Source organism: Rutilus rutilus (assembly GCF_951802725.1).
Source record: "Rutilus rutilus genome assembly, chromosome: 23".
Classification (NCBI taxonomy): Eukaryota; Metazoa; Chordata; class Actinopteri; order Cypriniformes; family Leuciscidae; genus Rutilus; species Rutilus rutilus.
In genome coordinates, this window is record NC_140233.1 from 25,419,020 (window position 1) to 25,481,276 (window position 62,257).

A 62,257-nucleotide genomic window follows, 5' to 3' on the forward strand; every position below is an offset into this window, starting at 1 on the left:
AGTAACAACATGTAGTTTTTCAACCTTCATAATATATTTCCAAGACCCTTGTGATGGTACATCGACTTACAATAGGTTGAATGACACGTCTGCCAGAGCCTGACGGGGTCTGTATCGCTTTTACTGGCACTATGTAACTTCGGGGTGCGGGTAGTAACCAGAGCTCAAAAAGAACTACAAAATTCGACTGCTTTACGGCATACGTCACTTCGCTTCCTCACTTCCTCAAATTCGGCCGTGACAGGCCAACCAGCGCGTTTGTTTTCGTCATGGCTGAAGCAGCAGCGAAACGTAAGAAGTCCAAGGTTTTGTCGGAGTAGAGTCGGAAGAGGAAAAAGGAGAGTGATAAACTGAAAGGCAGGACGAGGATCAATATTGGTCGAGCGTTTGCGTCTGCATGCTTCATACAGTAACAGCCCGTTCTCATCCCAAGTCGTCATATACTGACGCTTTCAAAATTTCTTCAATATCTGACGCACAAAGCACCCTTTAGCGTCCATATGAGACGCGTAACCCTACCACAGACCTAAACCTATACCCATAACCGAAGCGTCTCATATTGACGCTAAGGGTGCTTTGTGCGTCGGATATTGAAGAATGTTTGAAAGTGACGATTTGGGGATGAGTGCGTTGACAGTAACCGTAAATCATTTTACGACAGCGGTAATGGACAATTCCGCTTCCTGTAGGGCGACCGCAGAGGAAAAGTTCCATGTTGTTGCTTTAATGCGCATCTGAACGCCATCAGCGTTTCTCACAGGTTCGCGTTTAAAGTCTGTGTAGAGAGAATGGTGTCGTCTTGGCGGCCCTAATTTAAAAACAAATGATCGTTGCGACGGAAGCGAATCAATCAAAACTAACTTTAGCTGGAAAATAACTTTATTAAAGAACCGCTATAAAGCCAAAACAGTCTTACGTTAAATTATACATTTATCTCTGTAAAGCTGCTTTGAGACAATCTACATTGTTAAAAGCGCTATATAAATGAAAATGACTTGACTTGACTTGACTATTTTAATCAGGATTTAAACAACCTAGGATTTGTGGGTACATTTATATCATTAACTACAAAATTAGGAGCACACAATAAAATTATATCCAGGTTATACAACAGCATCCTGCGGTGTAAAAAAGACAGCACACATTATGTTAAAGCGAAATGGGAAAAAGAAGGTAATTTGATTATCACAGAGGAATGTTGGGAACAAATATGTGAGATACAATGGGTTACAACTGGATCTAATGTATGGCGTGAATTTTGTTGGAAAAGTATAATGAGATTTCAACCATTTCCTCATTTTTTTGGGACTGCCAAGTTATTTCTCAGTATTGGTCTAGAATTCATGAGCATATACAGAATGTTTTTGCATGTGTTTTTCCATTTACTTTTGAAACCCTATATCTAAGTAATATATCAACGGATAAATTGGACTCGAAGGACAAGAAACTTATTGGCAGCAAGTAAAAAGGCTATAACGAGGAGATGGCTCAAACCAGAACCACCAACAACTGAGGACTGGATAAACATAGTGCAAGAGATCTACACAATGGAAAAACTGTGCTTTTCACTCAAAGTGCAGAGGGACACTTTCTATAGGATATGGTCCAAGTGGATGGAATATGTTAAGCCGGTTAGATCTGATTTTTTGTAAACACTGCTGCTTCTTACGAATAGTGCACAGATGTAAAGTTTAAATGAATAACATAAATGATATGGAAGTAATTTGGTTACCCCGCCACCCACACCTGAGTTCTGTTGTTCCTGTAATAGAAAGTTAAAAATGGTAAAGCAACGTAATGTACTTCATATGTCAAACAATTGTAAAATTCTACATGCTTTCTCAAGTTAATAAAAATAATAAAAATAAAAAAAATCTGCATATGTCTCTCATCACTGGTGGCAGTTATTTATTTTTATTCATTTATTCATGCAGCAGTGCATGCTGGGAGTTATTACTGGAACCCAGGATGCATTGCGACATTAAACTTTTTATTGTCACCATTGTTGAGATTCATATGCTGATTGTTGATGTTTGTGTGTGTCTGAGTCAAGTAATTCAAAATGTTTTAAAGCACTATATTATTTCAATATTCTTCAGAATAACTGTTTACAGAAACATTGCTGTATTTCATGTTGTAGATAAACAGACATGTGAGAAATATGAAATACCCATAAATCCAAAGCTTATACACTGGTCACAACAGTCAAAAACACCTGATCATCTTCCTCTTGACTTTTTCTTGCCATAACAAATGTGTTTTATAAACTCATAGTTAAAGCAGCCAGAGAATAACTGATATTATAAAGTCAAGGGTCAAGAGCCCAACTAAAGCAAATACTGATCTCCATCATGGTCATAATAACTTTATTATTTTCAATAAAACATGTACGGAAGAAATTATGTTAAACTGGTTTGTAAACTGTTTTCATACACAGTGTTGCTAGAAGTCATGTGTAGTTCTTATGTTTCTCTTTTTTTCTGTTCTTGTCCTTCAGTGATTCTGCTTATTAGGTGTTCATCAGTCTCTCAATTCACTCACTTCTTTTCATTCACTCTGTAAAGTGGACTATATTAGTGAACTAATGTACTAGGGAATAGTGAATGTGGGTATAGGGTGTGATACAGCCTCTGAGTGTCGACTTTGAGCACTGTTAATTCACAGTATATTCCTGTAGATTATTTTTGTTTTCTACGGTATATTACTGTTTTAATGGAAAATGGTATGATATTGTCAGAATGTGGCCTTTTTTTACAGCAAGGGTTAACAGTGCACTTCGACCGTCCTCTATATCTGAAAGAACTCTTGGTTCCTTGTAGTTCTATGTATTCACTTAGACATATGCAATATCTCGTCCTTACTGTACCAGGAATCTTTTCATCTGCTGGACGTAAAGCTTTTCATTATAAAGCTACTAGCGATTGGAATAATCTTCCTCTTTCATTGAGATCCATCTCATCTTTTCGTAGATTTAGGTTATTTCAATATCTTAACAATGTGTGTGCATGTTACTGATGTTGGACTGAATAGTATTGCTTGTAATTGTCTTTTGTTTCATTTAATTGTCTAATTGACCTACCTCCTGTGGATTCGACCGTTTTTCTTATGTGATACCTTTTCACATTGAATTTCTTATGTATTATGGGTTCCAATTGTGTAATGAGAAAACATGTCTGAGCTATGATGTGTTTTTGGTCTGGGGTGAAGGTGTAAGCTGCCTAGTAACTTTTGAGCATTTGTTTTTGCCTGTTTTTGTATTATGTATATGTGTATTTGGACCCTCTTGAAAATGAGATGTTGCATCTCAAGGGGCTATCCATTAATGAAATTGAAATTGAAATTGAAATTGAAATATCAGACGGACCGTCTGAGGGTTCAGGGACCACTCGCCTAGGGGAGTGTTGCCCTGTGAAAGCATATCCACACCCAGATTCCGAATGCCAGGGATACGTGCTGCCCTCAGAGAGCTCAGATTGGCTTGCGCCCAGAAGAGGAGGTCTATCGCCATGGTTTACAGGTTGCCCGACCTTACACCACCCTTGCAATTTATGTATGCCACCACTGACGTGTTGTCCGTACGGATTAAGACGTGGTGTCCTTTGAGGTTTGACAGAAATGCTTTGAGGGCCAACAAACTGCTTTCATTTCCAGGCAGTTGATATGTAAGCTCTGCTCCGTGCTCAACCAGAGGCCGGAGGCAGGCTTGCCCTCGTGCAGCGCTCCCCAACCTAGGTTCGAAGCGTCTGTGAAAACCACTTTCCTCCCGGAAGTCACCCCCATGGTCATGCCCTTGTGGTACCAGTCCTGAGCCCGCCAGGCAATCAGGATCCGTAAACAACCGTGATTCACCATGATGCACAGGCTGCCTGACTGCCGTGCATGGGCTGGCACACGGCGTTTGAGCCAGTGCTGCAATGGGCGCATACGCAGTAATCCCATATGGAGTACTGACGATGTGGCTGCCATGAGACCAAGAAGTTTCTAAAACTTCTTTAGGAGTGTGCGCTCGCCTGCCTTGAAGGAGGCTGCCAGCTGCTGTATAGAGAGCGCGCGCTCTTGTGTAAGCCACGCTCTCATTGTAGTAGAGTTGATAACTGTGCCCAGAAAGATCACACTCTGGCTGGGGTTCAGTTTGCTCTTGGATAAGTTGATTTTGAGACTTAGACATTCCAAATGGCTGAGAATCAAAGCTCTGTGTGTCAAAAGTTCGGTTCTCAACTGAGCCAAGACCAGCCAGTCGTCGAGATAATTTAGCACGCACTCTCCCCGATGCCTCAGAGGAGAAAGCACCGCGTCCATGCACTTCGTAAACGTACGGGGTGCTAGGGACAGACCGAACGGCAGAACTGTGTACTGATAAGCCTGCCCCTCGAAGGCGTATCTCGAGAGTGGCCTGTGACGAGCGGCTATCTGAATGTGAAAGTATGCATCACCGTAAAAATATTTCGGAGCGAAGCACGTGACACACGCCGCTTCTCACCGAAGTCTCGACGACTGCCTGAAACTTTGGGGGTCTGCGAGCGAATTGGAGCGAGTAGCCTCGCTTTATTGTGTTTATTATTCAACTCGACACACCGGGGATGGCTTGCCAGGCCAGGGCTTGTGCGGCTAGGGTTTGACACATGTTTGGGGACGGGCCGCCTAACACAGGGGGACCTGATACCCTTATATTGTGATTTGTGCACATATTGAGTGTTGGGCTGACCGTAAAGGCTTTCGCCTGGGGCAGAGTCAGAGTGACAACTGGGAAGGGGCCGCCTAGTGAAGGGGGACCGTGAACCTGCTTTGTCTGTTTGTAGAGGCACGCGCAGTGCAGCGGGCCTGTTATCTACAGTAAACAATTCTCCAGCCGTCTGAGCTAAACAGGGACTGCACTCCCTCTGTTCGAGCCGCGCAAACTGCGCCGCCCACAAGGGATGTCAGAAGCGGACGGTCACGAGGCTAGTTTTCTTTACGTTATAAGAAAGCTACCCCGTGATAGTGTGCGGTATGAGTGGCGCGCGCTTTGTAACTGATTTGAGAACGTTCCCAGCCACCTGTGAGCAGAGGCTGTGGGGGAACATTTATTACTCACTCTGTTTGAGCTGCTGTGAGAACAGCGTTAGTTTGCAGCAGTGCACGGTTTACAGCAGCTATGGCTCTGTTTGAATGGTTATTTAACATAGCTGACCATGCTTCGCCCAATTGCACTCATGCTGTGTTTAGATGGGGGGGGCGGGGTCAAACGTTGAGCCCGACCAACCCCTTCTTCAGACGCTGCCAAAGAGAGTGAGTCACGCGGGGGCGGGGCCGGCGTGAGCTCGTTCGCTTTGGTGAAAAGATTCAGCGCAGCCGAGATTCGATCTCGGGTCTCTGTCGCGAAAGTCTTAGAATTCACCACTGAGCCACAGGGGGGGATTGATAGATAAGAGCTCTTATAGTACTTAGAATGGTGGCTTGTTCTCGCAGTGAGAACAGCCGTCATGAGAGAGAGCAGTTTCAGCGTGGTTTGATTCCAGGCATGAAAACCACACTGTTGTGTCTGAATTACGGAGAAGGTTCTGCGTGATGAACAGAACGGAAGGGAGCGGTAGTTCTCTTGTGTCGTAAAGAGAGATAGCCGTGTGCACATCTGACCGCGCGCTTCTTCCGTCGGGGCTCAATGAGGGAAGGAAGCGGGGAAGCGCATGAGAGAGAACATTTTCAGAGAAAACGCGCTTCTGTGTGACGTGCAGAAGGGAGGGCGGGGTAGCTCTCTTGTGTCGTAAAGAGAGCTAGCCGCGCGAACATCATCCGTCGAGGCTCGACGAGGGAAGAAACGGGGGGAGCGCGAGAGGTGGTTCGCCATCCGAAAGGAGAGCTAGCTGCAAGTGCAGTATGTAAATAAGCTGATCCGCCGAGGGAGACGAGACCCGCCGCTCTAAGGGAGGGGCGCAGGTCTGCCTGAGTGAACAGGACTGGTGAGTGAGACTGAGATGGGGAGAACGAGGCACGCGGGGACGTGGCCGGCGTGGGCTCGCTCACCCCCATTCTTTCGGGCTGTCGTTTCCTCCGGAAATAGGAAGAGCAGGAGAAGCTGCGTCGCCATCTTTGCAGAGAGCTAGCCGAGTGTGCAGTCACAGAACAGGTATACTTTCGCAGAGAGAGCAGCCTCCAGCAGAGAGTGCCGCTTCAGCATGGGGCGTTCCCAGGCATGTGACGCACTTCGTGTGCCCTCCGGCCTCGTGCAGATGGTACAGCACGTGGCGCATGTAGAGCGAGGCATTTGTAACAACGCTCACTTGCTCTTTTAGACTATGTGAACGCAGCGCAAACACAGTAGCAATAATGCAATGAAAAGGATATGCGTCGATTGCCAGATGGCCACAGGAGAACGGTGACAGGAAAAAAACGACTTCGGGTGTTGAAGGTGTAGTCTGCTGTAAAACTCAGGCTGTAAATGGCTTGTTTCTACAGCGAAGGCTTGCAGAGGAGTCAGAGACGTAAAGTGTGTCGCTGAAGGAGATAAATCTGCTATAATGGCGAATTTGGGCTCTAATATAGTCTTAGCCACGCTTAGCCATATCTCTGGCGTACACCTCAGTGGGTCAGATTTGCCCTGTAGATACTAGAGCCCATTCGACTAGAGGCATGAATAGTAACATGGCAAGTTTGTCGCTTCAGTCGATTTGAACCTGCTATAATCTCCTTCTTCTTCTTCTTCTTCTTCTTGTTTAATGGCGATTAACTCCTAAGGAGCATTATCGCCACCTACTGTGCTGGATGGCAAATTAACCTTGGGTGATAAGTCTGAAGTTTAAAACTGTTTCCTCTTCCTTCTCACAAATGGACCATTGACCATCTATCTATATTTCCTTGTTGAACCTTACTCTGTCATCCCACATACATCATCATTATTCATCATACCTGCAATAGAGGTTTCATTGAGCTTCATCCGGCGCTGCGTGTTCAGCTCCTCCGTCCACACTCAGCCCCCATGGCGGGTTCAACGTTTCAAGCATATTATATTCTAAATCCCAAACATGAATCATATATAAATGCAATTAGTGCTCTATATATCTGTCTGTCCATTAAACCTTTTCCTAAATATCCTCATTCTTCATTCTATCCTCTCCAGTCTTCAAATGACTGAATAATACATCCCGAAATATATTATACTTACTACAAATAAATAATACATGACATACATTTTCAGATACACCACACACATCACATAATCCATTTTCATGTAACCCCATAATTGCCAGTGTTGAGTTTAACCATGTATGTCCCAGTCTTAACCTAGACAGCAATACTTCTTCTTTACTATTTCTTCCCTGGCAATTTATCCTCCCTACTGTCTGTGTGATATTATAACACCATCTCCCTGTGCTACTACTGTCCCATCTAACCTGCTATAATGGCGAATTCAGGCTCTAATATAGTCTTAGCCACGCCCAGTTTGACGTGTGCGCCAATGAGCTAGCAGCGCGCCGACACACATCAGAGACCGCCAAATTGGGCGTGGCTAAGACTATATTAGAGCCCGAATTAGCCATTATAGCAGATTTATCTCCTTCAGCGACACACTTCACGCCCCAGTTGCCGCAGCACAGCCAATGAGTGAGCCAGACACTCACTGTGCTAGCTGTGCAGCTGCAAATGCATTTTACATTTTAGGCTTCAGTATTATCGAGGAAAAGGAGTTTCCCCACTGCGTATAGCTACGCAATACTCCGAGGTTACGATAGTAACCGAGTACGATTTTTCTCAACATGAGGACAGGAGAGCTATCAGTCAATACATTGGAAAACAAATAACTTGCGTTAAAGGCAGGGTAGGTAGGATTTAAAAAAAAAAAAAAAAAAAAACATTCCAAATTTGTTTAAACTGTCTTTATATACCAATACATAATTAAAATGTAAGTACTCTGAAAAAGAAAATATAAAAATCGACTGACTGTAGACCTTTTAATCTGCTATAAACACAGCTCATTATTTCCATGCCCTCCCTTCTGAGCTCCTTCCAAAGCCACGCCCCCAAAACACATGAACGCGCGACGCCAAACGCTCAGGCTCAGCTGGAAGACGCATTTATTTACCTGAGACGAGTGGAGAGGAAGGAGCGCAGTGCATGCAGTGACATCATGTCAGAATCACATGCAATAAAATACCTAACTTTATCACTATGAATAGCGGAATTATCCGCACATTGGATTTGGTACAGGCTTCTTTTTTTTTTTGTATTGTGTATTTTTCTGTCCAGTCCACATAATAAACTCTTAAAGCAAATTAAACATTTTGCATCAATCAAACGGTTGTTACAACTTCTAATTAAATTATCTTCAACCAACAAACAACATTGATTTAGATGGAACTTAAAGGGATACTCCACTTTTTTCGGAAATAAGCTCATTTTACATCTCCCCCAGAGTTAAACAGTTGAGTTTTACCGTTTTAGAATCCATTCAGCCGAACTCCGGGTCTGACGGTACCACTTTTAGCATAGCTTAGCACAGATCATTGATTCTGATGAGTCCAGTAGCATTTCTTTCAAAATGACCAAAGAGTTTCAATATTTTTCCTATTTAAAACTTGACTCTTCTGTAGTTAAACCGTGTACTAAGATCGACGGAAAATGAAAAGTTGCGATTTTCTAAGCCTATATGGCTAGGAACTACTCTCATTCCGGCGTAATAATCAAGGAACTGTGCGGCTGTACCATGAGTGCAGCAGGCGTAATGATATGACGCAGCGCCTGAAAATAGTCCCCAGCTCGGTAACTTCTTCCAACGTGACCGGGACTAAGTTTGTCTAACCTATTAGACCTATTTTCAGGCGCTGCGTCATATCATTACGCCTGCTGCACCCATGGTACAGCCGCACAGTTCCTTGATTATTACGCCGGAATGAGAGTAGTTCCTAGTCATATAGGCTTAGAAAATCGCAACTTTTCATTTTCCGTCGATCTTAGTACACGGTTTAACTACAGAAGAGTCAAGTTTTAAATAGGAAAAATATTGAAACTCTTTGGTCATTTTGAAAGAAATGCTACTGGACTCATCAGAATCAATGATCTGTGCTAAGCTATGCTAAAAGTGGTACCGTCAGACCCGGAGTTCGGCTGAATGGATTCTAAAACGGTAAAACTCAACTGTTTAACTCTGGGGGAGATGTAAAATGAGCATATTTCCGAAAAAAGTGGAGTATCCCTTTAAATTGCAGCATAAACACAAATAAATTGATATGATAACCTATATTAAATTGTTGTTTCAACTTGTTTAAACAATTCACTTATAAAGGGAGTGGTGGCCCTCTTTAACTATTTTAGTTCAAATAAACTGCTAGAGCTCATACTATATAACTTATTTTAGCATGTAAATTTAGTGAACAATAAGATATTGTCACTGGCATTAGCACAGTCATTGCTCATATAGAAATAATTACTCGTTCAATGTTGTCTCTCAAGTAATTATTCAATAATAACTAAAGGATCTCTATATTTGTGATGTAAAGTTATTTTTTAGCAGGGTTTATTTTCTGGAAACAAATGCTCTATAAATGTGTACAAGGAGCAAGGAAGACAAAGACAAAACCTTACTTTCAAAATTTTAAATGAATGACAGACTGAAAGAGATGGATTAGGGTGACAGTGTTGATATTAACGGATTCGTCGAAATTCTTATGGAATTAAAGGCTATAGATTTATAAAAAAATTATAATAATAAAAAAAAAAAAACACACACACAAAAGCTCTTTATCTGAAAAGATGGGTGGCTCTAAAAAGAGCCTTTGGGGGTAGCTGAAGTCAGGCACGCCTCACTTTGAGCTAGTGTATTTGGTGACGGCCTTTGTGCCCTCGGACACGGCGTGTTTGGCCAGCTCTCCGGGCAGCAGCAGACGCACGGCGGTCTGGATCTCTCTAGAGGTGATGGTGGAGCGCTTGTTGTAGTGCGCGAGGCGAGACGACTCACCGGCGATGCGCTCGAAGATGTCGTTGACGAAAGAGTTCATGATGCCCATCGCCTTGGAGGAGATGCCGGTGTCAGGATGAACCTGCTTCAGGACTTTGTACACATAGATAGCGTAGCTCTCCTTCCTGGACTTTCTGCGCTTCTTTCCTCCCTTACCGGCGGTCTTGGTGACGGCCTTCTTTGAGCCCTTCTTGGGCGCGGACTTTGCTGGTTCAGGCATGATGACGCGAGATCACAAGACTGACAAAGTAATGTTTCTTTCCAATGTGATACAGAGGTATTTATTCACTGCCCTATGCTAATTTTCAAAGCGATACGAGAAATCTCTGATTGTCTGTTTTCATAGGCCAAACCCATAAACTCGTACTTCATTGGACAACTCGAAGCATCACGAGGGCCAATCACAGGCGGAATAATAATAGTCCCGCCCACCACTCCCAAAGATTCCTTTGTTTCGTTTCCCGCTCTTTTATTCAACATTTTTGAGAAAATAAGCGGTTCTAATATTGAGAATCATTGTGTGATTTTAAAAGACCCATTGAGCGAGTTTGGAAGGAAAGAGACCAATAATGGTCAGACACGCTTTAAAAACAGTTTATCAACGACCTTCATTGCATGAAACTGTTGTTAAACTGTTTGAAGCACATGGATAGTAAATAAAAGACCATTTGTGTACAATATATAACATTTTCGTTTATGCATATTCACTTCTGCTATCTGTGGTACTAGTTTGGTTCTATTTTTTTTTTTTTTTTTTTTGAGAAACAGCATTCGTTTGCTTGATTAACGTGTAATACAAAAACAAAAAGTTACATTTTAGTGTAGATAAAAAGATAAAATAAAAAGATAATCGTGATATTCGCATTTCTTTACTGTGAAAAGTTATTTTGGTGGGGTGCAGTATAGATTAAGAATACAAAAGAGTTTAATAATGAATCCAATAGTTGACATGGTCAAAACATTGACTCTTTATGTGGGAGAGTGTGTGGCTCTTAAAAGAGCCGTTGGGTTTGTGGGGCTTCTCCTGCTTCCAGGCGTTTATCCGCCGAAGCCGTACAGGGTGCGTCCCTGTCTCTTCAGCGCGTACACAACATCCATGGCGGTGACGGTCTTTCTCTTGGCGTGCTCGGTGTAGGTGACGGCATCGCGGATCACGTTCTCCAGGAACACCTTCAACACTCCGCGGGTCTCCTCGTAGATCAGACCGGAGATACGCTTGACGCCGCCACGGCGAGCCAGACGACGAATGGCAGGTTTAGTGATTCCCTGGATGTTATCACGCAAAACTTTACGGTGACGCTTAGCGCCTCCCTTCCCGAGTCCTTTACCGCCTTTGCCTCTTCCAGACATGTTTCACTTTGACTACTTCGGTCAACCAATGAAAGACAACAAATAGATGCTCTGTGTGTTACAAGGAAGCCTTATACATTCGCTTACAGGACCTGACAGAAACCAGCGCCGTGTCACATGACACACACCTCCCTCAAAATATAGCTAGGGCACATGTGATTTAATCCCAGCCTTGACCTTTGTTTCGTATAAAAAAATTGTGAAATGTATTTCACAAAGATCATATATTTTACAGTAGTAACTGGTTTATAATGAAAAGTGATTTTCAACAAACTCACCAAAGTGAATGAAGACGTCATATCACAATATTAAAAGTAAAATGAATAAATACAGAGTGGCACATCTGTTATATCTTCTGTTTATGCCTGTTTGAGTTTGTACATGTATCATGTAAGTATTCTTTTCCTTAAACACAAACAATGGTGACACAGACAAAATTACTGTATTAAAACTGCTGTGCTAAAACGCAGGATCATGTTTGATACTCTTTCACAACTTTACTGACTGCATACTCTTAATCAGTAGTGGAACATAATCAGCAAAACATCATTTCATGTCACTTTTTATATCATCTGGACTTGAGTAAAACATAGTCAAATGAGTTTTTCTTTATTTAGATTTTCTTATATTTGATAGATTTTGATAGATTTCATGAGTTGTATCTCCCATGATGCTCTATTAAGGTAAAAAAGTATGAAATGTCTAAGGTCCTGTTTTCTCCTGGAATTAATATATGTTTCGGTCGTTCGGATCACATGGCCGACGCTAAATACAGGTGTAAACGGGGTATAAAATGATTTGAGCTTGTCCACTTTCCACCACTTCCAGAGGTAGAAAACGCATTTGACCGAATTGCTTTCCCAGTGTAAACGCTCATGTGGTCGAATGTGTTCGAACAGCCACAAAAGACCATCTACTCTCCGCCTACTGACCTAATGCGTAGACATTATGAGAAGTGCTCTAGCCAAATGGGATTTAAACTTTATCGGCTGGAGACCCAAGTTTGGTTTGAAGATGGAAAATCACCATTCCTGATTCCTAACACACGTTCTTGCGGCTGTCAGAGCAGAAACTAAAGCTTTCCGTATGTTTTCCCTCCGTACAAAGCCCATACCCTCCCATAACGTTGTTAATGTTCAATTAATGACGATTGTTATTAGCAGCTTACTGCTTATTTTTACTGAATAATATACTACTTTCCGCAAAGTCTGAATGTCCAGCACCATGAAACACAGAACATTTGAACCAAGTCATATGAACACATTGTAGCTTTATAACCTGCATTGACCTCGGACATTTGGTTTGATACCGTTTAAACTTTATGATATATCATAATCATATTTTGCTAGTTATTTATATCTTTTGCTACGTATGTCAGTGGGAAATATCAGTTTACACTTCCAAACATTCCTTTTGCCATTAATTGTTATAATCCAGTGAGATGTTTGTAAAACAGCCGGTATGATCTGATCTCACCATCATCAAGTCTGTGATTACATGAAGTAACTGACTAAATCCAGAAGAACTGAATGTCTGAAAACTGGATTTCATGATATTGTTGCAATTGATATTTAATGTTGTCTTTATATATTTCCGTCTTAAAGCATGACTTTTCAAATATTAGGAAATGATGGGCACTAGTTCTCGAACTTTGGAGTTTTCTCTGAAAGCCTATCTCCTTATTTCCCTCCAGCTCACACTACATCTCAACCAATGGCCTAAATCAACCACACCATGTGTTACAGGACAGAAAACGTCCAAAACACATGGCCAGCAAACTACAGCCAAGGTTTTTTTATATTATTTATTTGCCATTTTCTAATGAAGGAACTCCCAGTAATCAGACACATGAAATTGGCCGTGAAAAGGACACTTCCGTGTACTTAGGCCCATCGCTCCTCCTGGAGCATAGGCCATCGACAACAATTCTCCAGCGGGCACGGTCTTGGGCTGTCTTTTCTATTTGAGTCCAGGTGATACCACTCCTCTTCAGCTCTGTCTCAGTTTCACGAGTTCACATCTACATATAATACAATAAGTTTATGCGTATTTGGCGTGCTGTCCGGGGAGAGGGCTCTGAGCTTGGATTTAGGCCCAAACCCGGGATCTTCTGCAATCTGCGCCTGGTCATTCTCCATGTCTTCGACCCATATGGGAGAACAGACTTCACGTTGGAGTTGAAAATCCTAATTTTGGTTGCTTCTCCTATTACTGTCAGGACAGCCTAGCATGGATAAGAGCAGGGAGCAGATATCATTAATTCAAGAATTTAAAGTTCAACATGATTCGAGAATTTATTCTGGTTCAGGGGGAATCAGAATGCCATACAGACTGGACGAGATGAGGAGCTGGGGATGGAGGAAGTAATTAGCTCCTGAGAAACGCGATAGCTGCTGATAATATTGAAGGAGCTTATATATGTATACAGTGATAGGCGTCGTATTCCTGTAGGTAGACGTGGATCAGCTGAGAGTCACTGGTGAGAGCTTGACTAACCTACGTGACCTACCAGAACTGAGTTAATTTTTTGTTCTATTATTGTTTGTTGAAATGTCTTGGAAACATTACAATAAGGTTTAATTTGTTTACATTAGTTAATGCATTAAAACTAAATGAATTAACAATGAACAATATATTTTATTAGCCTTTGTTAATGAAAATGTTTATATTCATGTTAGTTCAGTGTATTAATGTTAACACATACATATTTTGAACGTAAAATGTATTAGTAAATGTTGAGATTAACTAAGATTAATAAATTTTAAGATTAAAAAATTAATAAACATTTTAATAATGTCATCATTTACTCACCCTCAAGTTGTTCTGACTAAACATGTATGCATTTCTTTCTTCTGTTGAACACAAAACAAGATATTTATAATAATGTTGGTAACCAAACAGTTGCTGGTCCCATTGACTTCCAAAGTATGAAAAAAGTCAATGGGACCATAAACGGTTTGGTAACATTTTTATTTCATATGTATATGTATATGTATATGTATATGTATATTTGTGTGTGTGTGATGAAGAAAATCATGCAGATTTAGTCAAAACTACTTGAGGGTGAGTAAATGTAAATAATAATGAATATTGGAAATTGAATCTTTATTTAGAATTTAAAATTAAAAAAATGTTGGCATCAAAAAACGTTTTTAAACAAATTTGGCATCAAATATCCATACTGTCTTTAAGTATTTGTTACAAAATTAACATGAAGTGAATGTTATATCAATAGCCTACAATAAAAAAAATCATAAAAAAAAAGCTATGTTTCATTAGTTATCTACATTGTTTAAATTGAATATCAATAAATAATCAGATCATTTTTTGTCTAATAAGACCCTCTCTAAACCATATAGAGCTATGGTTCGCCTTCACTTCCTTCCTGAGCTGTGTGTGTGTGTGTGTGTGTGTGTGTGTGTGTGTGTGTGTGTGTGTGTGTGTGTGTGTGCGCGCGCGTGTGCGCTGCAGCTCGATAAATCTCCTGTTTATTCAGACATGGGAGTTAATGAAATCAAATATCATGCTGCGTAGGACCGTGTTTTATATTAGTTATTTTCAGCGTTACATTAGAAATCCCCTCGCTCAGTGTTAATTAAAGTAGCTCTTAAAAGAGCCGTTGTGGGTTGAAGACGCAGTTTAAGCACACTCAAAATTATATCCATTTAAGCACATTAATGTAGCCTACAAAGTGTTATTTTAGGCAGAGAAGTTTTCCCAGTTTCGTTTCAGGGTTAAATAAAAGATGCTGTATGTTTGGTTTTACACGTGAGGCACAAAATGTCCTTGCTAATATAGTGAAACATTAGGGAAATTATGTTTCTCATATAATTGCAGTGCATCATGAGAGCCCCATTTCTTTTTCACAAGAGAAATATAATATTTTCTTCTTTATTAGGCTTCACATTTGACTATTCTTGTGTAAGACTTGTGCACCTTCTTTCAGTTGTGTTATGTGCACATCATGGGCACACCTAGACAAAACAAGGACTATGCCGATAGACACACACACATTTGAATATCTGACCTCTCTTACTTGTTATTATTTCTTAATATGCCATATGTGGTTGATCTTTCAGTATTATGATTGGATGGCCTGGGCATTCTGGATGATTCTGCTTTATCTTTTATAAATATGACCCTTCCTCCTTAATAAAGTTGAGAATGTGATGGTACCACACTGTCTGTGTCTTGATCATCGATCTCGCACTGATGCCACACATCACAGGGGTTGAGGCCTGTTTCCATCTGATGACTGACAGATGCTTTGAGGCTGCAGAGAGTCTACCTGAAAACGAATCTAACAGAAAAATATTGTCTTGGATTAGAATACCCTCATATTCCCTGATGTTTTCAATTCCAATAAACACATTTAAGGAATAAGCGAAAACTTCTAAACAACTGAGACCCAACAAAACTAAGTTTTAAATTGATTTTGAGTGTTTCAATTCAAAATGTTTTAACTTAGTTATTATCAGCTCTTCAGCTCCAGTGTCCTCATAACTTAGTAATAATCCCAGTGTAACCTGCCCGTGTAATTTTGAACACGTTCATTATCTTGACCCGGAGTTGGGTTAGAGCTGAACTAGTACAGCCTGACCAAAACCTCAACATCTGTACAAATATATCAAACATATAGTGCGAATGATATGACTATTTTATGAATTGGTATTCAACAGTGGTTAAATCACAATATAACAAACTTACAATAAGTGGCCTGCTCTTTATCATTTATTAATTTAGCAGATGATTTTATCCTAAGCGATTTATGAAGAAATACAACAAGCAATTCATCTTAAGGAGGCAATGATATAAGAAATGCTTGCAACACAAAGTTTCAAAATTTGTCCAGAAAAGTACAAGCTAGAACAAGGCAAATATGAAACAGTGAGGAAAAATAAGTTGTTTTTTTGAGTCACTTGCTCTGCCTTGCTTAAATGAGCAGCTCATTCAGATTCAGAGTTTTTACATGATCCTCATTCACATGATGAAAACTGAGATGAAGGACGAATAAGGAGAGACAAATATGACGATTTACATTTTTATTTATGTGATATTTTATTTATGTACATCAGATTATGAAATCAGATTATTTTTAATTAATAATAATACCAATTATTACTTTACTGCCAGATCATATGGCTGGACAGACTCCGGATGATGTTCGTGTGCTTCAAGCTGCCCAAAACAACATCTGTATTGAAGCCTCCTCACGGTCCTCACTGATGCTGATTTCATTAAAGTCTATTTCAGACTGTTTGCTGAACACACAGATGAGGCGTTCAGGCTTTTATTAACCTTTCCACTTAAACTATCCATCACATTTACACGCGGCTTTCCCCCGTGGCTGATGCGCGCCTTGGATTTGATCTGACGAAGGCAAAATAAACATTTCCTCTCGCGTATTTTAGTCTCCAATGAAAGCGCAGAACCTCTGCTTGGTGTTCACTTTGTTTTGACTGCGCCTAACTATTTTACCACTCCAGTTTTGAACCAAATGTAAGAGAATAAAACACACGCGTGAGGGGCTCGTGGACGCGCACAGAGGCCCGAGCGGGCGGGTTGAGTCTATAAGGTTCTCATGTGTTATTTAAGAGCGCAGCGCCGCGCGATCGTCATTCATTGCTGAGAGTAGAGACAGCGTTTGAAACACTGTTGATCCGATCGATCAGAGAGAAATGGCAGAAACCGCCCCAGCACCCGCTGCTGCCGCCCCGGCTAAAGCGCCCAAGAAGAAGTCCGCCGCGAAAGCCAAGAAAGCAGGTCCAGGCGTCGGCGAGCTCATTGTCAAAGCTGTGTCCGCATCCAAGGAGAGGAGCGGCGTGTCCCTCGCCGCGCTGAAGAAAGCGCTCGCTGCCAGCGGCTACGACGTGGAGAAGAACAACTCCCGCGTCAAGATCGCCATCAAGAGTTTGGTGACTAAAGGCACATTGGTGCAGGTCAAAGGGACCGGCGCCTCGGGCTCATTCAAGCTCAACAAGCAGCAAGCCGAGACCAAGAAGAAAGTGGCTCCTAAAGCGAAGAAGCCCGCGGCCAAGAAACCCGCCGCTGCCAAGAAGCCCAAGAGCGCAGCGGCTAAGAAGCCCTCCGCCAAGAAATCGCCCAAGAAGGCCAAGAAACCCGCAGCCAAAGCCGCTAAGAAGGTGACGAAGAGCCCAAAGAAGGCGACGAAGAGCCCCAAGAAGGCAAAGAAGCCAGCAGTCGCTAAGAAAGCAGCCAAAAGCCCTAAAAAGGCAAAGGTTGCTAAACCTAAAACTGCAAAGCCTAAAAAGGCAGCGCCCAAAAAGAAGTAAAGTCCAGTGTTTGTTTCTCAACGGCTCTTTTAAGAGCCACCCACTAACTCTGAATTAGAGCAAAACACATATATCGATGATTTGTGTTACTTTTGAAAGCAAATAGATGAGATGTGACTTCTGTCCTCTTTGACTCATGCAATCTAAACAAACAATTCAAAACACTAGTTTTGGGGAAAAAAAAGAAAAGAAAAAACCTCAGTAAAATCACAGTGAGTGATTTTTTTTTACAGTGAGTGAAATTTTGTATTACACAATAAATCATTGTTTAGATGTACAAGATTTCTTGTAAATGTACTGCAAAAGCTTCAGACAGTGATCAGTCTATATGTTGTACAACAGTACAGGCAGAATCTACACAGAGCACTATGCTGGATAATTGTGACAATACAAACAACCCACACCCAACCAATTAGTTAAACTCCAATATTACAATAGGAACATAATGCTGTACAGTATCAGACAGTCATTGTACCCAGAATATACAGTGTGTGAAAAGGTGTAGTACCTTTAGTAGTAACAGCATACAATATCCCTTTTTGTACTTATTTAAATTTTATATAACAAACATTTATATGGTTTAATCTCTTCTGTTTTATTAAGACAGTCTTAAAGGTCATTAATACGTGTGCATAGTAATCCCCGCTAGAAAGGGTGTTGGGCTTTGGAGGGAAGTTCAGTGATTGGTTTGAATATTTACACACTCTAAACCAATGGGCGACTGCCACTTTCAGTTTATATGCAGTGTGTGAAAACACGCTAGATTTATTCTATCACTTTTTGACTGAGGTGTTTGAAGTAATCGATCTAAAAAATAATAATAATAATAATGAGCGGTAGAGGCAAAACCGGCGGCAAAGCCCGAGCGAAGGCTAAGACTCGCTCCTCCAGGGCGGGACTGCAGTTCCCCGTTGGCCGTGTTCACAGGCTTCTGCGCAAAGGAAACTACGCCGAGCGCGTCGGTGCTGGTGCTCCTGTTTATCTGGCGGCGGTGCTCGAGTACCTCACCGCTGAGATCCTGGAGCTGGCTGGAAACGCCGCTCGGGACAACAAGAAGACCCGCATCATCCCCCGTCACCTGCAGCTGGCGGTGCGTAACGACGAGGAGCTCAACAAACTTCTGGGCCGAGTGACCATCGCTCAGGGCGGCGTGCTGCCCAACATCCAGGCCGTGCTTCTGCCCAAGAAGACCGAGAAACCCGCCAAATCCAAATAAACAGATTGAAGACTGGGTTACTGAAACAACGGCTCTTTTAAGAGCCACCCATTTTATCTGACAACGAGCTTTTTTCTTTATTTTTACAAACACCATGAACTCATTTGGTTAAGTGGGAAAATGACCCATCAAATCTATAAACTGTATGATTTCGCTACATCGACCTTTACATGTATAATCGTGGTTGTGCGCATGCTTGCTATAAGCGCATGATGATCCCCTAACGTGTGTTTGCTACCCCATCCATCACACCTAATATTAAAATATAGTTCTCTACCAAGACTTGAACGTTTTTTGTATATAATAAAAAATATTTATCTCAAATAAATAAAGCATATCATTTGCATATCAGTTCCAGGAAAACAGAAATTGGTCATCAATGTTACTCTGGGTCTTTTGCCCTTTATGCTGAGATTTACGGAATGTCCCCGTTCTAAGGTATGGATGGAAACCCTATATGCGTCTCGCTGCCGTGCTTTTACAGACTTTAATGTGACTTTGTTCTAATCCAAAATCTGCACAACCACTGGGAATTAAGGCGAGTTTTTCAGAACACATAAATACAACAACGTGAGCATAAAGACCAGGGAGCTTATGTACACTGTTTTATGAGCAAAGTAGTCAACGGAACATAGAAAGCATCTCGAGCGGGAAACCCTTGTTTGAAAAGAGGAAACGCGCAGTCATTGGCTGGCACTCATGCACAGACATCACGTATGAACTTACCAATCACAAGGCCTGCATCATCGCGTCACTATGAGCTCGTGGCGGTTCGATGCTTTAAAAGCCGGTGTTTAACGCAGAACAGCATTTCCAGCGCAAGCAGGACAGAGAGAAGAAGACCGAAGCAATGGCAAGAACCAAGCAGACCGCTCGTAAATCCACCGGTGGTAAAGCCCCGAGGAAGCAGCTCGCAACTAAAGCCGCCCGTAAGAGTGCCCCGGCCACCGGCGGCGTCAAGAAGCCTCACCGCTACCGGCCCGGGACCGTGGCTCTGCGGGAGATCCGCCGCTATCAGAAGTCCACCGAGCTGCTGATCCGCAAACTGCCCTTCCAGCGGCTGGTGAGAGAAATCGCTCAGGACTTCAAGACGGACCTGCGCTTCCAGAGCTCCGCTGTCATGGCCCTGCAGGAGTCCAGCGAGGCTTATTTGGTCGGTCTGTTTGAGGACACCAACTTGTGCGCCATCCACGCCAAGAGGGTCACCATCATGCCCAAAGATATTCAGCTGGCCCGCCGCATCCGCGGAGAGCGCGCTTAAACCCGCGTCTGCTTCAACCCACAACGGCTCTTTTAAGAGCCACATCAATTACACTGAACGAGGGAATTTCTAGTGTAACATTGAAAGTGACGAATATTAAACATCCAGGTCCTACGCAGCATCATATAAGGGACATTCTACCAGAAACGTACATTTCCACTTTAAAAAATCTTGGGGAAAAAATATATATTTTTCTTAAATCTGAACGTTGAGTCATATCGAGGACATGTTAAACTATGAGAAACACATATCATCCCATCTCAGCATGTTTTTATGATTAAATAAAATACATTTGTATACGCATTTCACCCCTAAAATGTCAGGCCCTGTCACAGACAAATTTGTATATGTTAGAATGGTTCCCTAATGAATTTCTTTGATACAGATAGCATTTTCTTATTGATCACATGTCCCTGATTGTATCTAACATAGTTTTATTATTCCTTTAAGAAATATAAGCAACTTTTCGGTCAACTGTAGTACACAAAATCACAGAATACCCACCAGGCACTCATGTAGTTGTAAAATAACTACCTTTACATAGGAGATTTTTATAAAAACATAGTAGTGGATATATACCCCCACCTTCATCTACACAGTTAAAGAGATTAATTAATTAATTAATATTTCCTCAAATAGTACACTTTTATCTTAATTTCCTGTGTGACAGGACTGACCATGGCGTGACAGGACTGACGGTACTGTGACAGGACTGACTTTATGGATTTTGATGATGCAGAAAAAGTTATGTTTTGTGTTCTTTATTTAAGTTTTGATTGGCATTTCTTTTTTTAAATTATTATTATAATTTTAATGTTAAAGTAATATTAGACTATATGGTAAAATTCAGCCAAGGACATACATAATATTGCCAAAAGTATTGGGACAGCCCTCCAAATAATTGAATTCAGGTGTTTAAATCGCTTCCATGGCCACAGTTGTATAAAAATCAAGCACCTTGGCCTTCATTTTACTATTGCATGCGTTAAATACATAACATATGCAATAAATGTAATAAAAAAGAACAATAACATTAATTTGTAAGGCCGTGTCACACAGGAATGTGACAGGGCCTGATGTGACAGGGCCTGACGGTTGGCCATTTTTAAATTGCCATTACTCAGCCTGCTAGCATAAAAACTGTTAACATGCAAGCAAGGATTTTCAATAACCTTTTTAGACATGTTTTGGATTTAAAACATTTTCATTATTTTCTGGAATGTTTAACCGTGACAGGGCCTGACCCTTTAGCTCGTCTTCCTAAAAAAAAAACATACAAAAACAAGCTTAAAATCATACAATTCAAAGAAAGAATTCAGCCTTAATCAATGTAAGCTTCACCTGGGTCAAATGATGTCACTTCCTCTGAGTGATACCCTTAAAGGCGTATTTCACACATTTTATGTAGAGTTTTATGTAAACGTGACAGGACTGACCAAAACATGGGGACAGTTGTAAAATAGAATTTATTTGTAGAATTTATATATCATTTTATGTTTTTGATCAGTTGATGTGAATGATAACAGCTTAATCTTGTTATTGATGAGTTTTTTTTTTTTTTTTTTCTTCTAAGTAACAGTTTGTAGCATAACAAAACTATGAAAGCTGTAGCTCCAATTTGGCTGAGGACAAGGACATGGACAGGATTTGTATTAATTTTCAAAAGTGTTTTTAATAAAGAAAAAAATATCTGAGAACCTAATGAATGACATATTCCTTTACAGAACAACTCACAGAAATCAACCATGAGCCAGTTTTAGAAATTTTTGGATGAAATACTTTTTTATTCACTGTAACAATTCAAGGACAGATAATGTACGTTTCTGCTAGAATGTCCCATATGATTAAACTAACTTCCAGGTCTGAATAATCAGAAAAGACAGTATATCGAGCTGCAGCACACACACACACACACACACACACACACACACACACACACACACACACACACACACACACTGATTGTTTAATATCCCTACTAATACCATATTCATAAATGTCATCTCTGGGAGGGAAATGGGATTACATGGGTAAATTATTTTACTTTGACATTGTGATGTCATCTTGTGTCCCTCTTAGTTTAATTTGGTGAACTTTGAGAATTACTTTTCATTATCAACCAGTACTACTGTAATACATGATATTTGTTAAATACATTTTATGAAACTTGAATTTTATTATGAAACAAAGGTCAGGGTTGGGATTAAATCACACGTGCTCTAGCTATACTTTTGGGGGAGGGGTGTGTGTCATGTGACGCGGCGCTGGTTTCTGTCAGGTCCTGTAAGCGAATGTATAAGGCTTCCTTATAACGCACTCACAATATTTATCTGTTGTCTTTCATTGATCGACTGAAGAAATTTGATTGAAGAATGTCTGGAAGAGGTAAAGGCGGTAAAGGACTCGGGAAAGGAGGCGCTAAGCGTCACCGTAAGGTTTTGCGTGATAACATCCAGGGAATCACCAAACCCGCCATTCGTCGTCTGGCTCGCCGCGGCGGCGTCAAGCGCATCTCCGGTCTGATCTACGAGGAGACCCGCGGAGTGTTGAAGGTGTTTCTGGAGAACGTGATCCGCGATGCCGTCACCTACACCGAGCACGCCAAGAGAAAGACCGTCACCGCCATGGATGTTGTGTACGCGCTGAAGAGACAGGGACGCACCCTGTACGGCTTCGGCGGATAAACGCCTGAAAGCAGGAGAAACCACACAAACCCAACGGCTCTTTTAAGAGCCACACACTCTCCCACATAAAGAGTCAATGTTTTGACCATGTCAATCGAGTCAGGTATAAAACGTTTTATTAACTGAATCCAGGAAGAACTACATAAAATACTGTTTCACAGTAATAAATCAAGACTATCAACATATTTGTGTTCTTTAACAGATAACACCTAAAAATTAAAACATTTGTTTGTGTTGCACATGAACCTCACTTGAGATCACTTGAACCTAATTTATTTTACAAAATTATCAAAAAAGTAATAAGATCAAAATAATAGGCTATTATGTAGTACCCTCACCGCCTGATGAGGGGAGATATGTGTATAAATTAATACAGGACACGGAGCTGCTGCTGCTTCACTTATCAGAGTCTGTATTGTTTTTTTATACAATGTAAAACAGTTCAATCACTCTTATAGAATAGAATTATTCTTTCTCAATCAATGACAGTGCATCACTTCAATAGTAATCACAAAATATAGAACAGAATTACATATACAGTACATACAGTATTTTCCCTTTACTGCTGTGTCTACAGATTAAGCATTATGTACTATGAAATATTCACTGATAACATTTATGACATTTTCCATGTGAATAAATCCTAAAAATGTGTTCATGTTTGCCAGAATTATTCTTTCTGATACACTTTTTTAGTACAGACACTCATTTTCACAGTTATTTGGCACTTACAACTTACTCATTGTATTATTTCACCAAAACACATGTTATTTGTGGACTTTACTCTAATATTGCGTATTTTCTCTGAGACCGCATGGTCTCCATCACTAGCATGAAAATGTGTAACTAGCACGCGTGACGCAGCACACAGACGTGACTTGAGGCAAACTTTTGCATGTCCGTCATAACAGTAAACTTAAACACTTTAAACAATGTAGTTAACATTTCTTAAACTCTTACATGTCAAAAAACATACTCTCATTGCTTTTATGTAATTCATACCTGATGAGGGGAGATATGTGTATAAATTAATACAGGACACGGAGCTGCTGCTGCTTCACTTATCAGAGTCTGTATTGTTTGAGCAGCGCGCGCGTGCCCCACCCCCTCCCCAAGCAGGCGAACACTCCCCAAAGGTGAAAGCAATCAAATCATAGAACGATTGAGCAGGGAACATTAATCAACGGAATAAACACATTTAAGAAATAAATTCTCTTGTCATCCATATATCTTACATATAACATATTTACTACTATTTACTTATTTAAATGCTTATATACTTTTGTAACCACCACATTTACAGTTAGCAGAAGTGAGTGATGTAGAAAATGTTACACACACTGTCAAATGAGCTTGCATTTGCCATTTTGCATTATTTATTTATTTTTAATTTTTTTTTACTCCCTCAATGGATTTATAAGGGGTTTTAAAATTACTCGACGATGCACAATATTAGAACCGCTTATTTTCTCAAAAATATTGAATAAAAGAGCGGGAAACGAAACAACGGAATCTTTGGGAGTGGTGGGCGGGACTATTATTCTTCCGCCTGTGATTGGCCCTCGTGATACTTCGAGTTGTCCAATGAAGTACGAGTTTATGGGTTTGGCCTATGAAAACAGACAATCAGAGATTTCTCGTATCGCTTTGAAAATTAGCATAGGGCAGTGAATAAATACCTCTGTATCACGTTGGAAAGAAACATTACTTTGTCAGTCTTGTGATCTCGCGTCATCATGCCTGAACCAGCAAAGTCCGCGCCCAAGAAGGGCTCAAAGAAGGCTGTCACCAAGACCGCCGGTAAGGGAGGAAAGAAGCGCAGAAAGTCCAGGAAGGAGAGCTACGCTATCTACGTCTACAAAGTCCTGAAGCAGGTTCATCCTGACACCGGCATCTCCTCCAAGGCGATGGGCATCATGAACTCTTTCGTCAACGACATCTTCGAGCGCATCGCCGGCGAGTCGTCTCGCCTCGCACACTACAACAAGCGCTCCACCATCACCTCTAGAGAGATCCAGACCGCCGTGCGTCTGCTGCTGCCCGGAGAGCTGGCCAAACACGCCGTGTCCGAGGGCACAAAGGCCGTCACCAAATACACAAGCTCAAAGTGAGGCGTGCCTAACTTCAACTACCCCAAAGGCTCTTTTAAGAGCCACCCATCTTCTCAGATAAAGAGCTTTGTACCCTACATTACCTAAAAATTATTATGAAACATTTCTATGTGAAAATTTAAACATAACATGAAAAAAAAAAAATGTGTACAGTGTAACTGATGTATAGATTAATATCTTTCCCTCATGATCTTTTTCTGTATCTTTTTTATTTATTTTAGTTTTCAGCTCATTGTTCTTTTCTCATTAGTATTCTGATTACATTGAACATGTTAATACATTTTGTATATTGTATACAAGTTGTATGTCATAAAAATGTAATCTCTGTATGTTTTGCAAAAATAAAATAAAAAATAAAGTAGACTTTTGAGCTGTAAGCACGTCCCAGCCGGGTTCGTCACTTATTTGGTTTCGCTGGAAACATTTTCGTTGTGGTCTGTGTTATTTGCAGCACGTTTCTGTATTTGGTTGTGTTGTGAGTATTTGGAGCACACGTGTGTTGTAAAACATATGAAGATGTTTTCTTAATTTGTGGGTGTTTTTTTTTTTTTTTTCTATTTGCATGTGTTTTTTTCTTTGCATGTGTTTTCTTCAGTTGCAGCACGCGGAGCTCTCTTGGCCACCGTAGGATTTATATGTGTGTTTGAGTAAAATGAACATTATATAAAATACTGACAACATTTCTTCCAATTTTCAAGTAAGAACATTACTGTAATTTATAGAGCATTTGTTTCCAGAAAATTAACACCGGTAAAAAAAAAATATATATATAAAAAAAAAGAATAAACAAATAATAATTTTACACCACGAATAGAGATACTTTAGTTATTATTGAATAATAACTTGAGATACAACACTGAACGAGTAATTGTTTCTATATGAGCAATGACTGTACTAATGCCAGTATCTTATTGTTCAATATCTTATTGTTCATTAAATTTACATGCTAAATAAGTTATATAGTATGAGCTCTAGCTTTAAAAAAAAAAAATAAATAAATAAATAAATAATTGGATTAGAAGGCCACCACTCCCTTTAAAAGTTAATTGTTGAAACTGGTTGAAACTCTAAGGGGATCTACAGTCAAATACCCAGAACCAGATATGATGAATCAGAGTCAGAATTATAAGAAATTGAAGACAAGTTTTACTGAAGATAGTTTGCAGTTTCATCAGGCAGAAATCAGCTTCAAGACTTCAGGCCGCCCCTCTTAAAGTTACAAAGATCACAGCAGTTACACACACACACACACACACACACACACACACGTCTGGTTCACTATCTTTGTGGGGACTCTCCATAGACTTAATGGTTTTTATACTGTACAAACTGTATATTCTATCTCCTTACACTAACCCTACCCCTAAACCTACCCATCACAGAAATCTTTCTCCATTTTTACATTTTCAAAAAAATATAATTTAGTATGTTTATTAACCCATTTCTCTCGTGGGGACTGCTGGCTGGTCCCCACAATGGAGGTGATCTCAGGTTTTACAATCCTTGTGGGGACATTTGGTTACGAAATAATACGTTCTTTCTCTCAAGGAGAGGACACTTTAATATAACACAGTCAAGTAAAGCTTTAACAAAGAAATGGTCCCTTAAAATATTGGTTCCAATGACCCTTATATGTTTTAACACATGTTGAAGACCTTTCTCAAACAAAACGAGTCCATATTTAATTTCTGGAAGCCGGGATAAATGATCAAGCACTGTTACTGCAATCATATCAAATACAGACATTAGAGAAAAACATGAAAATAACATTACAGTAATCACACTGGTAACTTCTATAACAAAAGGCGCTTTCCGACCAAGTAGTTACAGGAACTTAGTTCTAGGAACTGTCCACTTCTAAACAGTTCTAAGAACTACTCTCCCCCAAACTCGGTTTTGCTGTTTGCGTTCGCACTGGCCAAGTGGCCATAGGAACTGGTAGGAGGGGTAAGGGAGTGACGCAAGCACGGTGACTTTTATTTTGACGGCGCGACGAACCTTTATTTTGACGGCGCTGAGAACGCCAGAGCAAACAATGCTCGCATTCTCTGTGTTCATTAGTTAGCGATCTGTCTAACAGTACTGTTTAATATTAGATAGAACTGTTATAGAAAGTAGACAGTATATGAAAAAGTTTATTAGCCTATGCCGTGTGGTTGATGTCCAGTGTTGCTAGCTGGGCAGATAAACATAATCATGTTTGGCTTGGTCCCCTCAAAGTTGCGTTGGATTTTCTCTTCAGCATAAAGGTTTAGAGACCCATCTATCACTGTTTTCCATGTTTGTATAGTTAGTTTCTGGAGTAAATATATAGGCTATAATATGTGTGTTTACATTATAGCTGTTTTAAAAATGGCGGGTGCTGGTGTTCCGCGTGCGTTCGGTCATCAGCGTACACTAACGTCACGGGTAGTTCCTATAGTGCTGGTTTAGATGTTCCTAGTTCTTGCGGTGCGAACACGCCGACATCCGGGTACTTTAGCCAATAGTTCTAGGAACTGTGAAAAGGTTCCTCCGATCGGAAAGCGGCTAAAGTAAAATCTCATAAGCCTAGAGAGGTAATTCAACTCATGTGATATGTAGAAGGAAAAATATTGATTAATACCTTGATTATAATAACTCATTAGATATACATTGAAGCAGCAATGGATTCCAGAATCCACCCCCTTCAAAACAACAATTTAATATTTATAAGTTATCATGCAATTTAAGTTCATCTAACTCAATGTTGTTTGTTGGTTGAAGATAATTTAAGTAGAAGTTCTGACAACAATTTGATTGATGCAAAATGCGTTTAATTTGTATAAAGAGGGAATTCTATGGACTAGACAGACCCCCCCCCCATTAAATATAGCTGTGAGCAGCGATGACGGGCCCAAGCCGGTGGCACCGCCACCCTGGTGCCTTTACCTAAAGCTATATACAGTATATATATATATGTATATATATATATACTTCACCCTTTCAGGGCTTGGGCCCTAATAATACCAATTTTTTTTTTTTTTTTTTATATATGAAGAGTTCAGATGCAAAAGCCTCTAAATGCCATCTGAAATTTTCTTATAGAATGATTATTTTTATCAAGCTCGTATATTTAAATTCAGTAATTTCACTTAAATGGCAATGAAAATTACCTATTAATTATCATTTAAGTGAAATTACTGAACTTAAATATACAAGCTTGATAAAAATAATCATTCTATAAGAAAATTTCAAATGGCATTTAGAGGCTTTTGCATCTGAACTCTTCATATATAATATATGGTAAAAACATAAAATATACTGTCCCATGTGAGTGTCTGCACTGCTTAGCAGTTATTCCTCCACATATAAACAAAGGCAGCGATGTACGCAATTTACACAGTGTAAATAAAATACTTTTTGTTGCTTTTTACACTAAGTGAAACTAGCAGTATTTTCAGTAAAAAACAGTAAGATGCCATTTATACAAATAGTGGCAGATATTAGTAGCACCTCAATGTATTATAGTATATTATAAAAAAAAAAAAAAAAAAAAAAAAAAAATTTAACTTGTCCCTGTCCACAAAAGCCCTCCCCTACCCCTAACTCTATCTGTTAATCACGTTATACCAACTATTATATACCCATTAGGCATTTTATTTCCACTTTTGGAATATTTTCTTAATTTTTATTTAAAATAAACTCCTCTCCGAGCTGATTTGTGATGGGAAAAGAAAAAAAATTGGATTTGAACTTGGGTTGGTCGCGTCAAAAGCTAACGCCACCCGCCTAACTCTCCACAACACTGATCCAGTTATCAGTTTCTTTTGTATTTTTGTCTGGCTCAATCAGACAATTGGTGGGCAGAGTTAGTGTGAATAAATAAACATAAACCATCAGCACATCTTTACTCACAGTGACAATAAACAAGCGCCTCATTTGTCTGCGGCAGACATGCCTCTCACTGGTTCGGTCTCTCGCATCTATGGGCAGAAAAAAAAAAGGGAAAGATTTCAGACTTGTCAATATTGGATATTTAATTATGCATGCTTCATTCCATTTTTACTTTTATACCTTTGCTGTCATCTACCGCTCACTTGAAGTTAATCTTTACAACATTAATAATTTAATAAGACTGTTAAATGTAATCTTTACCAAACCTCAAAATGAAAAATAAATTTTCATACTGATACTGTACATTATAATGCTGCCCAAATTAACGTGTAGCATTTCAACTGAATGATTCTAGTCAAGTGTTTTAATTTATTTAGGCACAAACTGTATAAATTCCAATATTCACCATTTATCATAAGGTGACTTTCAAGGACTTTTCAAGCACTACTTTTTTGGTTTTCAAGGGTCTTTTTTGTTTCTACAATCAGAGATCACTTATCAAACAACATCTTTATTATCTTTCAAATTCTAAAAAAAAAAGGTAAATAGATAGATACAAATAAACTAATAAAACAAAATGGTACAAATAAAGTGCAGCGCATGCAATGACTTTGGTAACCTTAACCACTGAAAGGATACTATGACAAATATATCGCTTTCCTTATTCAAACTGATTTTTTTTCTCCCATTAACATATGATTGACCTGAAGAATGAATATTGTATCATATACATGGATATTTATATGAGCAATATCACACTCATAGCCATGCAAAAGGGCTCTATATCTATATCAGACGGTTTGTAGCGTTAATTTTGAATGAAAAGATAAACACTAATTTTACATATATAGTCTTTTAATAATTCAAGCATTTTTCAATTACCTTTTCATAAAAACGGCTTTTTTCAAGGGTTTTCCAGGACTTAAATTTCAAAAAGTCAAATTCAAGTACTTCAAGTACTTTAAGCACCTTGTACGAACCCCATATCAATTAGTCTGGACTTGAAAATAATTTTCTGCTTATTGGTCTCAGCCAGAACTTTAATATCAGTGTATCCATAAATTAAATATAGATAAAATAATTCCTCTGACCAAGGTCATTCAGCACTGGATCTTTACTGCATTCAGTGTTTATTTAGTGTTATTTAAATACTATTAATATTATAAATTAGCTTTTATCTTTATCATATCACTTTTGTCGCATGCTTTTGTCATTTTTCTTCTGTTTTTTTTTTTCTGCCTTCTTCTGCCTTCATTTATTTGTTTTAGTGGTTTTAATACTTAATACTTAAATATTATTTGAAAACCTGTGAATGTTATAAATGATTGTGTTAAACACTGTCTGCACTCTGTTGTTGAACTCACGTTATCAAGCTCTTTCTGCGTCTCCTCCTCCATGCAGCGGATGTCCTCCATGGTCAGATTGATCCACTGGTCTATCCAGCAGAAGAGCTGCCTGTGAAAGTTGGTGAACAGACGCTTCTCTTGCTGAAGTCAAACCAAACAAACATTAAAGTTTCATGAGTCACGGCATTAGCAGCACTAGGCCGACACACAAACATCAAGCCCTCGAATAAAATGAACAAACACTAACTGTTTATCTTTCTAAACTGCACCTCCACGATGGACATTTTGTTGAGTCAAACTGAACACAGCATGAGGTGTTTTAAAGTTTAATACCCTGTGGATGAAACTCTCCACTTTATTCTGAATGAAATTCCACTTGAACTTGACAGTGACTAGTTTATAGGCACACATATGAGGACAGTCCGTCTTCTGAGGAAGTTCTTTCTGCAACACACAGGAACAAAGTTGATCAACTGCAGAACTCTACAAAAACGCAGGAGCTATATCTAGAAACAATTTAAGAAAGAGTACAGACCTTCCAGTCAGGTCCTAATGGCCCTCTACCAGTCTTCTGAGATTTAAATGTGGCAGGATCCTCGTCTGGTTTGTAGTCCTGTGAAGACGTTTAAACCGTCAGCAAGTCTCAAAGTTTGATCATGCATTGAAAGTAAACACTCAGTTTTCCTTACCTTAGTGTCCACCTGAGACCTGTCAGCAATGTCAATGTGTACAACCTCGACCTTCTTCCACTGTTCGGGGTCAAGCTTATGGACCTTCAGAAAACAGAAAGAACAACGTTAGATCCTTACAGATACTTGTAATTTAAAATCGATTTCCTGCTTATTGTGGTGATGTGGAATTCAAATAATTTTGCGCATTAATCAACATAATGTCGACTGCCTACTCACATTGTTCTGTTCACCGAGGTCAGGCTTGTGCCACGTCTCAATCATGACTAAAAAATCGTCCTTCATGTACTCATTCTGTAAAAAAATAAAATATATAAAAAAAAAACACAACAAATTTGTTATACAGACACACTACTGTTCAAAGTATGGGGTCAGTAAGACTTACTTAAGATAACTTTTACTTAGTAAGAATTGATCAAAAGTGACAGTAAATACTTTTATAGTTTTACAACAAAAAAAAACTTCACATAAATGCTAAAAAATAAAATAGTAAAGCGGCAAATCAGCATATTAGAATGATTTCTGAAGGATCATGTGACACTGAGTAATGATGCTGAAAATTCAGCTTTGATCACAGGAATAAATTCCATTTTGAAATATATTAAAATAGAAAACAGTTGTTTTAAATTGTAAGAATATTTCACAATATTCATGTTTTTTTTTTTTTTTTTTTTTTATATCAAACAAATGCAGCCTTGGAGCCATTTAAAAACATTTTTAAAAAAATGTAACCAATCCCAAACCTTTGAAGAGTAGCCTATAGATAAGAATAACACCTGTTTAATTGTTAAAGGAATTGCTATTGCTGATTAGTAATAGAAAATATTTAATTTAGTTACACACAGGTGTCTCATACACTCACCGTAAGAACTGGAGCAATGAATGAAGTAGGGACCGCAAGAAAAAAAAAAAGGAAAAAAAAAAGGAAAACAGTTTTAAAAGTGAATTTCCTCATTCCTATCATGCGTTATTGTGTACATTTAGCTCCAGTGCTAAGCTGTGTTACTGTGTGCGGTACCTGTGCGGCAGTAAGGATAAGCATTCCAGGCCTTCTCATGGATATTCAGGGCAGATGAAGGGGCCAGTAACCGTACAAAACGTGGCACTTTACTGCATAAGAAAAACTGAGATGCAGACTAGACCAATTTTGCTGCTTGATGGCACTTGAATATACACCACAGCACTGATTAATTCATATTATGATTATTACCTCTCCAAGCGGTATATCTTGTGCGTGTACTGTCCTTTCTCTCCATCCTCCTTCTCGTAGGGCTCGTTTTTCAGGACCTCCACCCCATTTCCACCTCCTGTCTCATTCTTACTAGCCTCGGCTACAGAGAACAGCTGACCCACCTGGTACTGTATGTCAGAGAATAATGTCAACTTGACTTGGTCATATGCAAATGTATTACAGTATAATGACAAAAACAAAAACACACTAAAAATGAATGTATTATGTCATGTCATGGCTGCGTACAAAGCTGGGAGAGGATTCAACATCTACATAAATAAATAGCCACAAACAGGCTGGTGTGCCATAAACAAACGGACACAATTATAGAGGAAGTGTTCAAACAATAATAATCTGATGACAGAAAAGAGGGAAACTGGTGTCTACCGTTTCTAGCAAATGCAAGTGCACCTCTAGTTAGACAAACAGTAAAAGTGGAAAAATATTTTAGCAGTTTTGGACACTTTGGAAACCAATCCTAACCATTTTATTCTAATTCTGGCTGCGACAGTACACTGATAATTATTTGAACGTTATGACAAATAACCGATAAATTGTTGATTTTAAAAATCCATACAAATTTTTAAACAATACTAATGTTAACAAATGAAACATTGTAAAGTGTTACATCAATAAGTCGTGAAAACATGGTGAATTTAAGCATAACATTATAACACACAGTATGAAAAAAATCACATTTTTTCTAAGATTTGTTAAAGATTACATTTAACAACAGTGTTTTAAAGTGTTTTGAGTGTTAGATGACGTTAACCTACAGTGCTGGTCAGAATTATTTGTCCCCTTGGTAATATGATCAAAGATGGCTGTAAAAAAAAAAAAAAAAAAAAAATCTGCATTGCTAATCCTTTTGCTATGTTATATAAAAAAATTAAAAAAAAAAATTAGCAAGAATCTAACCTTTCATTGAAGTAAAAGAATTGAAAGTGGGAGAAAAAAAAACCACATTATGAAATGGACAGATGAAACAAAAAAAGAGCTTTTTGACAGCAAACACTTAATGAAGTTTATTAACTAAGTTCGGGAGGAGCACGTTCAGATAATTAACACGAGTGGCTAGCACTCAGCAATCAATGATAAGAGGGTATATATAGACTCAGCAGTCTTACCTTGATCCATTGACAGTTTGCAGCATCCCCCCACCACCCCTTCTCCACACTTCTAGTTCTAAACACTTACATACTCTGGGTTCGGGCTGAATTTCCGAGCTCGGAGCCCTCCCTCCGGACAGCACGCCAAATAGGCTACGCATTAAATCTTACTCCCTCAAAATTATATGTAGGTGTGAACTCGTGAAAGATGGGTTTGGTGCACACTGGGATAAAAAAAGTACCCCATGTGTAAAATGAAATGCTCTGCTGTATCTTTAATGATGTGGGCCTAATTTTCTGCCAGAGGTCCTGGACATCTTGTTCAGATACATGGCATCATGGATTCGATCAAATACCAACAGATAAAAAAATCGAAACCTGACAGCTTCTGCTAGAAATCTTATAATGGGCCATTTTGGATCCTCCAACAGGACAATGATCCATAAACAAACATCAAAATCAAAACAAAAATGGGTCACTGAGCACAAAACCAAGCATCTGCAATGGCCATTCCAGTTCCCTTACCTGAACCCTATAGAAAATGAGTGGGCTGAACTGAAGAGAAGAAGCGCCAGCATGGATCTGGGAATCTGAAGGATCTGGAGAGATTCTGTTAGCCTGGTAATACCAAACTCTGCTACTTCGCTTTGATTCGTAGACAGAGTCTGGCATGGCATAATTGAAAAGCGTTTTCTTTCTCGCGGGGAGGCGCTTGTCTGAAGTTTAAAATCATTGGTTACCCGTAAGCCAATCACATAACGTTTGGTTATGGCGTGTGTTATGCGCATGCTCATCTAACTTCCACTGTAAACACATGTAGTATGATGCGAAAACAAAACCATCGAGCGAAATACCGGAGTGGACATGGCTGTGAACGACTTTTGCAGATTATGTTAAGTCAATCTACGCATCCACGGTACAATCAGTGTCTACGTCACGGCTCTCAGCCCGCCCTCTGTTCGTTGATTGGCCGGCTGTTTTCAGGCCGGAGGAAAACGGAAAGCTATTACGCTGTCTCAGACTGAGTGCAGAAGCGAAATGAAATTGAGCGGAAGTAAGAAGTCTGACGTAGTCAGGCTAAGATTCTGTATGGAGGAATGATCTCTGATCTCTTGTCAGTTATTCTCCAAACTCATCAGGCATTATAGAAGAAAACTCAGAGCTGTTATCTTGGAAAAAGGAGGTTGCAAAAAGTATTTAATTAAAGGGGGCACATAATTGTTCCCGACATGTTTTGGAGAAAAACATTTATTTCATAATGTGATTCCCCCCCCCCAATTTCAATTATTTTACTTCAATAAAAGGTTCAATTTGTGCATTTTTTTCTTTTTAAATATCAAAAGGATAAACAATGCAGATTTATTTTTATTTTTATTTTTTATTTTCATTAAACCAGTTAAAAATTAAAAATACACACACACACACACACACACACACACACACACACACACACACACACACACACACACACTCAAACACAATGACATCCAGACACAAATGAGTCATGCAGCTCCCAGCAGCCCCTGCTCTCTGACTGCACCTACACTGGGCACGTCTACAAAACCAGCTTCCACAATGTAATATCCTCTATGCCCTTCCCGATTCTTCACAGGTGAAGAGAAAGGAATGCAACTACACACGCCAAACCTGTGTCACTTTTTATTGCCATTTAGACAAGAACAATTGACTTCTTCAACAACGATTTCTTATTCAAGCACTACAGATACAGAACGATGGCAGCGAGGCGCTCCGATACCCAGGGTAAAAACACACCAACCTAAATCAATCTTGAATGCCCATCAGAACAAACTGGGTGGAGTCTGGAAAGTCATCATGCCAAAACACATCCATAAGCCCCCACTTTTCAAATTATGACTAGATTATTATTATTATTTTTTAATAAACATAAATAACAAAGAAGCACCTGTAAGATCTCAAGAAAAAGTAAAAATGACTGTACGTACCTCTTCAACAGAAATGGGCAAGACGATTCGACTGAAAGACAAAACAGAAAGGCAAATAAGTCAGCAAAAATACCATGGTGACCTTTGAACTCTTCCTTCATTTAATCACATTTGTTTTGTTTTTTGATAACTCTGTATCCCACAAGCCCAGTTTTACCTTCTGATGAAGAAATGCATAGTAATCTTTTAAAACCAGCATTACTTCCCACATTCTTCCCCCTGATAATTTTCATGTTTTCCATGACGTGTCAAATTAAAAGTTCTTAAATCACCATATTCAGCCCACATCAAGTATTATAAAAACCAATATGGCTGTAATGACATCATAATAACATCAACGTAGTGATGTCTAATGTAATGTTTTCCAGTTCATATAGATCAGGCAGCATTTCATTTTCTTGTTATGTAAATATGTCTGTCATAATTTGGCTAGAGGACTAATTCCTGAATATGTACAGTATATAATAGCAGCACAAAGTCTCAAAGTGCACTTTGACGTGTGTGACGTGCACACCTGCATTATGACGCGTGACCGGCAGAACGGTAGCACGTGACAATCACACTTACTACCTGCAGATTTTAAAGAATTTTGTAACTTCAAAAAAAAGTAAAGCTTTTTTTCTTTCACTTTGCACAAAAAAACAAGCAAAAAAAAAAAAAACCTGATGATTGATCAAAACTAATTGGGACTGGCTGGAATATAAGGTTATAATATATATTATATGCCAATATATGGTTATATATAAGGCTGGAATATATAAGGGTGTTTCTGCAACTACGGGCACTTTTAAGTCCCAGGAGTGAAATTTTAGATTTATGTTAAAATTTGTCTTTTGATGTTTCATAAATATAAACGTAGTGTCAATACACACATTGACATAACAAATTATGAATAAATAATATGATTTAATATAAAATTATGAAGCATTTATAGGCCCAAACACCATTTTTGCTCATGTCCCACACCCGTGGTTTCAATGTTGAGATACTTAAAATTAGCTCATTCTTTTACAATATGACATTATTTCAAATGGAATTGTTTAATATACAGAATCATTTACAGCATCTTAAAATTCTTTGTATTATTTACTGATCATTTTAACTAAATGTGCCTGTCCCACACTTTTGAGTCCTTACCACAACAATGAAAAAAAGCTTTTATTATGAAATTTTATCGAAAACAAACAAGTCTAGTTTCTATGGAAACAGAAATTATCACTTGAGCACATTGCTGACAGACTGGGCCACCACACTACCTCACTCACAAGATGCCCCAAAAAAAGGTAAACATCATCTTTTCTGCTCTAGTATTTATTGTGCGTCCTTACCATTCAGCTTAATAATTGTGTATTTTTTAACTACATTTTAAAAATAAATGTATATTACTGTTGAATTCATGTATATTAAGATGCTAAGAGTCAAAACTAATGTGGTGGCCTTGCTTGCTGCCAATTAGCTAAAATATTAGCAAAAATGTCATTTCCGCAACATGTCTTTACCGCAGAAAATTTAGGTGTTGCGGTAAAGACCTTGTGTTGCGGTAGAGACAAATTCAAGGTTTACTGTATATTAAATTACAAATATTCAGTATATTATTAGTACTGAAGTATATTAGTATATATATATATATATATATATAAACATGCCATTTTTTACACTAAAAATTTTTATTTTGTCCTTACCGACACAAGATGTCATTACCGCAGCACTGCTCTATTTGCATTTTCCAGATTAAAATCTTAACGACTACATTCTATTTTGTGTAAATGTTTATATGTATTACAGACTGTGATGGTTAAAATTGCAATTCATAGAGGTTGATTTATTTATTTATTTTAAATTGGGATAGTCAAAAGTGCCCGTAGTTGCAGAAACACCCATAAACAATATAGTCCGAAATAGGATAATAGATCAAACTCTGGACTGTTTGATTTAACTTAGTGAACACTCCAAAAAAAAAAAAAAAAAAACATTCATAATTTATTAGTCAAAATCAAGCGTGCCGCACAAGCCCTGAAAAGTGAAGCCAAAACGTCTCGATCGCCCCCCGGTGACTGGTCCTAGTATAGGTCATAAGCCCCGCCTGCCCGTGTTATTCAACAGGACGTGAGACCAACTAAACAATTAAATACACTTCAAATATCTTTTTTCCAAAGGTGGTTTCTTTCATTTGCTGTCGTTTATATCACGCTGATGTAAGTTCAAGTGTCTGATTCAAAAATAAGTTGGTTTTTAGTTAGTTACGTGATGCGGTGGTGTAACGTCATGATTGACAGCTGTGATTGACAGGTTCTCTGAGCGAAGTAGTCACTGAAGCACCAACGGACATTTTTTTCGGGATCTTCGGAGGACTGAGGAGATTGTATTTACTTGACGATTTAGCCTGACGATCATAGCTGACTAGTCTTTCTCCATTCCACGTTAATGTATGTTCTGCACTTGTGCTACAGCACAATAATGTTAATCATGAAATTGTTGTTCTCCTCTTCCATATTCTGGTCTTAAAACATTTGATAGAATATTAAACTCGCAATTTATAAACAATGAAAAACTGGGAAGTTTTTGAAGAAAGTATCTTATGCTCACCAAGCCTGCATTTATTTGGTTAAAAATACAGAAAAAAAAAAACACTAATGTTGTGAAATATTAAAATAATATAAATAAAAATAATGCTTTTCAATTTGAACATACTTTAAAATATAATTTATTTCTGTGATTCAAAGCTTAATTTTCAGCATCATTTCTCCTGTCTTCAGTGTCACGTGATCCTTCAGTAATCATTCTAATATGCTGATTTGTTACTCTGTTGTTACTCAACATTTGTTCAATGTTGGATACAGTTGTGCTGCTTAATATAATATATATATATATATATATAGTATCACAGGTTCCAATTTTTTTTTTATAATAATAAAAAAAAAGAATATATATATATATACACACTCACCTAAAGGATTATTAGGAACACCACACTAATACTGTGTTTGACCCCCTTTCGCCTTCAGAACTGCCTTAATTCTACGTGGCATTGATTCAACAAGGTGCTGAAAGCATTCTTTAGAAATGTTGGCCCATATTGATAGGATAGCATCTTGCAGTTGATGGAGATTTGTGGGATGCACATCCAGGGCACGCAGCTCCCGTTCCACCACATCCCAAAGATGCTCTATTGGGTTGAGATCTGGTGACTGTGGGGGCCATTTTAGTACAGTGAACTCATTGTCATGTTCAAGAAACCAATTTGAAATGATTCGAGCTTTGTGACATGGTGCATTATCCTGCTGGAAGTAGCCATCAGAGGATGGGTACATGGTGGTCATAAAGGGATGGACATGGTCAGAAACAATGCTCAGGTAGGCCGTGGCATTTAAACGATGCCCAATTGGCACTAAGGGGCCTAAAGTGTGCCAAGAAAACATCCCCCACACCATTAAACCACCACCACCAGCCTGCACAGTGGTAGCAAGGCATGATGGATCCATGTTCTCATTCTGTTTTCGCCAAATTCTGACTCTACCATCTGAATGTCTCAACAGAAATCGAGACTCATCAGACCAGGCAACATTTTTCCAGTCTTCAACTGTCCAATTTTGGTGAGCTCGTGCAAATTGTAGCCTCTTTTTCCTATTTGTAGTGGAGATGAGTGGTACCCAGTGGGGTCTTCTACTGTTGTAGCCCATCCGCCTCAAGGTTGTGTGTGTTGTGGCTTCACAAATGCTTTGCTGCATACCTCGGTTGTAACGAGTGGTTATTTCAGTCAAAGTTGCTCTTCTATCAGCTTGAATCAGTCGGCCCATTCTCCTCTGACCTCTAGCATCAACAAAGCATTTTCGCCCACAGGACTGCCGCATACTGGATGTTTTTCCCTTTTCACACCATTCTTTGTAAACCCTAGAAATGGTTGTGCGTGAAAATCCCAGTAACTGAGCAGATTGTGAAATACTCAGACCGGCCCGTCTGGCACCAACAACCATGCCACGCTCAAAATTGCTTAAATCACCTTTCTTTCCCATTCTGACATTCAGTTTGGAGTTCAGGAGATTGTCTTGACCAGGACCACACCCCTAAATGCATTGAAGCAACTGCCATGTGATTGGTTGATTAGATAATTGCATTAATGAGAAATTGAACAGGTGTTCCTAATAATCCTTTAGGTGAGTGTATATATAAAATATTATTATTTTTGAATTTATTTTTTGGAACCTGTGATACTTTTTCAGGATTAAAAGTTTAAAAAGAACAGCATTTATTCAAAATAGAAATCTTTTCTAACAATATAAATATTTACATTATATACATTATACTCAACACTTTACTTTGACTTATTGCTAACAAACTGTTTTGGCATGAGCACAGTCTTGTACAAACATGACGCTCAAACACGGCATGGTCAAAAAGTTTGTTTGACCTTCAATATGTGCACCTGTAACTCATCATCACCTTCTTTAAATATACTCAAATACTAATACATATCTTATGAAGATATTCTAGATATCCCTAGTGTCACAAAAAAAAACAAAAAAAAAAACAATTCAATATAATGGCTCCAACATACCGGCCCCTAATTGTTAATGACATAGGGCATAAACAATTAAAATTCATACATTTACATAAGGAGCCATCAAACAGTCCATGTACATCAATACATTTTAAATAATAATTACTTTTACCATTTGATTTTTTATATATATATGAGTAGGCTACACCAAGCATTTGAACCTTCTTTTTTCACATTTCTAATAAAAGACAAAGTTTTGTTACTGGTCTTACTATTGTGTTTGTTTTGGTTTGAACTCGTACAGATCTAACCAAACCCTTTTGATCTGGGAAAGTCTCTAGTACTCTTCCAAGAGTCCAAGAATTGCGTGGGACTGTAGAATCTGCAATGAGTACAATATCACCAGGCCTAAGATTATGTCTCTCTTTGGTCCATTTTTACCTTTCCTGTAACAAAGGCAAGTACTCTTATCCACCTTTTCCAAAAAAGATCTGAAAGGTATCGTACTTGTTTCCACCTTCTTCTTACATACTGATCTGATTTCTCAAAAAGCCCAGGAGGATAGATTGGTTTTCTCTTCATTGTAAGCAGATGATTGGGGGGGGGGGTAAGTGCTTCAAGATCATTTGGATCTTTGGACACTTCGGTGATGGGTCGATCATTGAGAATTGCCTCGGCTTCACACAGAACAGTGTGTAATCCCTCATCATCCAGCGTTTGTTGATTCAAAACGGAGGACAACACCATTCTTACCATTCTGATGATGCGCTCCCATGCGCCACCATGATGTGAAGCTGTAGGTGGATTAAAACTCCATTTAATTCATTTGTGTGCTAAAACCTTTGTGATTTTATTTCGATTTAACTCTGCCAGTGCTCTTTTCAATTCCTTTTCTGAACTAGTAAAATTTGTTCCATTGTCGGACCTCATATGACTGACTTGTCCTCTTCTGCATATGATTCGTCGCAAAGCATTTATGCAAGAATCAGTGTCCAGTGAGTAGCCTATGCCACCTCCAAATGAACTGCCCTACTGGCCTTGCATGTAAAAATTACACCATAGCATTTCACACAAGTTCGACCTCTTTTTACATCAATTGGGCCAAAGTAATCTACTCCTACATTTGAAAAAGGAGGTAGATCTGCAGTTATTCTTTCTTCGGGTAAGTCAGACCTTTGTGTCGTTTGCAGAAAGTACAGCTTGAAATATTTATTTTTCTGGCTGTTGCATTGGCTTGAGTAATCCAGTATTTTTCTCTTAATATAGACAGCATATGGTTTCTTCCACTATGGCCACTCTTTACATGAATATGCCCAAGAATCAGTTTGGAAATAACTGGATGTTTCCTTTCTTCAGGCATAGCAGCTTTGCATAACCTGCCACCGATTCTCAGCAATCCATCTTCTAGAATGGGGCCTAATTTGTGAATACCACTGTGTTTTCTGATTTCAGATCTTCCAGATTTCAGTGGTGAAATTTCTACGCTGAATCTTTCCCATTGACAGAACTGGATAATAGCCTTTTCTGCCTCCGAAAGGTCGTCTGGAGACAAGCACTTTCCTCCAAATGAAGCTTTGATTTGTTGTAACCTCTGTTCTAACGCATTGGAATCCTTTAAAGTTATCATCAATTGTTTTCAAATTCACTCTTAAACCAAATTAAACATTTTGCATCAATCAAACGTTTGTCACAACTTCTAATTAAACTATCTTCGACCTACAATCAACATTGAGTTAGACAAACTTAATTTGAAGCATAAACAAAAACAAATTGATAAGTTGATTACTTATAAATATTAAATTGTTGTTTAAACATAACTCACTTATAAAGGGAGTGGTGGCCCTCTAATCTATTTAGGTCAGTTTTTTGCCTAATCAGGTCTTTTTTTCTTTCTTTTTTTTTCTTTTACCAGTGTTCATTTTCTGGAAACATTATGCTCTATAAATTACAGTAATGTTCTTACGTGAAATTTGGAAGAAATGTTGTCAGTATTTTATATAGAATGTTAATTTTACTTTAATTGTACAAAAACACATAAATAGTAAATCCAGGGAAATAAGGTTGTTGTTTATTTTTTTTATTTTTTTTTACTTGTACCTGCACACAGCTGATGAAATTAAAACAATAAAACAAAAGTTTATGACTAGAGTTTTAAATGGTAAAAAAGAAAAACAAGAAAGAACAAATCACAACCATTTTTATTCTTTAAAAAGTGTCAGCACGTCACGGTAATTTTGTCTGTACTTCTGCAAACCCATCTTGTTTTATGTTTTTGATTTTTTACCTTTCTCTTAACTTAAACAGTGATTCCTTACTTTCATTGATAGTTTTTTTTTTATTAGTATAATAAGGTATGGATACCTGTTGTTGGAAGGTAAAGCACGTTTGAGTGAGTTTCAAATGTAAGGAACAGTTTGTTGTTGATGAGATTTACACATGCTGTGAGTATGCCATTTACATGAGGAGCAAGGAAGAGAAAAGACACAACCTTACTTTCAAATTTTTAAACTAATAACAGACTGAAAGAGATGGACTAGGGTTATGAAATGTGCTCAGCCTAAATCTCAACAACCTAAACCAGTGTTGTCTGTATTTATTAGCAGATTCATCAATTCTCGTAGAATTAAGGGCTACAGGTAAGAAAACACAAAAGCTCTTTATCGTGCAAGGCTGACTCAATGTCCTCAAAAAGACAGTGTTGATATTAACAGATTCATCAAAATTCTTATAGAATTAAAGGCTGTGTAGATTAATAAAAAAAAAAAAAAAAAAGCTCTTTATTTGAGAAGATGGGTGGCTCTAAAAAGAGCCTTTGGGGTAGTTGAAGTTAGGCACGCCTCACTTTGAGCTGGTGTATTTGGTGACGGCCTTTGTGCCCTCGGACACGGCGTGTTTGGCCAGCTCTCCGGGCAGCAGCAGACGCACGGCGGTCTGGATCTCTCTAGAGGTGATGGTGGAGCGCTTGTTGTAGTGCGCGAGGCGAGACGACTCACCGGCGATGCGCTCGAAGATGTCGTTGACGAAAGAGTTCATGATGCCCATCGCCTTGGAGGAGATGCCGGTGTCAGGATGAACCTGCTTCAGGACTTTGTACACATAGATAGCGTAGCTCTCCTTCCTGGACTTTCTGCGCTTCTTTCCTCCCTTACCGGCGGTCTTGGTGACAGCCTTCTTTGAACCCTTCTTAGGCGCGGACTTTGCTGGTTCAGGCATGATGATGCGAGATCACAAGACTGACAAAGTAATGTATTTTTCTAGTGTGATACAGAGGTATTTATTCACTGCCCTATGCTAATTTTCAAAGCGATACGAGAAATCTCTGATTGTCTGTTTTCATAGGCCAAACCCATAAACTCGTACTTCATTGGACAACTCGAAGTATCACGAGGGCCAATCACAGGCGGAAGAATAATAGTCCCGCCCACCACTCCCAAAGATTCCTTTGTTTCGTTTCCCGCTCGTTTATTCAATATTTTTGAGAAAATAAGCGGTTCTAATATTGTGCATCATCGAGTAATTTTAAAACCCCTTATAAATCCATTGAGGGAGTTAAAAAAAACGGTGTAGGCCTACTTATGAAACTATTGGTGAGATGTTTAACCCTTAAACAGGCAACGTGAACCACAAGTTACATTGTAGCTGCCTTCAAAGGCAACTCATGTTTCAATTCAATATGGTTCACAATTAAAAAAAATAATTATATATATATATATATATATATATATATATATATAAGGTTAAAAAATCATATGATTGAAAAAAATGTCTCATCATGGCCATTAAATAATAATTTCATGTTCATTTCTTTTGGTTAAAAACTTTTGTGAAAAAAGTTCAAGTTATAGACAGATACCAGAAAACTCTTCAGATTCTGAGACAAGTGATAAAACCCACGGAATTGTTTTCAAAACTTCAATGAGAAATAAAATGTAACGTTAAGTCCCTCAAAGAAAAGGAGGATAATACTCTCACCAAATGAATCCAAAGAACAGCCACATCAGAATGGCATAATGTTTTATGAATTCAAAATGTTAATAAAATAGTTCAATTTATTACCATGCGTAAAAAAAACAAATGTTTACATTTATAGGTGTTGTCTATTAAGGAAAAGAAAATTGTGAAGTTTTATTTATTACTGTATTAGTGTAGCTCATCCTGGATTCAGTTTACAAAACGTTTTAAAATTAATTATATGATTAACGTGGTCAAAACATTGACTCTTTATGTGGCAGAGTGTGTGGCTCTTAAAAGAGCCGTTGGGTTTGTGGGGGTTCTCCTGCTTTCAGGCGTTTATCCGCCGAAGCCGTACAGGGTGCGTCCCTGTCTCTTCAGCGCGTACACAACATCCATGGCGGTGACGGTCTTTCTCTTGGCGTGCTCGGTGTAGGTGACGGCATCGCGGATCACGTTCTCCAGAAACACCTTCAACACTCCGCGGGTCTCTTCGTAGATCAGACCGGAGATGCGCTTGACGCCGCCACGGCGAGCCAGACGACGAATGGCGGGTTTGGTGATTCCCTGGATGTTATCGCGTAAAACTTTACGGTGACGCTTAGCGCCTCCTTTCCCGAGTCCTTTACCGCCTTTGCCTCTTCCAGACATGTTTCACTCTCTGACTTCCTCAGTCAATCACTGAAAGATAACGAATAGATACTGGTGTGGGTTACAAGGAAGCCTTTTACATTCGCATACAGGACCTGACAGAAACCAGTGCCGCGTCACATGACACACACCCTCCCCCAAAATATAGCTAGAGCACATGTGATTTAATCCCAACCCTGACCTGTGTTTCATATTAAAATTCAGGTTTCATAAAATGTATTTCACAAAGATCATAATAAACGCTCTTTAAAGCGTAGTAGTCGCAGATTTAAACATTCATCAAAAACACAAGAGAAATCAAATGTTCAAGCACACAAAAAAATACAAAAAAAAAAAGGAAAAAAAAAGAAAAAACAGAAAAATCCACAGTAATGGTGACAAACACGTAGCTATTCGCCACTGTACCCCACCGCAAGTCCCATGGTCAATAAATACCTGAAAATATTTTATTTAAATGCATCACATGGGGCTGCAAACACACTACTGTCCTTATGAAACTCTTTGTTAAAATGAAATAGTCATATAACTGGACATTCGAATTTACAATAAATGTGTTGTTTCAGTAAGAAGCAATATATTGTAAGACACAAACAAACACATACACTTTCCACAAAATATTGATTGAAGTGAACAGCACACAAAGGGAAACGATCCATTCTGTCCGGACAAGTTCCAATGCAGTCAGACTCACGATCCATATATCCTAAAAGTAGTCAGCTGCAAATATGGCTTGACCCTAACAAAAGGTTTCTCAGTGGGTTACAGTATTGTCAGATGTACTTAAAAAGATACTAAAAGTTTACCAAAGTTTGATTCCAAGAAAGGCCCCATTTTCAAAATGGCGGCCGTCAGGTCCTTAAAATATCCATTACTCCTATACTGTTCTCATCTGACATGAAACAGCAAGCTAAACTCGTTCCTTCAAAAAGTTTTCCTCCAATGAACAGGTGATGTGTTGTACTTGGCAGGTAATTTTAATGAAGAAAATGTAAAACTGAAATAACAAACACATAACAAAATACAGGTAAGTATTTTCTGTATTACCATTAATTAATAAATAAAGTCTTTATTTCCCCTTTACAGGTTGCACCTTCAAAATATCTTAATTAAGGTACAGGTAGTGGTGGGCAGATCGAGGCTTCGTGAAATAATGAAACAGTTGAAGCAAATGTGCCATATTGTGTCGAGGCTTCGAAACAATCCGACAACCGTCTCAACGCTGACACCTAGTGGTCACTTGCAGGTGTTGATCTGAAACAACCTTGACAACGAGCCATTAAAAAATTTGTTTTGTTTTTATTATTGTATTTTTCTAAAATGTGAAGCTTGTAACCTGTAGGCTCCTCACTGTGCATAATGTTATTTTGGTAATGAAAAATGAATATTAATAAAAGATATCAAACCACAATGTCTCACTTTTTTATAGATTTTTATTAAAAAATATAAATTTCTCTGCTGTGGAAGGACTTAGCCTACTTTTTTTTTTTTTACAGATAATTTCTCCAGCCTTTGAAAAATCCTCTCAAAAGGGACACTTGTTGCTGGCATGCAAAGATATTTTTTAGCAAGGACATACAAATAATTATATTTCAAACAATGCATACCTTGCTTAGATGGCCCAGCAGTGTCAGTAGCAGGCCTAGGTACAGGGGGAATGCTACCATCCTCTGCACCCTGCAAAATGGCAGGATGAGTGCTCCTCAAATGGCGCATCATGGATGATGTATTGTTACAGTAGGCTAGCTGCTGATCACAATACATACATCTCACTTTATTTGGGGTTTCCAAATGGAAATGCTCCCACACCACAGATGTACGGCATCTCTTCTGTGGAGCCTCCATTTTTATTTATCTATCTATATCTATATCTTAATCTATCTATGTATCTATCTATTAATCTATCTGTCTATATATATTTCTATCTATGCATCTATTAATGTGTCACTATATGTATACTCGGTCTGTCTCTAGCCTATCAGTCAATGTGTAAATTTAAATGTAAGCCTAAATATAACTAAACAAATCGCACTATAAATGTCACTATATCACCAAAAATCCGCTATCTCAAAATCAAACTCCTCTCACAAAAACCCACGAGGTCAAGATGCCTTGACTTCACTTTTATACAGATGTGCGATTGTGTGGTCTGTTCCCGACCCTGTCAATCAAACGCTGATCCGGCGGACCATGCCACCTGTTGAAACACTTGTGAAACACGCCAAGGCTTCATTTAGCCGTAGTCACGTGACATGGGTGTTTTGAATCACGCTTCGGATCAGTGTTTTGAAACATCTGCGCTTCAGGATCTCGAAAAGCTTCGGAACGTCAGTTTTGCATCAGCCATCCCTAGATACAGGTAAGTAAACAAATAAATAAATTCAGCTCAAAACAAATAATATATTGCTCCTAAATTGGGTCTTAAGTTATTAAATTAAATATACTCACTGACGATACCCCTTGACCGAACATAAGAAGGATGGATAGGGATGGCATTAACTACAACATGTGCTTCTTCAACATGACCGCAACTGCAGCACAACAGGAAATGATCCCACCCACAAGAAATCCAAATTACAAAATAAAACACACACCTTCAAAATAAAGGCATTCTACATTAAACAGTCTCTTGTAACTTTCTTAATTACACCACAACTTCTTTGTATTCCTCCTAGACCAGGAATACTGGTGCCTGATACATGTTTGAGCCATGTAATATTCTAATTAGCATATTTGCATGATGGATAAGTGGTTACAAGTACAATTATATATTAAAGCAATTGGTTACAAGCATATTTATGCGAAAAATAAGTACAATTTCCCTTAAGTAATTGCATATTTCTCCTTTTTTCATATCGTTTTGCCTAGTGTTGGTGGTTTCTGTGGTTCATAACCATTCTTTTGATTCCAATAAAGAATAAATTCATTAGAAGATGTGTGGTACTGTAAAATTTGTCAAAACAGGGCTGTCACGTGAAGGCATGTGCTGATTGTCTGAACCCGTATAGAATCACGCCAATTCATTGGCCGATGGCGCGGGCGCCTCCTCAGCGGGGCTTCGTCACTCACTCTTATACAGTGAACTCGCCATCTGCTCCTCAGATTTTCCACCGAAGAAGAAGCAGCTCCTTCGGCAGCAAGAGGAGCTTGGCAGCGAACGCAGCGTCTCATTCCCTATTCAGAGAACATGGGTAACGCGAGTAACCCGAGATGTTCTCTTTCACAGGTTCACTCGATGCTGTGTAGCGATGACGCAATGGGAACGATATACCACACACGCCAAGCTAAGCGCTGCCAGATCTGGCCCAACAAGTAACTTTCCTATTTTTTTTTTTTTTTGCCAGACCAGACTCAACTAGGACCTAGGTGACCGGTTCATACAGAAAGAACCCGGGAACCAGGGGCCGCATCTAAATCAAAGTTGTAAAACCTAATAAAAGTGTGCGGAGAGGACCAACCTGCCGCCACACAAACATCCTCTAAAGGAACTCCCTTGAAAAGAGTCTGGGAGGACGCAATACTCCTAGTAGAGCGAGCTTTAACGCCCAGAGGTGAAGGAAGCTTGGAAATTGCGTCTCTCACCGAGTGAGAGATCCTGTGCTTAAGAGGCGGCCAGCCCTCGACGGCCAGCCCCAAAGCATACAAACAACTGTGATGACATGCGCCACAGCGATAGCCGCAACATAATCTCTAAAGGTGGTAGCAGCTGCTCCAGCCACAAATTTATCCTGCAGGAATTCCAGCACTGAACCGACCGGGCAGCTGACTGGGTCCACTGCATGAACCGAACACCAGACTCAAAAACCTTCCACTTAGAGTAATACAGCGGTCTAGTAGAAGACGTACAAGCATTATCAATGGTCTCCCAAACATCAGCAGGAAGACCAGATGCCATTGTCGCTAGCGACTGCCTCTAATCGACCACACCCACAACCTCCATATCTTGGGTCGAGGATGCCAAATCCTGCCCTGGAGCTGAGAAAATTTTAAATGAGTGACCATTTTAGAGGGTTCACACACAGGCCTCTGTTCGGGCTTATTCAGAGTTGTTTTTGATCAAAGTTATACAACTCCAATTTAAGTTACTTTTGGGTGCAGTAACTTTTACATCGACTGTCAAGTCTGTGTTTTAGCAAAAAAAGGGTATGTGTCCAAAAACACGTACTGAGTAGGAGTTAAATGACATAAGCTAAATCGTTGACATCTCTGGTTCACCCCAAACAAAGATAAAACCTTACAGTAATCTCACAAAATCATGTATTCCATAAGTATGTAATCATGTCAGTGCAATTTAAACAAGTCCAATGGATTCATAGACCCAGAAAACATGGAGTTAGGCACCAAGATTACTTGGCTAGGTCAAATAATGAAGGAGTTAGGACATTTTAAGGGCTTCCTGCCCATCTTGGACGCCATCTTGAAAATTACACCTTTCTAGTGGTCAAACTTTGGTAAACTTTTAGTATGTTATTAAGGACACCTAAAAACAGCTGAGAAACCTTTTGTTAGAATTGTTTTAGGGTTAGGTGTTTTATATATATATATATATATATATATGCAGCCGCCTAAAGTGTCATATAAAGTCTAGCAGTGCCCCTCAAAGCCTGCTGCAATACTGTCATGTATTTTGTATGGTTATGCTACCTGTACCTGGGTGACGTCATGAACAGTCAAGTTAAGTAAAAACACAAGACCCTGCTGTGAAAGTCATCTCGTGTCTGTGTCATCTTATTCTTCACCTTAAGTATATTAAATACATAACATGGTGTCAGAAGATGGATAAAAAGAAAAAAAGAAGAAGCACAACTGAAAAGATGTCGCTACCACAGCCACCATCAGTTTTGTCTCTTCACGGCAACCTGGCGGAGAATTGGAAGGTATGGCTTCAGAAATTCGAGTTGTACCTCATTGCGAGTGGCGTGACAGAGAAATCAGAGACAGTGCAGTGTGCTACTTTTCTTCATATTACGGGTGAAGAAGCCATTAAAGTGTACAACACATTCCAGTTCACAGAGCAAGAAGTGAATAAAATTGATGCACTAAAAAGGAAATTCAAAGAATATTGTGAGCCCAGAAAGAATCTACCGCACATTCGCCATATGTTTTTTTTTACGAGAGCGCAAAGATCTTAAACACAAGGGGAAAGACTGTGAATTTGGCGACCTGACTGATTAATTTATCACGGATAGAATCGTATGCGGGATAAGAGACGACAATGTGCGTGCAAGATTGTTGTGTGAGGCAGACCTCACGTTGGAAAAAGCAATCAACACCTGCCAGGCCAACGAGTAATGTCAAATTAGATGAAAATGCTAGCTGAAGAAATAGAAGTAAACAAAATAAGCAGTGTCAAAAACAGTGCAAGGTGAACAGAAAAGCACACAGCATGCAATGGAAAGTCACCACAAAGCAAGCGTGAAATGTTTAAAGGGATACTCCACTTTTTTCGGAAATAAGCTCATTTTACATCTCCCCCAGAGTTAAACAGTTGAGTTTTACCGTTTTAGAATCCATTCAGCCGAACTCCGGGTCTGACGGTACCACTTTTAGCATAGCTTAGCACAGATCATTGATTCTGATGAGTCCAGTAGCATTTCTTTCAAAATGACCAAAGAGTTTCAATATTTTTCCTATTTAAAACTTGACTCTTCTGTAGTTAAACCGTGTACTAAGATCGACGGAAAATGAAAAGTTGCGATTTTCTAAGCCTATATGGCTAGGAACTACTCTCATTCCAGCGTAATAATCAAGGAACTGTGCGGCTGTACCATGAGTGCAGCAGGCGTAATGATATGACGCAGCGCCTGAAAATAGTCCCCAGCTCGGTAACTTCTTCCAACGTGATCGGGACTAAGTTTGTCTAACCTATTAGACCTATTTTCAGGCGCTTTTGCAGTTCATTGGAACGAAACCGTAGCCAAGCGACATCTAGTGTATATATCTATACCCGCCAGCGGGCGGGTATAGATATATACACTAGATGGCGCCTTCGCTACTGCAGTTCATTGGAACGAAACCGTAGCCAAGGCGACATCTATGTATATATCTATACCCGCCCGCGCCGTCAGATCATTTGGACGTGTGCTGTTTTCAAGAGATAACAACGATATAAATACTGTTCGTTTTCTCACACAAACCGCTCGTTTCGTGTCTTAGGCCATCAATGTGTATTTATGATGGGGAATTGTTTCATTTGGACGTGGGGAATTGTTTTAATTTGGACTCTGTGCTTGTGTTTTGAGACAGTGACCATAGACCTGCATTTTATGACTGACAGACAAGAACGGTTTGACCTAAAAATATCAAAATTGAAACTACTGTGGAAACAAAGACACCTACATCTTGGATGCCCTTGAGGTAAGCTAAAACATATCAAAAATGAATTTCAAAGTGAACTATCCCTTTAAATGTCCCCAACTAAGCAAGCCAAAAGCCAAGGCAACAGTGGCAAGGAACCAAAACTCCATCAGGTGACAGAATGGAGAAAAAAAATCCAGGCACAGTCGGGGGCCAGTTCTCCTCTGGTCTCACTACAGCAACACTACAGCAACAGACAACGACACTAATAGTGAGATGGACTCACAGGTCACTGACTCTCAGTCATCTACAACTGACAAGGACACAATACAAAGAACTGCCTGATTCTCAGCCACATGGACACATTACCAGGTCAGGTAGACAAGTGAAAATACCCTCAAGGCAGGCCCAGAGTCGCCATCGGGCCACGGCTCAAATTGGACCGGCAGATTCGCCTGCTTTCTCTTCATTTTTTCAAACACACAGAAACAAATAGGCCTATATGTGTTACGTTAAGTTACAGATTTGAATTTAAATCAGCACATGATCAGACCCGTGCATTTCAAAAGTGCCGTTTTCTGTTGTGAGAACTCTCAACAGAACTCTCTCGGCCAAATGTGCCAGAAGACAGATGAGCACACATGAAAGGGCGACTCAAGGTACAGCGACTATAATAGATAAACTAGCTACATGTATGTATTTAAGACTTTTATCCAAAGTGACTTATTTCGAAGAAATTCTTTTTTCTATTTCTATTCAGTTCAGGTTTTCATTCTTTTGATTATCAGTTTTAATTCAATTTCAGTGATTTTAATTGTGATTGTTTAATAAAGATAAGCCTGATGCTGGGGGAAGTGAGAAAAAGAAAGAGACAGATACATTGATATTCAGTGAGACAAAAGGCAGAAGTTCCCTGACAAACGTGCCAAACTAATATATTTTTTCAAGACAGACGAACACACAGGAACTGGCGACTCAAGGTATAGTGACTATGGTCAAAGACTATTGATTTAGAAACACAGAAAGTCCCGCCTTCTAAGTTGAAGAGCCACTAGCTGATTGGTAATGTCATTATGTCACTGCAGTTAGACTCTCCAGTGGCAGTTTGCATAGAAATCTGAGACTGGCGCTTAGGACTGCACATGCGCATTGGCTCGTCTAGCCTGAAAAATAATCATTTTTTTAATGCTATACGAACATAAGAAACAACATTTATGGGAAAGGTCATGTCAGATTTTGTTGCTGATTTAAAATAATTTAATTAATTGTGAGTTCGGCAAGTAGTTTGAGATTTTAGGATTCCTCCATTCAAACACATAGGAATGGGTCTTAATCTTAAATGCCCGAAATAAAATAAATGTAAATGTAGCCTACTATAGCAAAGTCCCTTTCAAGGAAAGTCTGTTCACTTGGCGGCCATATTTGCAAAGCAAATTAGGAATAATTTTTTTTTTATTCAGCTTTATCACTTTTAATTCAATTTCAGTGATTTCAGCCTTTTAACTTATTTTAAATGTGATTGTGGTTTAATAAAGTTAATTCTGAAGCTGAGGGAAGTGAGAAAAGGAAAGAAATAGGGACAGAGATCTTCAGTGAGACAACAACAGCCAGGCAGAAGTTCCCTGAGCTACAAGCAACCAGTGTAGACGAGACTGATCAGTTTAATTATTTTGCTCATCCTCAGTCTCAAGGACCTTAATGTGTTTTTCAGTTATCATCCTCAACACAACAGCCACCGAAACATCACATATCAAAAGTTTATAACAGAAAGGATGGAACCAGCTGCAAATTCTCTGAACTGTTCTGTATGTTTGGCATTTGCACCTCTTGCAGGTGGTAGTCCTTTCATAAAGGGAGGTGTGAATGCATGGAAACATGTTCATTAGATTGAGGAACATGATAAAAGTAATGCCCATATAGATTGTGCCGATACTTACTTTCTAATGGCTAAAAAGGCAAAAGTCTATTGGCTGGCAACCAGATGTTTTCTTTCAAAAGACATCATCTTTAAAGTTGTGGATGTCATCAGCCAAATTATAAAGAGCACAACTGCAGATCGAGATTAAACAGGCAGGCATGTTTTCGGTCCAAATAGATACCACCCAAAATATAACCTCAAAAGACCAATGTGCAGTAATTTTAAGATATGTTATAGATTCCATCCATGAGCGACTGGTTGCTGTGGTAGACTGTGAAGCATCGACAGGAAAATATTTCACAGAGATGCTCAAACAGACATTAGACAAGCTTGGTATTGACTTTGGCACATGTGTGGGCAACTCCACTGATGGTGCAGCTAACATGCAGGGACAATATCAAGGGTTCTCTGCATTTCTCTCAGAGCAGTCTCCTACAGTCACATATTCTGAATCTGGTACTGGCAGACACAACATGCAGTGTTGTAGAAAGTACATCTCTCTTTTCATTGCTTAATGATGTTGCAGTTTTTAAGTAACGACAAACATCATAGAAGACTGTGCTCAATAGGGGAAACCGGGTGGTGGGCAAAGGACCAGGCTATCACTAAGGTCTTTGGGTGTTTTGATAAGCCTCAAGATGCTCTGTATGTTGACCTGCTGCTGACTCTCGCCTCAATTGAGGAAGATATGAGTATGAAGCCAACAGTGCGGGTCAAAGCAAAGGGATATATTGAAGCCCTTTTAAAGTTTGAGACGGTCCTCACTGCTCAAACCTTTCTCAGAATTTTTGAGTGTACATCCCCCCTCTCCAAGTACCTACAGATAAAGGGTATGGATATGCTAGCAGCTCACCACCTGGTTGAGGGGACAAAGGAAAGCCTCAACAAATTTATCAGAGACTTTGAGGGAGTGAAAGTAGCAGCTGATGGGTTTGTGGGTAGGGACAATCAAAAACTACAAGAGGACAGCATTGAGATAGAACTGCAGACTGCACTTCCAGAGAAACAGGTTCGGAAAAAGAAAAACATGCCTGGAGAGCTATCAGAAGATGACCCTCTGACATCACCAGATGCTGACTGTGAGGTCAATGTGCACAATGTCATTCTGGACACTGTGGCAGGTAGCATTACATAGAAGGTTTTCAGCCAATGCAGAACTCTTGATCCTAATAACTTTGGCAAAATTAAGGCAAATGGGCTCCCTAGTTCAGCTCTCCAAGACATCAGCAAGTGTCTCCTTAAATTTGGTAAGTGGACCATTGTATATGGAACCAGAGGTAGAACTGGAGAACACGACCTGTTCCTGCTGCAAAAACTCTGCCATTTGGCTCACAGTACAACCTTCTTACTGATGCCTACCATGTAATTGGTTTGGCATATAAGTTTGTGTTGACAATCTCAATCACTCAGATCGCCTGTGAGAGAAGCTTCTCAACCCTGAAATTTGTTAAGAACAGGCTAAGAAGCTCAATGTCTCAGGAGCACTTAGAGGGATTCATGTTAATGGGCACAGAAAAGGAAATAATCATGTCTATAGACAATGAGACAGTTATTAACAAAGTTGCAGAAACCAGTGCACTGCTTAGGCGGTTGCTGATGCTGTAAGGCTTTGCTATTTTCAGTTCTGAGTGTAAGCCAAAACTTGTAGAGAATGAAGGCCTATTTCTTTCTTTCTTTGCATATTGAGATGCATATTTGCATATTGATTGTCAGTTTAGTTAAAGATGACTGCTTTGCTTTGTTAACATGTTTTATGTTATATATATTTTATGCCATTATATATATATAAACAAAAGTCGAAAAAGTATATTTCTTACTGCAATACATTTTTTTTTAAAGTAACAATTGGACACTTTGTAGCAGAAAACTCAGTATGTGATTTGTTATTTGGCTATATTATATTATTCATATTTCTTCTTCATTTTTGTTAAAAAATAAATATTACAGGATAGTAAGAACAGATTTGTGACTTCATGAATCCAGGTTCAACCCCAGTGGGAGGGGCTGGCCTTGGGCATTAAGTGTGGCTTGGTGTGTCCCGGGCTGAAAATGGTACAAGGACTGAACAGTGGTTTGCACTTTACAAATGTACATGGCAGTAACCTGAGTTTTGTTTTTGTTTTGAATAAATTGTGCAGTTAAAAGAATGAGCTCAATTTTCATAAGATTGCTCGTAAACAAAGAGATTAGCCTGTATTTAGGTTCTATAACTTTAATTCAGATATGTTGTAAAGAGTTTACACCTTTGAATTGTTTACAGATTAGCATTTTGAGACTGACTTTAAACAGACAAGGCAGTTTTATAGATTGATGTCAATATGAATGTATTGTAATAATAGTTACAAGCTGGATAGTTCTAAACTTAAAAGATTAGTCCACCTCAAAACGAAAGTTTTCTAATCATTTACTTTCTTTCGTGGAAATTAAATTATTTTGAGGAAATCAGTTCAGGACTTCAATGGTAACCAAATTGTTGAAGTCCAAATCAATGCAGTTTCAAAGGGCTCTGCACGATCCCACCTGACGAAGAGTCTTATCGAGCAAAACGACCGGTCCTTTTTTTATAATAAGGATTATATGCAATTCTTATAGTATCTGATGATTTAGAGAACAGTGACCAATATAGTGTTAATGTAATGTATGAATACAACTTTCTACTTATTGAGTTGATTATGAAATTCTCTCGTTTTGTACAGTTTTGGTGGCTCTTAAAAGAGCCGTTGTGGGTTGAAGCAGACGCGGGTTTAAGCGCGCTCTCCGCGGATGCGGCGGGCCAGCTGAATATCTTTGGGCATGATGGTGACCCTCTTGGCGTGGATGGCGCACAGGTTGGTGTCCTCGAACAGACCGACCAAATAAGCCTCGCTGGACTCCTGCAGGGCCATAACAGCGGAGCTCTGGAAGCGCAGATCCGTCTTGAAGTCCTGAGCGATTTCTCTTACCAGCCGCTGGAAGGGCAGTTTGCGGATCAGCAGCTCGGTGGACTTCTGATAGCGGCGGATCTCCCGCAGAGCCACGGTCCCGGGCCGGTAGCGGTGAGGCTTCTTGACGCCGCCGGTGGCCGGGGCACTCTTACGGGCGGCTTTAGTTGCGAGCTGCTTCCTCGGGGCTTTACCACCGGTGGATTTACGAGCGGTCTGCTTGGTTCTTGCCATTGCTGCGGTCTTTCTCTCTGTCCTGCTTGCGCTGGAAATGCTGCTCTGCGTTACACACCCGCTTTTAAAGCATTGTATCGCCACGAGCTCATAGTGACGCGATGATGCAGGCCTCGTGATTGGCTAATACGTGATGTCTGCGCATGAGTGCCAGCCAATGACTGCGCGTTTTCAAACAAGTGGAGGGTTTCCCGCTCGAGCTGCTTTGTTTTGCTCATAAAACAGTGTACATAAGCTCCCTGGTCTTGATACTCACATTGTTGTATTTATGTGTTCTGAAATGCTCGTCGTAATTCCCAGTGGTTTTGCAGATTTTGGATCAGAACAAAGTCAAGTGTAAGTCTGTGTAAAAGCACGGCAGCGAGACGCAATAGGGTTTCCATCCGTCCCGTAAAACAGGGGGACGTTCCGTAAATCTCAGCATAAAGGGCAAAATACCCAGAGTAACATTGATGACCAATTTCTGTTTTCCTGAAGCTGATATGCAAATGGATTTATTTATTTCAGATAATCAATTTTTATTACATACAATAAGCTATCAAGGCTTGGTAGACAACTATATTTTAATATTAGGTGAGATGGGTTGGGTAGCAAACACACGTTAGGGGATCATCATGCGCTTATAGCAAGCATGCGCACAACTACGATTATACATGTAAAGGTCGATATAGAGAATTCATACGTTTTATAGATTTGATGGGTCATTTTCCCACTTAACCAAATGAGTTCATGGTGTTTGTAAAAAATAAAGAAAAAGGCTCGTTGTCAGATAAAATGGGTGGCTCTTAAAAGAGCCGTTGTTTCAATAACCCAGTCTTCAATCTGTTTATTTGGATTTGGCGGGTTTCTCGGTCTTCTTGGGCAGAAGCACGGCCTGGATGTTGGGCAGCACGCCGCCCTGAGCGATGGTCACTCGGCCCAGAAGTTTGTTGAGCTCCTCGTCGTTACGCACCGCCAGCTGCAGGTGACGGGGGATGATGCGGGTCTTCTTGTTGTCCCGAGCGGCGTTTCCAGCCAGCTCCAGGATCTCAGCGGTGAGATACTCGAGCACCGCCGCCAGATAAACAGGAGCACCAGCACCGACGCGCTCGGCGTAGTTTCCTTTGCGTAGAAGCCTGTGAACACGGCCAACGGGAAACTGCAGTCCCGCCCTGGAGGAGCGAGTCTTAGCCTTCGCTCGGGTTTTGCCGCCGGTTTTGCCTCTTCCGCTCATTTTTAGATCAGTTACTTCAATCACCTCAGCCTAAAATAATAGGATGAAATAACTGTCTCCACACACTGCCTTTAAACGGGAGTGCCAATCGCCCATTGGTTTAGAGTCTGTAAAGATTCAAACCAATCACTGAACTTCCCTCCAAAGCCCCATACCCTTTCTGGCGGGGATTATGAACAAGTATTAATTATCTGTAAAACAGAAGAGATGAAACCATTGAAATATAAAATTATATGTATGAAATTTAAATAAATACAAAAATAGATATTGTACGCTGTTTCTACCAAATGTGCTGCACACCTTTCACACACACACACACACACACACACACACACACACTGTATATTCTGGGCACATTGACTGTCTGATACTGTGCAGAATTATGTTCCTATTGTAATATTGGAGTTTTATAACTGTCCATATTGTAGGGTTTGGGTTGTTTGTATTGTCACAATTCTCCAGCATAGTGTTGTGTGTGTATATTCTGTCTCTACTGTGTTGTACAACATATTTAGACTGATCACTGTCTGTCTTAAGCTTTTTTTGGCCATTTACAATAAATTCCTTATATAAATAATGGTTTACATAAGTTTTTTTTTTTTTTTTTTAAACAGTTTTGACTTGTTTGTTCAGATTGCATGAGTCTAAGAGCTCAAAAGTCAAATCTCATCTATTCGCTTTCAAACATAACACAAATCATTGATATAAACGAGTTTTGCTCTTATTCAGAGTTAGTGGGTGGCTCTTAAAAGAGCCGTTGAGGAAGAAACACTGGACTTTATTTCTTTTTGGGCGCTGCCTTTTTAGGCTTGGCGGCTTTAGGTTTAGCAACCTTTGCCTTTTTGGGGCTCTTGGCTGCTTTCTTAGCGACTGCTGGCTTCTTTGCCTTCTTGGGGCTCTTCGTCGCCTTCTTTGGGCTCTTCGTCACCTTCTTAGCGGCTTTGGCTGCGGGTTTCTTGGCCTTCTTGGGCGATTTCTTGGCGGCGGGCTTCTTAGCCGCTGCGCTCTTGGGCTTCTTGGCAGCGGCGGGTTTCTTGGCCGCGGGCTTCTTCGCTTTAGTAGCCGCTTTCTTCTTGGTCTCGGCTTGCTGCTTGTTGAGCTTGAATGAGCCCGAGGCGCCGGTCCCTTTGACCTGCACCAGTGTGCCTTTAGTCACCAAACTCTTGATGGCGATTTTGACGCGGGAGTTGTTCTTCTCCACGTCGTAGCCGCTGGCAGCGAGCGCTTTCTTCAGCGCGGCGAGGGACACGCCGCTCCTCTCCTTGGATGCGGACACAGCTTTGACGATGAGCTCGCCGACGCCTGGACCTGCTTTCTTGGCTTTCACGGCGGACTTCTTCTTGGGCGCTTTAGCCGGGGCGGCAGCAGCGGGTGCTGGGGCGGTTTCTGCCATTTCTCTCTGATCGGATGATCAACAGTCTTTCAAACGCTTCTCTACTCTCAGCAATGAATGACGATCTCGCGGCGCTGCGTTCTTAAATAGCACATGAGAACCTTATAGACTCAACCTGCCCGCTCGGGTCTCTGTGCGCGTCCACGAGCCCCTCACGCGTGTGTTTTCTTCTCTTACATTTGGTTCAAAACTGGAGTGGTAAAATAGTTTGGCGCAGCCAAAACAAAGTGAACACCAAGCAGACGTTCTGAGCTTTCATCGGAGACTAAAATACCCGATGATGAAATGTTTATTTTGCCTCCGTCAGATCAAATCCAAGGCGAGCATCAGCCACGGGGGAAAGCCGCGTGTAAATTTGATGGATAAAGTGGAAAGGTTGATAAAAGCCTGAACGCGTCATCTGTGTGTTCAGCACAGTCAACAGTCTGAAATAGAGTTTTTATGAAATCAGCATCAGTGAGGACCGTGAGGAGGCTTTCATACAGATGTTGTTTTGGGCAGCTTGAAGCACACGAACATCATCCGGAGGCTCCGAGTCTCTCTGTGACTCATGTCTGGCCAGCAGGTGATCTGGCAGTAAAGTAATAATACTTTGTATTACTTTTAATAATAAATATATAACCTTTCCATAAGATGATGTACATCATATCACCTAAATAAAAATGTAAATCGTCATGTTTGTTTATCCTTATTCATCCTTCATCTCAGTTTTCGGCATGTGAATGAGGATCATGTAAAAACTCATCTGAATGAGCTGCTCATTTAAGCAAGGCGCAGAGCAAGTGACTCAAAAAACAACTTATATTTTATATTATACAACCCAGTTTCATATTTCCCTTGTTCTAAAACAACAGGGGATATGAGGGTATTCTGATCAAAGACAATATCTTTCTGGTAGATTTGTTTTCAGGTAGACTCTCTACAGCCTTGAAGCATCTGTCAGTCATCAGATGGAAACAGGCCTCGACCCCTGTGATGTGTGGCATCAGTACTGGATTGATGATCAAGACACAGACATTGTAGTATCACATTCAAAACTTTATTAAGGAAGAAGGGTCATATGTATACAAGATAAAGCAGAATCATCCACAATGCAGGCCATCCAATCATAATACTGAAAGATCAACCCCATTTACGGTATATTAATAAATATAATAATAAGAAAGAGATGTCAGAAATTCAAATGTATGTGTGCATCTTGAGTTCGAGTGTACCAGTGTGTCCAAGGCATGGTTCTTGATTTGTCTAGGTTTGTCCGTGATGTGCACATAACAAAACAGAAAGAAGCAGTCTTACAAAACAGCAGGGCAATCTTACACAAGAATAATCAAAAGTGGAGTCTTAAGAACAAAATATGATAATTTTCTTTGATTTTGTTCTTGTGAAAAGAAATGGGGCTCTCATGACAAACAGTATTTATATGAAACACCATTTCCTCATGTTTCCCTAGAAAGAGAGTTTGAGGACACCGATGACAAGAGGATCCAACAATTTTTTTTTTTTTTTTTTTACATCTTAATAATGCAATACTCAAATACTGAAGCCTAATGTTGTACTAGATGCAGTATTTTTTTTAAGAAACGGTCCCCTATTAACTTTGCTAATATTACCAGCCAATCGGATTTCTGACTGACTAGTTTATTAAAAACAAAAATTTACATTATTTTTTTTATGATCTACAATGTATGGTAAAAATGTGCTGTAGGCCTACATGTTATAGCCAAAGAGTTTTAGGTCATACAATACTACCTGGATGGCCCGATGTAAAGGAAAAAGACCATTTAAAATATCTAACTTATAGAAAACAAGGAAAAGCAAAGGCACAAATGCAAACAGGTCAGAGGCAGAAAGTTCTGTAAGAAAACACACAAGCAGTCCCTGTATACAGTCACATATTACTGTCATTTATTGTTCTTGAAGAGCCTAAATGTAAAGGACTCATGTTAGCAATGTTGGGCCCTATGAAAGAATATGAGGTTGGGCCCCATAGACATAATAAATACATAGATGCCCTATTGGCCGCTTTGGAAACTTGCTGTGATACATCAACACGTCCACCATATTACTGAGGGCAAGACTGCGCTGTAAACAAATGCAAGTAAACGGTGAGCTACGTTTTTTCTGGATAAAAAACAAAAATAACGTTTACATTTATCAACCAATTTCAGTGGTTTGTATGTGGTGTACAAAAAGATCCATCTCTAGTTATTTAAAATCTCGATAGTTAGACTTATAAAATATACATATATTTTTTGTAATAAGGAATTGTCCAAGCTCAGGCTTTTCATGTATTTGGCTTTTTATTCTTGGATAAGAATTGTGAAGACCCCCATACAGAGATATAATACAATTTTCACATTAAATGAAATACAATTTTCTTATTGTGGAAAAACCATTTTCTGTTTTTTAGCTTTTCTTGTGATTAGAATTGACCGCCATTGAGAAAATGAAACAAATCGGCAAAAACAAATCACACCGACAGGCTGCTTTCTGTATTTTATAGCACTAACATGATAGATATTTACAGATAGATACTACAAATAATAACAAAGATACCTGATATATCCTTTATGGTGATACAATGCTACATACTTATGTCTCAACTTTCACAGCTAAGTTAACTAGCGACATCGCTACCTATTTTAGTCTGACTGACTCCGACGACCAACTAACGTTACTATTAGTTAATTATAAAGACCAAATACAACCAGAAACAAATGTTCAGTCTTGCTTGTGAAAGGTAATTCACCAAGACCTGTTTTCAATTGTGTGGCGATTTTTTACAGCCCCAAGCAGCACACGAAGCAGGCATTTTTCTCAATTCCCATTATGAGAGTTAGGGGAAAGTTGCCCTCCACAATATGGCCGCGCCGTTGACGTACGATCCAGCGGCCAATAGGGCATCTATGTATTTATTATGTCTATGTTGGGCCCACTATTACACTGTTACTATTAATAAAATCGATCTCTGTGGGCCCCAAAAGTGTGTGTGCCCTTAGAATTGTCCTAACGTTTCCCCCCTTAGCGGCACCCCTGTCAGAGGTGAATAGAGGCTATAAAGTGTTTAAGTTTCTCCTCATCGTGTAAGCACGTACATGTTATCACTTCGAGAAAACCAATGGGGGAGGACAATAAAGATGACTGTAGGCTACTATATGCCAAACATAATGCTGAAAAATAATTTGAGTGTGAAAAAGTATGGGATTTTGAAATGGAAAATGTATACAAACCCTGCTCCCTTGCAACAAGCTTAATTTTCTCAAAATTTAAACTAGTTCTTACACACCACAAAACATGTAGGCCTTCTTGCCAAAATTCTGGACTCAAACTGAATCCTGAGGGACTTTATTTGCGTGTTGATATGTATGATCTTCAAATGTTTATACACGTTCTCACAAAGAGTTAATATAATGTGCACCATAATATGTAAGAACATTGCGGAATTACAATTGTCAGATTAAAGTATATATTGGCATGATTGTGATCTGTCACATGAGCGGGAAAGTCAGACAAAAAGGCGCGTTGAAGAATCAACTGGTGGTTCGGACGATGGGAAGGGATTCAAATTTAAGAGCTTTCAATTGGCGGATGTGTCTTTCCAGCAGCCCATTTCTGACCAATGAAAACACGCAACCAGAGCAGGGCCATCCAGCCCTCTGAAATTAGCATTATCTTTAAATCTTTCAATGGATCGTTCAATAAACACCTAGTTGACTGCACTAATGTTGTGCAGTGCAAATGCACGCTGTAGCATATTTAATATCTTAAAAATAATATATATATATATATATATTGGAATATTTAGTGACAACTATAAGCTAATATTTAGATAAACTATATCGGTTACTGTACGGATTGATCGCGTTTGTGTCGGAGACTCCTTAATTGTCTATGAAAGAAAATGTATGCCACGCAAAAAATAAATAAATAAAAAGAAATCATAAAATTGCATAGATGATTTTTTGTAGAGGCATTTACACGAAATCCGTGTGTGTTCATATTCCAAAAGCTAGTATGCATGTTTTTTTGCCATCCCAATAAAATCACTGGCCACCCCTGAAAAAAGGTAACTATGCCCCGGTCTGGCCACACCCACCGGCAGGGCGAATCATTCACATGGTAATTACCTGACATAAGAAATCTG

General features: G+C 39.4%; 13 protein-coding genes across 13 annotated transcripts; 5 read left to right on the forward strand and 8 right to left on the reverse strand.

Moving 5' to 3' along the window:
* Positions 1-9,217: 9,217 nt before the first annotated feature.
* Positions 9,218-10,170, reverse strand: LOC311282959 (histone H2B). Its single transcript, XM_084397089.1, has one exon. The coding sequence runs from the start codon at positions 10,149-10,151 to the stop codon at positions 9,777-9,779; it is 375 nt and encodes a 124-aa protein (XP_084253215.1). The 5' UTR covers positions 10,152-10,170; the 3' UTR covers positions 9,218-9,776.
* A 655-nt stretch (positions 10,171-10,825) lies between these two features.
* On the reverse strand, positions 10,826-11,306 carry LOC311282973 (histone H4). The gene has a single exon (XM_084397104.1). It carries the CDS (start codon positions 11,279-11,281, stop codon positions 10,970-10,972), a length of 312 nt encoding a protein of 103 aa, XP_084253230.1. The 5' UTR covers positions 11,282-11,306; the 3' UTR covers positions 10,826-10,969.
* Positions 11,307-16,904: 5,598 nt separating this feature from the next.
* Positions 16,905-17,883, forward strand: LOC311282944 (histone H1-like). The gene has a single exon (XM_084397074.1). The coding sequence runs from the start codon at positions 16,960-16,962 to the stop codon at positions 17,572-17,574; it is 615 nt and encodes a 204-aa protein (XP_084253200.1). The 5' UTR covers positions 16,905-16,959; the 3' UTR covers positions 17,575-17,883.
* A 483-nt stretch (positions 17,884-18,366) lies between these two features.
* On the forward strand, positions 18,367-19,026 carry LOC311282952 (histone H2A-like). Its single transcript, XM_084397082.1, has one exon. It carries the CDS (start codon positions 18,404-18,406, stop codon positions 18,788-18,790), a length of 387 nt encoding a protein of 128 aa, XP_084253208.1. The 5' UTR covers positions 18,367-18,403; the 3' UTR covers positions 18,791-19,026.
* A 591-nt stretch (positions 19,027-19,617) lies between these two features.
* On the forward strand, positions 19,618-20,368 carry LOC311282948 (histone H3.2-like). Its single transcript, XM_084397078.1, has one exon. The coding sequence runs from the start codon at positions 19,641-19,643 to the stop codon at positions 20,049-20,051; it is 411 nt and encodes a 136-aa protein (XP_084253204.1). The 5' UTR covers positions 19,618-19,640; the 3' UTR covers positions 20,052-20,368.
* Positions 20,369-22,405: 2,037 nt separating this feature from the next.
* On the forward strand, positions 22,406-24,027 carry LOC311282968 (histone H4). The gene has a single exon (XM_084397099.1). The coding sequence runs from the start codon at positions 22,424-22,426 to the stop codon at positions 22,733-22,735; it is 312 nt and encodes a 103-aa protein (XP_084253225.1). The 5' UTR covers positions 22,406-22,423; the 3' UTR covers positions 22,736-24,027.
* Positions 24,028-24,458: 431 nt separating this feature from the next.
* Positions 24,459-25,186, forward strand: LOC311282962 (histone H2B). The gene has a single exon (XM_084397092.1). The coding sequence runs from the start codon at positions 24,472-24,474 to the stop codon at positions 24,844-24,846; it is 375 nt and encodes a 124-aa protein (XP_084253218.1). The 5' UTR covers positions 24,459-24,471; the 3' UTR covers positions 24,847-25,186.
* A 4,371-nt stretch (positions 25,187-29,557) lies between these two features.
* Positions 29,558-35,076, reverse strand: LOC311283328 (phosphatidylinositol transfer protein alpha isoform-like; the record flags this gene model as incomplete). Its single annotated transcript, XM_084397679.1, has 9 exons — positions 29,558-30,188; positions 30,381-30,491; positions 30,583-30,660; positions 30,737-30,820; positions 30,956-31,030; positions 31,599-31,606; positions 31,755-31,846; positions 31,947-32,095; positions 35,041-35,076. Coding segments are annotated over 9 exons (840 nt in total), but the record flags the coding sequence as incomplete, so codon positions are not given.
* A 6,310-nt stretch (positions 35,077-41,386) lies between these two features.
* Positions 41,387-42,761, reverse strand: LOC311282958 (histone H2B). Its single transcript, XM_084397088.1, has one exon. The coding sequence runs from the start codon at positions 42,749-42,751 to the stop codon at positions 42,377-42,379; it is 375 nt and encodes a 124-aa protein (XP_084253214.1). The 5' UTR covers positions 42,752-42,761; the 3' UTR covers positions 41,387-42,376.
* Positions 42,762-43,774: 1,013 nt separating this feature from the next.
* Positions 43,775-44,730, reverse strand: LOC311282969 (histone H4). Its single transcript, XM_084397100.1, has one exon. It carries the CDS (start codon positions 44,138-44,140, stop codon positions 43,829-43,831), a length of 312 nt encoding a protein of 103 aa, XP_084253226.1. The 5' UTR covers positions 44,141-44,730; the 3' UTR covers positions 43,775-43,828.
* A 10,350-nt stretch (positions 44,731-55,080) lies between these two features.
* Positions 55,081-55,545, reverse strand: LOC311282947 (histone H3.2-like). The gene has a single exon (XM_084397077.1). It carries the CDS (start codon positions 55,505-55,507, stop codon positions 55,097-55,099), a length of 411 nt encoding a protein of 136 aa, XP_084253203.1. The 5' UTR covers positions 55,508-55,545; the 3' UTR covers positions 55,081-55,096.
* Positions 55,546-56,058: 513 nt separating this feature from the next.
* Positions 56,059-56,746, reverse strand: LOC311282951 (histone H2A-like). Its single transcript, XM_084397081.1, has one exon. It carries the CDS (start codon positions 56,718-56,720, stop codon positions 56,334-56,336), a length of 387 nt encoding a protein of 128 aa, XP_084253207.1. The 5' UTR covers positions 56,721-56,746; the 3' UTR covers positions 56,059-56,333.
* Positions 56,747-57,306: 560 nt separating this feature from the next.
* On the reverse strand, positions 57,307-58,162 carry LOC311282945 (histone H1-like). Its single transcript, XM_084397075.1, has one exon. It carries the CDS (start codon positions 58,111-58,113, stop codon positions 57,499-57,501), a length of 615 nt encoding a protein of 204 aa, XP_084253201.1. The 5' UTR covers positions 58,114-58,162; the 3' UTR covers positions 57,307-57,498.
* Positions 58,163-62,257: the final 4,095 nt, after the last annotated feature.

Bases quoted from the DNA above. Each gene is read 5' to 3' on its own strand.
- LOC311282959 (XM_084397089.1), bottom strand. From the start codon at position 10,151: ATGCCTGAACCAGCAAAGTCCGCGCCCAAGAAGGGCTCAAAGAAGGCC.
- LOC311282973 (XM_084397104.1), bottom strand. From the start codon at position 11,281: ATGTCTGGAAGAGGCAAAGGCGGTAAAGGACTCGGGAAGGGAGGCGCT.
- LOC311282944 (XM_084397074.1), top strand. From the start codon at position 16,960: ATGGCAGAAACCGCCCCAGCACCCGCTGCTGCCGCCCCGGCTAAAGCG.
- LOC311282952 (XM_084397082.1), top strand. From the start codon at position 18,404: ATGAGCGGTAGAGGCAAAACCGGCGGCAAAGCCCGAGCGAAGGCTAAG.
- LOC311282948 (XM_084397078.1), top strand. From the start codon at position 19,641: ATGGCAAGAACCAAGCAGACCGCTCGTAAATCCACCGGTGGTAAAGCC.
- LOC311282968 (XM_084397099.1), top strand. From the start codon at position 22,424: ATGTCTGGAAGAGGTAAAGGCGGTAAAGGACTCGGGAAAGGAGGCGCT.
- LOC311282962 (XM_084397092.1), top strand. From the start codon at position 24,472: ATGCCTGAACCAGCAAAGTCCGCGCCCAAGAAGGGCTCAAAGAAGGCT.
- LOC311282958 (XM_084397088.1), bottom strand. From the start codon at position 42,751: ATGCCTGAACCAGCAAAGTCCGCGCCTAAGAAGGGTTCAAAGAAGGCT.
- LOC311282969 (XM_084397100.1), bottom strand. From the start codon at position 44,140: ATGTCTGGAAGAGGCAAAGGCGGTAAAGGACTCGGGAAAGGAGGCGCT.
- LOC311282947 (XM_084397077.1), bottom strand. From the start codon at position 55,507: ATGGCAAGAACCAAGCAGACCGCTCGTAAATCCACCGGTGGTAAAGCC.
- LOC311282951 (XM_084397081.1), bottom strand. From the start codon at position 56,720: ATGAGCGGAAGAGGCAAAACCGGCGGCAAAACCCGAGCGAAGGCTAAG.
- LOC311282945 (XM_084397075.1), bottom strand. From the start codon at position 58,113: ATGGCAGAAACCGCCCCAGCACCCGCTGCTGCCGCCCCGGCTAAAGCG.